The sequence below is a fragment of the Cornus florida genome, unplaced genomic scaffold (genome assembly GCF_030987335.1).
Source record: "Cornus florida cultivar Cherokee Brave unplaced genomic scaffold, ASM3098733v1 CherokeeBrave_3.0.0_Hap2_Chr01, whole genome shotgun sequence".
Lineage (NCBI taxonomy): Eukaryota > Viridiplantae > Streptophyta > Magnoliopsida > Cornales > Cornaceae > Cornus > Cornus florida.
Genome location: NW_026775571.1, coordinates 105,709,289 through 105,774,722, shown reverse-complemented (window position 1 = coordinate 105,774,722; position 65,434 = coordinate 105,709,289). Strand labels below are relative to the sequence as shown.

General features: G+C 35.1%; 3 protein-coding genes across 4 annotated transcripts; 2 read left to right on the top strand and 1 right to left on the bottom strand.

Moving 5' to 3' along the window:
• Positions 1-4,791: 4,791 nt before the first annotated feature.
• LOC132311920 (protein ALTERED PHOSPHATE STARVATION RESPONSE 1) lies at positions 4,792-16,485 on the top strand. The gene is made up of 5 exons (XM_059810077.1): positions 4,792-6,818; positions 10,269-10,453; positions 12,567-12,790; positions 13,502-13,832; positions 15,711-16,485. Exons 1-5 carry the CDS (start codon positions 6,026-6,028, stop codon positions 16,167-16,169), a joined length of 1,992 nt encoding a protein of 663 aa, XP_059666060.1. The 5' UTR covers positions 4,792-6,025; the 3' UTR covers positions 16,170-16,485.
• Positions 16,486-19,801: 3,316 nt separating this feature from the next.
• Positions 19,802-25,964, top strand: LOC132311906 (uncharacterized). Of its 2 annotated transcripts, none has more exons than XM_059810065.1 (3): positions 19,802-19,947; positions 20,473-21,567; positions 21,853-22,234. In XM_059810065.1, the coding sequence occupies exon 2, from the start codon at positions 20,535-20,537 to the stop codon at positions 21,540-21,542; it is 1,008 nt and encodes a 335-aa protein (XP_059666048.1). In that variant the 5' UTR covers positions 19,802-19,947; positions 20,473-20,534; the 3' UTR covers positions 21,543-21,567; positions 21,853-22,234. The 2 variants fall into 2 exon arrangements, with proteins under 2 accessions (XP_059666048.1, XP_059666042.1); XM_059810059.1 differs by lacking the exon at positions 21,853-22,234 and adding an exon at positions 25,571-25,964 and having other exon boundaries at positions 19,804-19,947.
• A 1,008-nt stretch (positions 25,965-26,972) lies between these two features.
• Positions 26,973-57,652, bottom strand: LOC132311896 (DNA damage-binding protein 1). The gene is made up of 19 exons (XM_059810047.1): positions 57,294-57,652; positions 56,460-56,508; positions 55,206-55,265; positions 54,968-55,059; positions 48,835-48,886; positions 48,623-48,685; positions 48,420-48,469; positions 44,275-44,350; positions 43,676-43,885; positions 43,451-43,557; positions 43,228-43,336; positions 39,213-39,413; positions 38,895-39,110; positions 33,714-33,824; positions 32,700-32,975; positions 32,056-32,330; positions 30,219-30,570; positions 28,999-29,283; positions 26,973-28,008 (listed from the first exon to the last, which is right to left on the bottom strand). Exons 1-19 carry the CDS (start codon positions 57,395-57,397, stop codon positions 27,427-27,429), a joined length of 3,270 nt encoding a protein of 1,089 aa, XP_059666030.1. The 5' UTR covers positions 57,398-57,652; the 3' UTR covers positions 26,973-27,426.
• Between the last annotated feature and the right edge of the window lie 7,782 nt (positions 57,653-65,434).

Below are 65,434 nucleotides of genomic sequence, written 5' to 3'. Positions count from 1 at the left end.
TGAGACAAATAAAATGGAAAGATAGACACTTATTTAGCATTATAGGCCAAGCCCCATGTGCCCAAAAAAATACAAAACAAAACAACAAAAAAGGTAAATTGCACTCACACCCCATGAGATTTAGGTCAATGCCACTCAACAGACTGTCAACGCACTAATTTATATTAACACCCCCTGAGGTTTCAAAAGTCACATATTTACCCTTGAACCTATTAATTGACAAAAATAACCCTAATCAATATTTTGTAATCCCCTTTCACCCACCACCTCCACACCGACACACCCACAAACCGCCACAACCACAGCACACTGCCACAACCAAACATGCCACACCCATCGCTATAACCACTGTACGCGCGCCACAAATAAACATGCCACAACCACCGGATGCCGCCACACTGCTATAACCACACAACACTGCACATCAAACACGCCACACCCACACAATACCACACCCACCACCACACACGCACACCGCCGCAAGGTCAAAGAAAACAATCGGTCACATCCATACATTGCTCGAGCAAGTTATTGGACCATTGAGCCCGATCTAACCCTACCCATGGTGAAATTATCGGCAGCGAAAAGAATATCGACAATGCGGTGGTGGCTTTTGCCTTTGATCTCGTCGCTTATGAAATTAACTCATCTATATGTGAATAATTAAATTAGTGGACTTACATATAGCAAACATGGTGATCAATGGGTTCAATTGGGTGGCTGGCGGCAACAAACTAGCCGAATCTTGGCCTCGCGAGGTGGCGGAGCAGCAACTTAAAAGCGACAAAGCTTGGGTTTACATATGGGGTTAAAATTTGGGTTTGATTTGGGGTTTCTCGTAATAGGCGGTAGTAGCGGTAGCGGACTGGATCTTGGCCATCCAACACGATCAACACCAGAGAAAATGATGAGAGAGAAAGAGAGCCGCCCGAACCATCATCTCCGTCGCCAACCACCATCGCCACTGCACCATCGTTGCCAATAAACAACATTACCACCACCATTGGTCGCCCCTTTTTCTCCCCACTCACCACCGCAACATCCATTAATACATTTATCCACCACATAAAATAGAGAGGGTATCGCTAGTATGGAAGGATAGAGACAGAGAGGGTATGGTGGGTGGTGTATATAATTGATAGAGAGGGTATAGGAGGATAAATGTATTGTATAGGTCTAGAGAGAATGTAAAATGAAGGTTATTTTGGTCATTCAAAATTTAGTTTACAGGGTTATATTAGTAATTTATACTTTTTATATATTTTTTGACCAAGTCAAAGGTTAAAATAGTCATTTTCTCGAGTAGAGAGGGTGTGTATGAAAACTTTTGAAACCTCAGGAGTTAACTATGTAAACTAGTACACGTCTACTAAGTGGCGTTGACTCAAACCTCAAGGGGTGTGAGTGCAAATTACCCCAACAAAAAATAAACTACAAGCTTAGACTATATCCCCAATAAAAAAAGGCCCAAAATCCATGTTGTCCAACAGCTTGGTCCAATGTGGATACCAAAAATTCTCAACCCATAACCCATGCGTGAGAATTCCATTAACAAATACATGATCATTGGTTGTGTTAGGAGTTATTTGAGCTAGATTCTAATGAATAACTAAAATAATTTGTAATTATAGTTCCCACTTTACAAACATACAATACAAATGGAATAATAAACTTTTTATGAAAAATTCAGCCATTTTACCTATTTCGAATCGACACGGGCTTATCACACAAGCAAGTGAGCAAGTGTTTAGAGAGCCCGAATCGGACTCCAAAGCATTTTTTGTAAATTAGGACAAAAAAATTTATCATATGTAACTTATAATGAAATATAAAATTTGTTGAAATGTGTTGACTGTTAAAAAATCACATGGTATTGGAAATACAACATCAAATTCATAATGTCATAAATATACTCACTCTATAAGTCTTGCACAACTGCAATTCCAATTATATCTAAGTTTGAGTTTTTTTTTTTTTTTAATTTTTTTTTTTTTAATAATTTATATATGTATAGCCAACACCAAAATCTCCATTATATTCTTTTACAATTAATGGTGACTTCTTAAATTAGTAACCAGTCATGACCCAATGAACCATTTTTAGGTACTCTTGCTTCAGAGCCATGGATTTTAGTGTCAGTTTATTGTAGTCTGGTAGTTTATGATGCTAGCCGGTCATATTTTTTCGCCATTATATATATTTTTCTGCCATTATATATATTTTTCTGTCATTTTTTACTACGTGTAAATTTCACCATTGTTAATGATAAATTTTGCTTTTATAACGGTGAAATTCACCTGTAAACAAATAGTAGAGAAATTCAAACATGTGAAGTTTTGTCATTATAGTAGCAAATTTCAGCATTGATAATAAATTCCCCCACAACAACGAACCGTGAACAAATGTAACATGAAATAATTTTGATCCGTGGAAAGAAGAACATGATGTCTGATCAAATAATTTACACCAACCCAAAAAGGTCTTCGTTGATAATTAAGGTTAGTTAATTAAATCTCAAGATCACGACAGAGTTGGCACAATTAGTGCACAGTTTATAAAGTGAACTATATACGACAGAGTTGGCACAATTAGTGCACAGTTTACAAAGTGAACTATATATATATATATATATATATATATATATATATGTGGGAGTGCATCGTGAGTTCAGCAATCACTCCACTACATTAATGGAGGAGAGATTGCATTATGAGCTTCTATGGTAAAGATGGATTCAGATTTTGATAACATCTTTTGCTTTCTCTTATCATCTTCAACTTTAAAAAGGTATACAAGTCAAATCCAGCCAGCCAAAAAGCTTAGTCAATAATGATGCAACGTAGTACAGACGTGAATTTCACATGAAAATGAAAGGCAGAGGAGTTTAGTTTTGCTTACTTTAATTGCTTACTTATGCACCTAAATTCGTCTACTTCCATAGTCAAAATATCTCACTTCGTTTGGCCTCCTAGGATTCAATGTATTTGGTTTGATGCTTTCTGTCCTAACCCAATGTAAATTACTAAAAACCTACCCTAAGTGCTTAAAAAAATATTAAGTAAAAGCTATTAAATCAATTTTGGCATTCAAAGTGCTTGGGAAAAGATAAGGGTATTTTTGTAATTTTAAAATAAAAATTGTAGTTTTTAATTTAATATTAAATAGTAAGGTAAAATTTGACATTATATAGCGTATTTAACGAGTAACTTGATAAATTTTATTAGTTCGCATATATTTTTTTTATTCTATTGAGAGTTTTATGCACGATTTTGAAAGTAAAGAGATGTTTTATGATTTTAATCCTATATTTTTCTTAAATTTTAATGGCACAATATATTAAGAGTTGTGGAGTATATAATTATAAAAGTTGAGCTCACCATTCTTATGTTTCATAAATATTAAAAATAATTTGAATTTTGGAAATTGGTAGCCATCCAAATCCTGAACTCAATGTAAGAACACCAATACTACATCAAAGGATATATATATATTTTATGTGCATCAAATTTTTTTTTTTTTTTTTAAAAGGTGAGAAAATACCATCAGACTACAAAATATTTGGTAAAAATTGTTTTATGAAACATGTTTAAGTTATTTTTTTACAATAGTTTTTGAAAAATGATTAAATCTTTGGATAAGAGGCATAACATAATTATATAAACTTCCATTAACATTAGTAATTTGCAATATATATTTCATTTATTTTAGCTGTGAACAATTTTATTTTTATTTTTTTGGCAACGGTGAACAAAATCAAAAGGGCAAAATCTGCTTATATTACCTTTTCACTTTAACTCTTATTTTTAATAAAAAAGGAATAGAGTGAGTTGAACTTTGGACTCTCAAGTGACTTTGGGAAGTATCTTGACCAAATAGCTATTAGGTAGCGTTGTATCATATTTACTCATTTATACCTATTTCACTACCCATCCTGATCTGACGTAGGATAAACACCACTTGTAACATTTTTTATCAACCGAACTCGCAATGTCCTAGCCTCTAGTTGGGCACTTGGCATAATAACGGATCAAAAACTGAATTCTTGTGACTTTGACACCAACTATAAGGGGTGGATGCTTGCCCATTTACTCAAAAACTTAAACAATTGGATAGTACTGCATACCCAACCATTTATACCCATTTCACTACCCATCTAAATCTGATGTGGGACAAGTACCCCTTGTAACAACTACTCAGTTCATCCCAACTTTTCTTTCTTAATTAAGAGAGTACAATATCCGTCAATAATAAATTATTTATTTTTTTTAGCAAAAAAACAACTACTTAAATATATTTAAGTATATTAATTTTTAAATTTATTTTAATATACTTAGAATTGTGTTTTGCAACCTATATGTTGAATTTGGGTTAAAATGTAAAATCAAGGTGTTGAAAAAAATTTACCTTCTATTTTGTGTGACTTAAATTTGAAATTGAAAATATTTGACTACAAATTTAAAATTAAAATTCTTTTAATTTTAAATTTAAAAATATAACACACTTATTCGATGCTTTAAAAAAAGAAAAAAGAAAAAAGAAAAATCCAACACTTGCAATTTACTGGTACATAGTTAATGGGTGGGGCAACTTATTTGGACTCTTGTAATTTATTTACCAATTTACTGGGGTGATTGTGATTGGTAACGAACGACACTTCTGCGGTTTCTAACATGTGTTCCCATGCCCACTAACGTGCGCATATTACAGATCATAGTCCGCTGCTTTTACTACCGAGTACTGTGCGCGACCACTGATGACTCATGAACCGAACAAACCTGATTTATTTATTACTAAAAAATGTTGGTTCCTGCTATAATGCGCCTTCCCTTTCAGTGAGCTTTGGATTCTTCTCATGCTCTTGGGTTTCGAGCTCACGCCCTCCCTCCTCTCCTCTCTCTCTGCTCACTTTCTCTCTCTACATTTTCTCTGTCTGTATCTGTTGGTGTTCTCCTTTTGTATGGCACGAGGTCGAGAACAGAGAGCGGACTTGAGTGATACTGTTCTTCGAACCTTTTCTTCAAGATTCCCCATTCTGTGCTTCGTATGTTTTGATCTTCCCAAACCCCAGTGAGTTCTTTCTTTTTGGTGCAGAACAAATATACATTATTAGCTCAGGAGCATTTGCAGTTAATTTCTTTAATCTGTCTGTGACAGTTTTTATGTCAGCACCATTTGTTTTTTTGGTGACTTCAAAGGGAACAGTTTGAGTTTTTAGCAGACCCATTTGGGTTTTTTTATTAATTATTTTTTAAAGGTTTTTTTGGTCGTATAATATGGAGATTTTGAAAGTGGGTACTATTGCTTAGTGTTGTTCTTGTCTTTGGTTGAGTTTTTGGCTCACCAAATATGACAAAGCATGTAGTGTAAGAACAGTAGATTTGGAGTGTGGAGTGGCTAAGGGTTTTGTTTTGTTGATTTTTGATGTGAAGGCTAATTTGGGTTAGTGAAATTTGAAAAATCGGAAAAAGAAGCGCACCCATGCAATTTTTTTGGAACAGCTTAATGGATTTGTGAATTAGGTATTTGATTTTTTTTTTTCGGTTATAGAGACCCGTTTGGCTGAATGAAGTTGGGAAAAGGCCGGGGTTGAAATCCCATTCACATGGTAATATTTGTTACAAATTTGTTGGGTTTATGAGTTTTCTGCAGACTTGAAACTGAAACTTGTTGGTTTTGTTGGAATTAGCTGGAGTAGGAGAGGAAGTGACTGTAATAACCGGTGGATTTAGGGTGTGGAGTATCTTCTGGTTGTGTTCTTTGGGTATGAAGATCATTTGAGCTGAACAAAAATCCAAAAAAATTGTTTGCATTTGAATTTCACGAGGATTAGCTATTTTTACCAGTTCGATCTATATGATACAGCAATACATGAAATTTAACCTGCATTGCGGTTTATTTCCTTCGATCTATATGATACAGCAATACATGAACTTGAACCTGCATTTGGGTTTATTTCCTCTATTGGAAATACAAAGTTAACTAACGCAGGTGAAACTCTTTGTTTACCGATCTCCATACTGAAGAAATGGGTTGTATTTTATCGAAAATAGATGTAGAAGAGAGGATGCAGAATTGCAAGGAGAGGAAGAGGTTAATGAAACAATTGGTTGGATTGAGAGGAGAATTTGCTAATGCGCAGATGGCTTATTTGAGATCACTGAAAAATACTGGAGTAACCCTTCGCCAGTTAACAGAATCAGAGTCACTGGAACTAGAAACTACCCCTTTTGGCCTTGCATTGCCTCCCTCACCGCCTCCACCTTTGCCTCCTTCCCCTCCACCACCACCCGTTTTTAGCCCTGATTTGAGGAAGTTCTATGATGACCAAAAGGTGGCAGTTGCCCAAGAGGAAATAGTAGAGATTGATGAGGATAATGAGTGCACACCACCACCACCTCCAATTCCAAGCTCAACATGGGATTTTTGGGATCCTTTTTGTCCTCCTTCGCCCTATTTTGAGAAGAAAAGTGAAACGGTGGAGCCGGATGAGGAGGAAAATTGGGTGGAGGCTAGTTCTGAGTTCGTGGATGATAATCAAGAAGCGGAAGTTGTCATCAATAATGTTGTAAATGTGATTCCAGAGAAGCGAAAGACTGTTGAGTTGGTTGATGATAATTCATCAATGGTGAGCTGGCACACTAAAGACACTACTGATATGGCCATGGTAGTCTGGAGGAGCAAAAAGACCTTTGCTGGAATTGTTAAGGAGTTAGATGATTACTTCCTGAAAGCATCAGCTGGTGGAAGGGACATAGCTGTTTTTATGGACATCAACCTGGGTGACACATTCCATTTTCAGAATTCCAAAGAGAATAAGAGTAAATGCTACTTTCCCTATTAAGAATTATTATTATTATTATTATTATTATTATTTTTTTCTTGCACTTGTTAATCTAGTTCTTTATATGCTCAGTTAATCTTCATACTTGAGCTTTAGTGGTGGAAACTTGTAATTAAGGAGTTTCGCATCAGTACCAATAATTTTCTGTTATTTTATTCCCAGTTCCTTTCTTGTACCCTTTTGTATGATCGTGCTTTCCTTTATCTGGGAGCATGCTCATATAGTTCATCCATGTAATTGTCATTGTTGTACAACTATTGTGTCATAAGGCCGCGATGGTCGCTGTTCATTCCTGTATTTGTCCTTGTACCATATAGGAAGTTTTGCCCAGAATTTTCCCCCCTGGTTATGCCTGCCTCTAATCCATTTAGAGTTGATATTAATCTCTACGGATAAAAGCAATCACTTGGCTAGATCGAGATTAATCTATGCAGATGTAAGCAATCACCCCCAAACCATGTGCTTCGTATAAACCGAAGAAGACCAGCACCTGAGACGTTTGATACCCAATCCCTCGTCTTGGTAACTCTATGACCCATGCTGGATAAGTCATAGCTTCTGAGCTACAATTAAAACAGTCATTTTCCTTTGTTAATTGTAGGTTTGCAAAAGAATCGATCTATTCATAAACACTCGAGCCTGGCTTGTGTTTGTTTACTAAGAAATGAGCCAACATTGAACAGCATTATCAGGTTTGTTTATCAAATAAGCCGTGTCCACACGAACTTTAGTTTGTCTTGTTAGCCTTGTAAACATGCCCATTAATAGGCTTGTTATAGCCCGTGAATAGGCTTGCTGGAGCTCGTGAGCGAGGCTCCTTTAACATGGCACGCAGGGCTTCCAATCTCTGTCTTGTCTTAGTTAGCCTCGTACTTGTGAATTGGCTTGTCAGGGCTTGTGAATGGGGTTCCTTTAATATGGGTTGCAGGGCGTGCAACTTACTTTTTCTATTAATCTTGATCTCAAACTCATGATTAAGCTCAAGCTTGGCTAAAGAAGTCAAATGAGATGAGCTTGAGCTTCCTCACACTTGACTGAGCCAAGTTCAAATATCAAAATTTTCAGCTTGTTTGACCTCCAATAATCGCCAAGCCGAGCTTGAGTAGCTGAATACTTGGCTCCACTTGGTTTAATTTCAGCATACACAACTGTTTTTGGGAAATAGCATACCAAGGATTATTTTGTATTCTAATGTTTTTATTTGTTTTTCCCTTACTGTAGCATTGCTCTCTGTCTGTCTTCCTCTTTCCCTCTCTCTATTCTTACCGAAGTGTCTCTGAAATAATATGGAAGTTTAGTTTGTTATTGTGAAGGAATGTTCCGATATGTATAGCAAATTTTGATAAATGTGGGATTTACCTTGAGATGTTGGGGCCGTCAGAGCTTCAAATTTGTGTCCACGGGATTTCATTACCAGTTTGATTTAAAGCAAATGTTTCACAATAAGTTAACTTTAAACTTTACAGGAGTGTTCGGTTGGTCTTGGTGGTTTCAGTATGCTTTGAAGCTTTGGTGATCTCATCTTTGTGAGCTTCAAGCCTTCATCTATAACACTACAATAATAATCCATCCCAACAAAATCATGATTCTTATCTACCCCTTACATTATTTTCCAAGTTTCTCATGGCAAGTATTCTTTTAGTTGCTGCCACAGTTTTTACTTTTCTTGATAATAATATTTTTTATTTTTCGTAAAAGATGGAATAAGAAAGAATGCATTTGCGAGGGGTTAGAGATGGCACTGAGTTCATAAAAGTCTAAGTTGGCTCAGCTTTGACAAAGCAGTAATTTGTTTTAAGTTGAAGGAACCAAAGGACATGAGGAGGCTAGCTAGAATGTGGATTGATGAGGTGGAAACATAATTGCCAAGAATTTAATGGAGGGTATGGCCATATATGGAGATGAATGGCGAATAAGCATTCATGTAGTAAGTGACCCTAGGCTGCTGGGATTATTTGTTGAGTTGGGCTCTATTTGTAAAAAATAATCAATTCAACCATTTTGGGTAGGAGAATTAGTTGCTTCGTTAATTGAATAAGGTTATATAACAGCTACGTTATTCATATATAAACCTAATTTATTTTTAAGATTGCTAATTAATAAGTTTGTTAACTACGGGGACATAAAACACATTATGTAATGTAACGACCCACTCCACTACATGGTATGATATTGTCTGCTTTGGGCTCGAACCCGCACGATTTTGCTCTTGAATTTTATCCCCAAAGGCCTCATATTAATTGGAGTGTACAAATCCTACATATATAGCACTTCCCCTTTTGACCCCGTCCAGTGTGGTAGCTTGCCAGTGCCTCTTGCACCCGCCCACGGCACACCCGCCCACAAGGTCGCCACAATCACCCCCCCAGGGCCCCAACGTCCCCTTTGGCAACACTTTGTTTAGGTTCTAATACTATTTGTAATGACCCACTCCACCACATGGTATGATATTGTCCGCTTTGGGCCCAAACCCGCACGATTTTACTCTTGAGTTTTATCCCAAAAGGCCTCATACCAATTGAAGTGTACAAATCCTACATATATAGTACTTCCCTTTTTCACACCCAGACGATGTGAGATTGTGTCACTGTAGCTTGCCCAGTGTGGTAGCCTGCTAGTGCCTCTTGCACCCGCCCACGGCACATCCGCCCACAAGGTGGCCACATGTAAGGAATCTTATTCTACGTTCGCATGATCGAATGCATTCTACCATGGTCAGGTAAAGCCACCTGAGGTGATTGGTGTTTGAATTGCTGCCCTGGTTTTTCTCCAATCGTGGACCCCAATTTGGCAAAGAATACAGCTAGCGTGTGTTGATGATCACTTGGACTGTAGCATGCCTTTATTTTCGGTTTGCACTCTTATTTAATACATAAATACAACTCAACTCAAATTCAGTTCAATCCAACTACAAAATTGAAATTTCCATATGACCAAGGGTTTCATTGCTCCTTTGCCTTCTCAATGGCTGATTGTCGATTGAGAGAGACTTGCCTGGAGTTTGGATGCACCCATCCTTTTTTATCGTCCGTGCCCAGAATTTGCCATCTGATTCTTACTCAAGCTGAAGAAAGGCTGATCGACCAAAGGGGAAATGTGATTCGCAAGATGGTTGTGACAATTTTATGCGATTGCTTTTGATATTGAGATCTAAGAATCACACATTGCTGTTTAGGTTGACCTTCTGTGATATATGGTTCATGAGCAGCTCGTTAAGTCTTTTCTGGTATAGTGTAGATGATCTATGCTATAAACACTCTCTCACACACTCTCTCTCTCTCTCTCTCACACACACACTATATATATATATATATATATATATATATATATATATATGTATGTATATATTTATTTAGATGTGTATCGATGCAGGATCACATATTGTTTTGTTTCGTATTGGAGCTTATAGAAATTGTATCATTTACAGGGAAGAGGTACAATTCTTCGAAGGTCTTTAGTGCATTGGCATGGAGTTGGTCTTCTAAATCGTATCAGTTAACAAGAGATGCCTTAGAGTTATATGGTCACATTGAACCCTGCACACCTGGAGCTCATTGCATCACACTTGCAAAACTATACGCTGAGGAGCAGAAGCTCTACAAGCAGTTGAAGGTAATTATGGTATCTGAATGGTATAAGTAAGCTACTTAGTGCAGGGACAGAGTTAGGATTTTGTTGAGTGGGATCAGTCAACAACTTAAACAACATCACCTTCAATTCTATAGAAAAATTAAATAAATATATCTCGATTCATAGTCACAGAAAACTAAATATGCAAGAAAGTTGATTTGTCAATAGAAATTTTAATAAGAATTGTCCCGTGGAATCATGTGGCAATGACATTTTTGAGAAAGATGACCACCTCAAAGACGAAAAGTTCTGTTGCCTTTTCCTATCCATCCTGGTGTTTCCACTGTATTTTCCTTTGAGGCTATATCGGTGAAACTGCTCATTTTGTTTTTGATTGTAAGGGGTTGAAGCCCCTTTAGTCAAAAGCACCAATTCAATTCCGGAAATTCTAGTCTTTCAACTAACTTCATGTCTATTTTCACCATTTTGGCCTCAATGGCGAAAAAGCTCTAAAGAGTATTTCCATGAGAAGTTTGGCTGGAGGAATTTAAATATCATTTAAAGGATTCGAAAGACTTTATTTGCCTCTCAATGGCAGTACATTCAGCATTAGGGAGTCTAGGCAATTTAACAAGCGTTGTTGGGATGTGGCTTTGGAGGTATGCTTTAAAGGCTAATTGTTCCAAAGGAGAGTACTGGAGGAGATTTTTGGTAGTGAGAGCACTGAGAAGGGTTTTAGAAATCGAGAAAGGTGAGAAGTTCTTATGGGGTGGGTTTGTGGAAGGGTATAAAGGAATGTCGAGAAGTTGTAACAATGTGGGAAATCTTGGTAGCCCAACTAAAGTACTTAGTCAAAAGGGTGCCATAACTGAAGAATGTTTTATCAGTGTTACTCTCTTGATAAGAATTTTTGTAGGTGATACCATTCCTAGATACTTTGTCTTTTTCTTTCTTGAGGACATCTCCTGCTTGTTTGTATGTTTGTCTCTCTCTCTCTCCCTCCCTCCCTTTTATACTTCTTTTAGTTCTTTGCTATTTGTGTTGATCCTTTTATCAAAATAGATATAATGAATATAATATTGTTTGTCGCTGCAATGTGAAACTTAACATAATTCATATATTTTTTTTTTTCCTTCACCTTTGAACTTATTGTCAGATAATAGGGTATATTACACTCACCTCCCTTGAGGTTTGGGCAAATATCACGGGGATAGATCGATCAAGCTTTATTACTCTGACCTCCCCTAAATCTGGTCTCCGGCCACCAGAAATGACTTTTAATATGAAAATTCAATCATGCCTTTTAAATTATAATAATATATTATATGCATATATAGATATTCAAATTAAAAGTTTATTATACACATGATGATAGTTGTGTGAGGCTGCCAGTTGTAAAATCACATGCACCCAACTATCATCAGAGTTGCACTTGATTTTACAACTGGCAGCCTGAGACAACTATCATCAAGGGCATAATACACTTTTAATTCAAATATATATTTGCATATAATATATTATTAGAATTTAAAGGGCATAATTGACTTTTCATATTAAAAGCCACTTTCCGGTGTCCGGAGACTGGATTTAGGGGATGTCAGAATAATAAAGCTTGATCGGTCTATCACCGTGATATTTGCCCAAACCTCCAGGGACATGAATGTAATTTACCCTAAATTTTAAGATCTTATAGCTCCACTTTGATCTTTCAGACATTTTATGATTTTATGTAGTTTTAGGACCTATCTTTGCCTGTATCACTGCTTCTCATGCAAACAACAGAAACACAGGTTTGATTATCGGTCTAGCCAAGCCTTTTGATAATGTCCAGAGTCCTTGCAAATTGAGGTTCCTTGATGTGTGTTGCTTCCATATTGATGGGACCCCCACTTTGTAGTGACTTTGAGCTCAAATGTGAATAGGATCAAATGTTCTGAAGATCTCGATATCCTTAATTTTGGCATAACTTTTAGGCCTTGTGCCCCAAATATATGTTCCTTCCTGAGATGGTTAAGAAATAATTGGGCCTAGTGGCAATGTTCCAGCATCATCTAAGTGTGGGAGATAAATTACTAACGTGGTGATCTTTTTTCTTTTTGTTTCCCCTTCTCCTTTTCTGAATTTGTCCTCACTTTTATTGTATCCTGTATTGAAGGAGGAAGAGGTTACCAAATTCGAGCATGAAAGGAAATCTTTACTACTACAAAAAGAAGAAGATGAAAATCATGATTGGACCAAGACTGAGAAAACTCGATTAAGTGTTGAGACTTTGCAATCAGATATTATTCATCTGCAGCAATCAATTAGTAGGACCTGTTCATCAATTTTGAAGCTCATAGATGATGAGCTGCATCCTCAGCTGGTTGCATTAATTTCTGGGTAAAGTTTTGGACATTGAAATATTATTTTGAATAAATCATAGTTTAGTGCATATGGAGTAGATATAGTGGATTATTCTTGATAACTCCCCCCAAATTATTGTTTAGGCACAACAAAATTGATACTCTTTTTCAGTAAATAGTTTCTCTAGATCTCCAAAACAAAGGAAATGACATCCCCTGACTTGTGGGTTGTTTTTACTGTTTTTCACATCATGCATTGATTAGCACAATCATTGTGAATTTTTTTATCCATCTGTTTCGGTAAGTGTGATAGTGGTGGTAGTGCATCTAACAACATTACTGCATTTGTTAATTCTATTTTCCCGATTTTCATTGTCCTTTGCAATATTTGGGCATGAAGGACTGTTGGGCTAACTGTAAAGTTGGTCAGCTACTTTCAACCAAGTTGCAATTGTAGATTGTTGTTTGGTGAGCATATAGGAAAGCGAGAGTATTAATAGATGCACTCAAGATTTTGTGATCTGGAATGCCCAGATTCTTTTTTCCTTTACTGAAAGATGAAACTTTTTTGAGTGGATTCCTTCTTGTTTTGTTTTTTTTCTTTCTTTCTCTTTATTTATTTATTTGGTGGGTGGGGGTGAAGATGTAAATGCCAAATCTTGCTCCTGGATGGGAAAAAAAGGAAAAATATAATGTTTTAGTTTACTTCTCAATACTTTTCTTACTTATATGATGAATACTTCTCCAGGCTTATGCATGTGTGGAGGACAATGTACCAGTGTCATCAAGTTCAGAATCATATTTCTCAGCAACTGAATCATATAAGTGATCAACAAAGCATGGACCCAACTACTGACTACCATCGCCATGCTGCCGCTCAGCTGAAAACTGAGGTCAATTTCTGGTACATCATCTTCTGCAAACTCATTAAATCTCAACAGGAGTATGTAAGAACCGTTTATAGGTGGATCCAACTCACTGCCTGCCTTATGGATGACTGTCAACTAAGTGTTAGTTCATCTGCATTGTGTACCCTTTGTGAAGAATGGCAGCTTGCCCTTGACAGGTTACCTGATAAGGTACTTTCGCTATCAAATTTTGATGCTCTTTCTCATCAAAATTCATTAATCACATAAAATCATAATGGCCGATTTTAATATGACCAATGTATGCCATACCCATACATGTAGTTCACTCTTGATTCTTTTCTGATCATAAAATTTGAAATAAACATTTGGAGCTGGCTCATGCATGCATGGATTGACACATGGGGTGGTCATAGAGGGTTTACAAATAAAAGAAACAAAAAAAATCTTCACTGGAAAAAGTTATGATAGTTGTTTTTGGACTCCTCACCTCATAATAGTCATTGGAAATATTCTGGAAATGGAGGAAGTTTTCAAATTGAAAGATCCAGGAATCTCAACTCACTGTCATTTATTGTAATCATCAGTCCCATCTTATAGTGGTCCTGCACTTGTCATATTTCTAGCTGTAGGATTCGAGATGAATGTGACTTAGAGCGTTGATTGTGGTATGTAGAAATAAAAATGGGAATGGTTATGCAATATGTGTTTACCTTGTAACACGATATGATGGGTAGACATATATTTCTTAGCTTAATTAGAATTTAAATATGATTATAAAGTAGCTCAAATGCAAGAATGGTTTTCTTTCATTTTGAAAAAAAGATTACTGTTGCCCCTTTATGCCTAACTTCGTATCTGTATCTAGATACATTTTTATAGTATTTCCTTGTTACTGAATTTATTAATTGATGAAAATTGTGAGTTCGAGATCAGAAATCAGACGACCTATGCTAGGGTGGTTACAGAATAGAGCTCAACAGTGTATTACATATGATAAAACAATCGACAAAAGTCCAAAAACATCAAAATATTTCGTTCATAGTCGACCTCCTTCGTTGTTCTCCTGCTCATAAAGCTTTTTTATAGCCTCTAACGAGTGGATTTCATTCATAGGAGCGACGCTGAAAAAGGATAGGAGTGATCTATGCATAGTCATTCCAGGTCCTAGCATCTTCCTCATCTCTTATCCTGACGTCCTCTACCAAAAGAATCAACGTTATTGTATAGTTTGCATGTTGAGTAGAGAGGTGCTATTATATCAGAATTCATGTGTGCCTGTGTGGCATCTGAATGAACTAGGGAAGGGTTTATGTGTCGGGTTAACAAGCTGGCTAGGGGAAGGTTAGGTTGATGTAGTGCATTTAGACATTCGACTTAAATCAAATGAGTCCGTAGTCTGTTACACAGGATTTGAAATTAGTTTGTTGTTTTTGACTACCATTTAATAATTCTCTTTATTTTTCTTTCATGCTTGTTTGAGTTCAAGGATAATTCAGATTTTAAACTGCTCTAGTTTCTACTACAGCTGTTAGCTTGAGTGGTGTCTCCTGCGGCTCCTGCCCTCTCAAGTGGGAGGTGCTGTATTCAAGTCCCATGGGTTTGTGTATATGTGAGTATGTCAGAATTGCAAAGAGAAGACCTAAATTCAATTTTGTATTAGTGATTATGGTGATGCCTGCATGTTAATTAACCAACTTCTGCATTATGTAAAGCACATTGGATTGGCTCAATGTCCATGCGAATTCCACACCCTTTTAAAGTTTATGGGCCTCTAGGAAGTGAAAATTGGAGAATTACGTCAGTTGGTTCGAGTACATATGTATGAGGCTATAGAGAGCCTAAATATCATCATACGAGATTACTCTTCTAGAAGAACTCTAAGCTGTAAAAGCATATATATGGATGATCTTAATGGCATCTGTCGAATATTTTACAACTCCATCCTCTCTAAACCAATCTCACAGGAATGAAGTCAAATGATAGAACTATTGATTTGGACTATAGTCATTCTAATTGTGATATATCTTGATTCAGTTCGATTTACTTGCTACATGGGAAAAACAATGTGACGGTCTGGTGTAATTACAGGTAGCTTCCGAAGCCATTAAGAACCTTTTGGCAGTTATCCACTCCATAATGTTGCAGCAGCAAGAGGAACTCAATCTGCAGAAAAAATCTGAAAAGCTTGAGAAAAAATTGCAAAGGGAGTTAAAGTCAGTAGCTGAAATGGAGATAAAGTTCGAGGGAAGCATTTCCATTGAAGATGCACAAGCTGTTTTGGGCCCAAAGCATCCTTTATCTGTTAAGCGTGCTAAAATTGGGGTCTTGAGAAAGCAGGTAGATGATGAGAAGGCCAAGTATATCAACTCGGTGCAGGTTACCCGGGCTATGACACTAAATAACCTAAAAACAAGCCTCCCCAATGTCTTCCAGTCATTGATGGGGTTTTCAAGCACTTGTAGCCAGAGCTTTGAGGCTATTCTTCTCCGTGCCAGACCAGCTGATCGAGCTGACCGTTGTGATGCATCGTTAAGCCCAACGTGTTGAACATGTTAGTTCATGGGAAGAAGCAGGGAAGTAGTTAAATCTTGTTTCAGGGCTTAGGTTGGCATATTGGTCTATGGTGCCAAGTTCTATAGAATTTAACACACAATGTTGGTGCAATTTTATGTTTAATCTTAATGCTTTGTGGCTGACTACAAAGAAATTACGGTGTTTATCAATATGAAAGGTGGAAGTAGGATTCTGATAGTAGTTTTGTACTCTCTCTCACACACACACTGACACACACACAACCTCTGTGTACTTCGCATCTTCAAGTCAGTTTAACAATTTGTTTATTTCTCGAGTTTTTCTCATTTAATTTTTGTGAGCAAGTTCTTAATGGTTCTGCTCCACTAATTAACCAAAGTTAGTTAATGACTCATTTCATTTTTAGAATTATAGAACTTAAATATCTATAGTCCAAAGAGATAAGTCATGCTGTTTCTACCTACCTCTTGGGGTTCGTTTGGTTAGATAGAACTAGCAAGAAAGGAAAAAAAGAATCCAAAAATATTTAAACTTTTTGTGCGTTTGTTTAGGAAGAAACGGAAAGTTTTCAGGAAACTGGGATTTCCGAAAGTAGATAATTTTCTCTAAAACGATTCTTGTATAAAACACGCCAAAATTTTTGTTTCTCGAGAAAGTTGTGAAGTTACATTTTAAATTCCTATTATACCCCTAATTATTAGTTGGGTTTCCTTTATCTTTTTCTCCTTTTTTGAGAGACATTTTTTTTTTTTTTTTTTTCAAAAGTAAATGAACTCATGAAATTGGGGAGATCTTATTTTAGCATTTTTTTTTTTTTTTTTTTTCAAATAGGTATATACATATGACATATTATGGTGGGTATTTTTTTGAGTGCATTATATTAATTTACAATATGTATATATACATATCAACTAGATTTTAGAATTTGGATACTAAAGTTATTATAAGTTTTAAGAAATATATACGTTTATTAAAAAGAAAAATATAAAATATTGTATAGTTATATCCTCGTAAACTTAGTTGTTATATGTAAAATTCTATTAGTATTAATTATTCTAATATAAACAAACATACAGTGGAACAATCCTAATCTTATTCGATTTCATCAAAGTCCTTACCATTACTATATAAATTGTAATGTCTAAATCATATATATATATATAAACTTGGTTGTTATATGTAAAATTTTATTGGTATTGATTATTCTAATATAAATAAACATATAGTGGAACAATTCTAATCTTATTCGATTTCATCAAAGTCCTTACAATTACTTTATAAATTGTAATGTCTAAATCATATATATATATATATATATATATTTGACTAAAGTAATTCAGGTGACTTAGTGTCTCATACAAGTTCAGAATATTATTATCAACAACAAAATTTGATGCATGAATTAATTTTACTCAAATTTATTTATATTTTTAGTATTTAAAATTATAAGGGCAATTTTGTCAAGTACGATCATTTTCTTTTCTCTTTCATTCTATCCAAACTAACAACATAATATTTTCTCACAACTTTCTTGAAAAATTTTCATGTTATATATATATATTTGACTAAAGTAATTCAGGTGACTTAGTGTCTCATACAAGTTCAGAATATTATTATCAACAACAAAATTTGATGCATGAATTAATTTTACTCAAATTTATTTATATTTTTAGTATTTAAAATTATAGGGGCAATTTTGTCAAGTACAATCATTTTCTTTTCTCTTTCATTCTATCCAAACTAACAACATAATATTTTTAACCAAATGCACCATGGAAACTAAATTTTCTTTTCCTTCACTTCACTTTCTTTTACTTTCACTTTCCACCATCTATTTTCGTCTAACCAAACGAACCCTTGGAATTTTGCTTATTAAAGTGAAAAGGAAAAAAAAACACGTAGCATTACTCTGCAATAAAAAGTACTTTTATTGACCAAAACAAAGGTATATTCATTTCATGTAATATATTCATGATTTGATATTCAATTAGTTCTAAGATCGAAGTTTGATGCTCTCAATGGTTTATACAAGTCACTAGTCTCAAAAGTCTTTCGCCAATTGAGCTACCATAGGGATAAAAGAGGAGATTATTCTTCAAAAATATATTATATGCTTTCAAAATAAAAGGCTCCATATTAAGTGTCTATATATATATATTTATTATTATTATTTTTTTTACGATAATAATTTCACTCATCCCTAGTTAAATATACTCTTAAAGGCAAATGGCTTTGACAAAGGAAATCATTAGATATTAAGAGTTTTAAAACATCATTCTTGTTTTAATCTCAAATGAAGGGTATTTTTTTTTTTTTTTTTTCTAACTAATTCCTGAAGATATGTATTTGCATTTTAATTACTTAGGTCCTTACTAGTGAGGATTTGCAACATACTCACCACTTAATTATTGGTTACATAACTTTGAGTGTTAATTAGCATAATTATTTTCTTTCCTATTTTTAATCACTTTCAAAAGTGAAATTCCCACATTTAAATTGGATATTCGAGATTAATTCGGTATATTGGGTTTTAAATTTTTTGATATAGTTATTATTATTATTATTATTATTTATTTCAGTACTTTAATCTTTTCTGAATGATGAGAAAACAAATCACTTTCAATTTATTTGTTTTAAAACAAAATTATTTTCTCAATAATTCTTAATTAAGGATTTTTTTTTTTTTTTTTTTTTTTTTTTTTTTTTTTCAAATCATGAACAGTTGTGGAATGAGTTGGAGATTTATTTGAAAAAATTGGTTTGTAACTTTGTATGCCACTCTGTGTTCAACTGGGCCGGCCAATGAACCTCCAACCGGCCGTCGACCGTCCGCTCTTAAAGTTTACAAGATCTTTTAAATCGGGCAGTTGGACAGAAATATATATATAGGAGCGACTCACTATAATTTGAGGCCTTTTATTTAAATGAAACCGTTTGAGAGTAGGGCAACACAAACCTAAGTGAATAATATTTTTTTTTTCACTATTGTATTATTTTTAAATTATTTAAAAATTAATTTTCACAATTAGTGTATTAGTTTGTTGTTCAGCTTAACTGTTAGTTAAATATATATTCAATTGAAACGTGGAAGAAGGAGAGGAGAAAAAAAATTATATTAGGATAGATTTGTGAATTTTGATAGAAAGTGAAATGAAAATTTTAGAATTAATCAAATTCTTTAGCTACTAATATAATAAAATAAAGAAGTCTATAATATATTGTTAACCCGATATATATTGTAAATAATAATAATAATAGCAATAATAAAATATAGTAATAATTTTAGGGCCTTGTAGTATTGAAATAGTTATAATTAGTTGGAATTAATAATATAAAGAAAGAAAAATGTTAGTAACTTAGAAAGATAAAATAATAATTTGAAATAAAATTTTTAAGAAGTTTAATAAAACAAGAAAATAATAATTTTAGGGGTCTTCTTATTAGCTCAACTATCTAATAATGTAAGGAAATAAAAATGTTTAAAAATTGAAATAATAATTTTAGAATTTAACTGATGAAGGAAATAAATTTTTTAATTTTTTTAATACAATTAAGAAAATGATACTTTTAGGGCTTGCTTGGCTGGGAGTTAGGCGACCCGCCTATGTTGCTTAAGGGTCGAGCCCGGCCCTGTATATAGACTTGTTTAGGGCTCTGTTTCCCGGCTCTAATATAAGCGGTCGACGATTCTCTGTTGCACACGACCATACCAACGAACTTTTAGGGCACCAAAAGCCCCCCACACGGCGGCGATCGGCGGACGGCGACAACCGAGGGGTCGAGGAGTCACCAGGTCAGTTTCTCTCCATCTCTCTGCTTCTTTTCATTTGAGATCTCACTTAAAGTAGTTGTCTTCAAGTGTAATTCTGTATGGATTATACTGAATTTTAATAGGTTAATTGGTTATGCTCATTCATAACCTGAGCTGCAATTAATCTAAATTGGACTGTTGGACACTGTTGCGATGTTATTATTTGTATTATTTTTATATATTTATGTATTTATCTTTCTTCATGTTAGGTTTTATCTTTTTGATATCATTCTTGTTGCTTGTCAAAGCTCCTTAGTTAACTAGGAATTTTGAACATCCTTATAAGATAACGATATTTTTTTTGATAAGTAATTATAATATCACTCTCTTTAGGATCTTTTCACTTGTATGAATTTAATAGTTGATATATCAATTTTTGCTAATTAATTTCTTTTATTCCCCCTTGGTATGTTTGATTAAAATTTGAATCAGTAGGGTTTTGTAGAAATTTGTAAGTTAAATGTTTGGAGCAGAGGTTGTTACTTTGTCTAATTGTGATATCTGCAGCTTTTTGAAGAAAGGAACTGCCACTTTGCTACAGAAAGAACAAATTTTATTCTTCAAATAAAATGCAGGAAGAGGTTAACCGATGCCAGATTCAGGAGTGGTACCCGAAATTCAAATCCGTCTCCATACAAACTTTGATTCATGAACTTCCAGAATCCTTTGTCCAGTACCTTCTTGATGATTCTGGCCCCTTCCTTCTTCCTCTTTCTATCTCAAACGAAGATGCCCTGCCCAACAGAATCCATAAACCTGAAGAGGAAGAAGATTATGTAGTATCCGAAGGATCTGGAGATGAATCAGAACAATCTTCACCACCCCCTTCTTTCCCAGAGCTTGAGATGAAGATTAAGGAATCAATTGGATCCCTTGGTGGTGCTGTCTTCCCTAAGCTGAATTGGAGTGCACCGAAAGACTCTGCCTGGATTAGCTCAACTGGGACACTCCGATGCACCTCATTTAGCCAGATTGCATTGTTGCTAAAATCATCTGACTCTCTAGTCCACGATCTCTGTCATGCATATGATGCATGCACTGATAATACCATATCGAGACCCTCAAATTTCTTCCTTGCTCTTCGGAAGTGGTACCCATCCCTCCGGCCAGAGATGGAATTCCGTTGCTTTGTACGACGTCAGCTTTTAATTGGAATCTCCCAACGTGAGGTCACTGGATTTTATCCTGCCCTTCTTGAGAAGAAAAACGATCTGGAAATAGTAATCGCACAATTTTTTATGGAAAATGTGAGGCTGAGATTTAAATCGGAAAACTACACCTTTGATGTATATGTTACAAAGGATGGACGGGTCAAGCTTTTGGATTTCAACCCTTGGGGTTTATTTACATTGCCACTGCTATTTACTTGGGAAGAATTGGAGCAGAATTTCAAGGAAGAGGAGAATGATTTGGAGTTCAGAATTGTGGAGAGCCAATGTCCAATACGGCCTGGATTGAAGACTGCAGTCCCTTACGATTATTTGGATACAAGTCTAGGGAGTGGTTGGGATCAAATCTTTAGGAATGCTGAGGAGGAGTTGCGACGACAATCTAAATCTCCTGAAGCAGGTGCTTAAGGATTTCTTCATCCTGAGTCTTGAGGTTAGTATGACAGTTCATTATTTTCTATATTTCCTTCCAAATTGTTAAGTAAAATGTTTAATTTAGCTTTTCGTTGTGTGCATGTGCAAGAAATACTATTGCTGTGACTTATAAACAATAAAACATAAAAGAGAGGAAGGAAGAACGAAAGAAAGAAGAAATTTTTGGCTTTACTTTATAACCTTTTCTACATTTTCTTAGCACTGCTTGCTTCAATGGATGCTACTCAAGGAATATATTTTGTTCAATCAACTTGAATTCTCCCTGTATTTTTTGCTTCTCCAGGTTATCTTTTTACTTCTGCAAGAGTTGACACCCTGCTATGGGTTTTCTAGGCTTCATGGTATATGGATAACAATTTATTTCGTCAAAACCTCGCACCTCCTAACTTTCCTTGGTAATATTTGATGTAGAAATGAACTGTAAGCATGTAAAAGCGAGAGATTCACAGTATATGTATATATTACTGTGATGCCACATATGTTTTAAAGAGATTTTCACAATAACTGTGCAATAAGTAAGGGGTTCCAATTTCTTATAAGATATATGACTATGAATATTTATTGCCCAAATTGGATAAATTTTTTTAACTTTGTTGAAACGGGAAGTATTTAACGGAAGAGGAAAGTTATCTTAATAACAAGATATTCTTGACGAGTTTCAGTTCCTTGAGTACTCTGTTTTTATCTTCAATGGACTTGGTGCATGAGCTTTATTCTTAATTCTTATATTGAAAATTTGAACTTAGCTTAGCGCCTTATGGTTGGAACAGAACTCTCTCTCTTTAACCCCAAGTTCAGATTGAGTCCTAAATGCATATCTCAGATGCCTTATAAAATTTTGTTATGAAATTCCAAAGATATAGTGTTTACATATAGGAGCATAAACAAACCAAGCCAATAGAATTGTAGGGCTGTTTGAGCTTTATTTAATTATATTTCAAATTGAGATTATTTGTTCTCTCTCTCAATTCAGATTCCGTTAGGTAAGCATCGAAAAGTTTTAGAACAAGTAGATTGATCGGTTTTGCAACCTTCATGAATAATGAAATCAGAATGACTTAACTTCAATGAGACAAAATTTCCAACTCTTTCTTTCCTCTCGAAAGAAGATACCCCATGAATGTTGGACAACACCAGGAAACTTAAAATAATGCTGCACATGAATGGTTTGGTGGTGGTTTAAGGTCTTGAAAGGGGTTTAAATGGTGGAAGAACAATGTTAGGCTTTAGGTTTACTAGATTCTGTTGTTGATTTGATTTAGGACTTCTTAGGTTTTAAAAAGTGATTGGGTGATGGAATTTTGGAGCTGGCTGCTTTGGATGGCAAGTGTAAAGTATATAGGGTTCAGATGCTAAACTAAAGGACAAAATGTAAGCAGAGGATCAATTGGTTTGGGGTTAGACGGTTAGTATGCTAGTATTTTTTAAGATGAAATAGGGACTATCTTGGGGCTATGAACTCTAAGAAGTGATCAATGGTTTTGGTTTTATTAATACCCTGCTTGGTAGCATTGATGACTACTAATACAATAAAAAAAAACCATCTCAACTAAAAATGATTCTTCAGATCTGCACCTCTCATGAGTCATAAATCAGTGGGTGAAACCCACTTTTACGCAAATTGGATAAAACTGCTTTTGTAATCATATCCACTGAGACCACTTACCATAAGAAGTGATCAATGGTATTGGTTTTATTATTACCCTGCTTGGTAGCATTGATGGACTACTGGTACCATAAATAAAAAGGGTAAGCTACAATGACCTCCCCTGAGGTTTCGCCTAATTGCAAATAAACCTGACGTTTGCCATTTATTTGCAAAGACCCCCATTGTTAGATTTTTGATGAATTGACTCATATACCTCCATTATTATATTGTTAAATATGTTCAAAATACCTGGACATGTTAAATGATAATTTTGCCTTCTATAGTTAGAACTACACAATGCAACGCACGGTAATGGCGACAACTGGGACGCTGTTGAGCAAAATTGTTGGCGCCGGGGCGGGAAATGGCCCTTGCGTTGGCAGCGAAACGGGAAATGAAGGTCATGGGGAGGGTTTCGGAGGTGGTGGTGGGGTTGGGTTTGGGGGTGGGGGTGGGGGTGGGGGTTGGGGTGGGGGTGGGGTTGGGGTTGGAGTTGGAGTTGGAGAGTAAATTAGAGATGTGGAGGGGACGGTGGTAGGTTTCTGGAGGTTATCGGAGAATGAAAGGGTAAATCTAAAAATGGATTTTGAGGGTTTGGAGGGGAAGGGAAGGGAAGAGAGGGCTTGGAGATGGAGGAAATAGCAGCAGTACTAGGACTTGGGCTGAATAAAACCAACTCATTTGGTGGCCGCAAGCAGTGGTGATGGAGCTCGCTCGCTCACCTCGCCATCAACTCCGGCGGCGATCCAACCGCCATTGAACTTGCCCTAGATCCAGCGATCATTACGGTGACTTTGCATATACATATATATGCAACTAAAAAATTTTCAGATCTGAAAATTTCCCAAATCATTATGGAGAGAAGGGAATGAGGAATTGAAGCAAGACTTGAGTTGTTGGGCTTCTTTGGGGATTGATTGGCAGAGGCTTGTCGTGGGGTGCTGAGGAGAGAGTAGGTCGGAGGCGGAGGCTTTGGGTTTTCTTTTTTTAGCTCACGGCTGTCTTAAGTGTGTGTGTGTGTGTGTGTGTGTGTGTGTATATATGTATGTATGAATGTATCCTTGATTTCACAGCTAAACAACAAACTAATTTTTCTTGAAGTATAATGAAATACTGTGATATATTCAACTTGTGTAGAAATAGCCAATAATGATATTTTCAACTGATTTCATAGCCTTATTCACAATTTATATAGCCTTGCAAATGTAGAAATACATCGAATAGAGACATCTAAAAAAGTAGAGTTCCATTGTGTTTCTTTTCAACGTGGTGATCTTTTGGTTTCTTTGAAATGACCAAGTTCAAGATTTTAAACAAATTTTTGATAAACACTGACTATATCTATGCGTGTTAATATATATATATATACATATATACTAAATATAAAGGAGGTGGTGGTGTGGTTGAAGGGTGGTGGTTGAACTACAATCTACTGGGCTAGAGCTCAATTTTACTACTTAATTATTTGATGTCTATATATATTTTTTTTTTTGAAAAAAAGCAAACTTTGAATTAATTTGTGTTCTTTTCTGGGTTTGGAAATTGCAATGGTGGTGGGTGGGTAGAGGGAGAAAAACAGAGGGAGAGAGAAAAGAGTATCTTTGTCTCTTTGAACAATATATATATATATATATATATATATATATATATTTGACACTATAAGGGTAAGATGGTCTTTTTTTACCTAGCTAAAGGGCGTTTCAGTCACTTCAACTATTTTTTCTGACAAAAAGTATTGATTTTTGTACAGAGGGGAGGTCTTTGCAAAATTGGGCAAACCTCAGAGGACACGCTGCAAAAAAATGTCAAACCTCAAGTTTATATGCAATTAGGCCAGGCCTCAGTGAAACCACCGTAATCTTAACTGATGTGTGCATGTTCTTGAGTGCGATTTCCAAAAGATCGGTCTAATTTTATATGCGCATAAGGTAGTCTTTGAGTCTAAATATTTGCTAGTGTGGCATGTAAATAGGGTGAAGTAAGAGCACTAGAGCAGTGATGATAGGAGGTGCGATGCACCGGAATCCTTTGGTCTTGTCTAGTCTTATCAAATGCAACCTGTGTTTGCTTATTTTGTGTTGAAATAACAATAAAGGCATTGTTAAAGGGTGGGCTGGTAATAGGGGTATTGATTATCATAACCTGCCAATCAAAAAATTAACCATACATCTTTTTATTTTATTTTATTTTATTTTTTTTTATCAGTGGTGTTCAATGATAGAGGGAGGGAGGGTTCCATGTGTTATATTCCGGACCACCCTAATCAGAGAGATTACTTTCCTTATTCAACTATTCGAATCTACTCATTCAACTTGCTTTGGCTGATGACATTATTACCCTTTTTGTTATGCAGCTTGCCTCTGATCTTTTTTAACATGTTAAGGCGGTGTATCTTTGTTGTCTCAAGCATCAAAGTGCTTTCAGCTGGAATAAGAAAATGGGTTTCTATTCCACAGAAAGGGTGCAAAGAGGACAAGAGGTTCAACTGAGCAATTGAGGCAATTCTCAAACAATCCGAAACGCAGTTTTATATGCATCAATTACACAATACTAAGCTGCAGTAGCTATACTAGTAGTTTTTGCACTGGAATTACACAAGTAATAAACGTGGTCTAAACTCAAATGGGGCAGACATTGGCCGCCGTCTCTTAGTTTTGATCTGATGTGGAGTTCTTTTTATAGATTCTGGTTCTTGTTGGATGTGTACTGCATCTTCTCATTAAAGAATTCTCTGATCCTTTCTCTCTCGTTCTCCTAATTTTTATTTTATTTTTTATTTTATTTTTTATTGACTTGGTAATAACATCAAATCGGCAATCGCACATTGCCTGTGCTGATTGCACCACAAGATTTAGTCTGTGAGGAACACTTGTAAGAAATGAATTCTTATGCCGTAATCTGATTTATGGTAAGGGCAATTCATTTTGCAATTAATGTGTTCTTGGTGAAACTCTTTGCAACAAAGGAGGGACAAGCAAGCCCTCTTCCCCGTAGGGAAGATCGGGTGTTCCAGCCACTGTATGGAGGCATGTGTGTCTGTTATTGCAAAAAGGAGGTACAGTAGAAGAGTCTTATTTATTGGACATCAATACAATAGACGGTTAGGAAAAAGTTATATAATGTTCTGTGTGTCTCTGCAGTTGGGGCTTGAAGAATTCTTACGGATGGTGGGTCATTTTTAAGTTTTTATTTTATTTTATTATTATTTTTTGTTTTTGTTAGACATAGAGATTCACTGCCAAACAAGGGAAGGATTAAGGTGGGGCTGCACGAAATAGGATTTCACAGAGCTATTGTCACCCTTGATTTAATAAGGGTACCGTACTTCCAAGGGTCCCAGTTGTTGGATGTGATAATGAAACTAATCTAATAGATAATCCAACGGCTGAAAGGCCTCACGGATACTGTGCTAGGGTTTCCCCTCTCTTCCATTCCTTGCAGGCATAAAATGAAAGTTTCTTTTGCCTTTTCTCTTTCATCCTTCCCACCAAAGGAAGCATGATTGTTGTGGTAGTTTCTATGACTGGTGACATTTTTATTTGTGTCTATTTAGAGGTAAAAAAAGACAAGTGTTTAATAACATCAGACACCAGCTCAACCAATTATGCCACTCTACAAAATGCCAGATTTTAGTGGCATTTAGGACACCGTACAAAATGCAACCCTGAAATGGAATAATGGAAACCCCTTGACCTTTTTTTTTTTTTACTCCCCGAATCAACCCCCTGCATTAATCCACTGATATATTCACCAAGTTATTTTTGAAATGAAACTTTAAGCTAAAATTACTACAGTAGTGATTATACAAGCAATCGAAATGAAACTTTAATCTTGTGAACATGCATCTTAAAAAATACAATACACATGAAGCAGTGCTTGCTTCCATAACACCGAACCAAAAGCCAAAAGAATTGTGGAAAATGACCACATAAGAAAATAAAAAAATGATACAAATAAGAAAGTGAAGGGAAGTAAAATTTTAACCAGGTCGTATTATCAGTGCAACCTTGTCAACTCTTCTACTCTCTTCATAAGCTACTCCACTGAAACTTCCATCGCCTCGGAAATTTCTTCCATTCGACTTCGACCAAGATCAAGGAATGACTCAATTAGATCCCGAACCAAGAAATTTTTAGCATCTACCGTTTTCTTCTCATTATAAAAGGATCTCCACTGCTCATGACTCATTCTTGAGCGTCTACCGTATTATCAGTGCAACCTTGTCAACTCTTCTACCCTCTTCATGAGCTCCTCCACTGAAACTTCCATCGCCTTGGAAATCTCCTCCATTCGACTTCGACCAAGATCAAGGAATGACTCAATTAGATCTCCATCCAAGAAACTTTTAGCATCTACCGTTTTCTTCTCATTATAAAATGATCTCCACTGCTCATGACTCAATCCTCCTACACCCTTTATCACCTTCCTCAAGTTTGTCTGAAGCTTCTCCAAGAAGACGTACTGCTCATAAGGGAGGGAGGCAATGACACCAATGACACCATTAACAGTGCCGAAAATGACGGTTGGGATCTGGCCAACATCAGAATCTGGCAAACGCATTACAAGAGAGCCATGTCTGAACCGATTGACAAATTCACCAAGGTGGTATTCACCGACCACTTCAAGGCGGCCACGCTCCTCATCAGTGGCGCCTTCACTATTCTTCCGGACAGTGAATAGGTTGAAATTATTCTCCGCACCAAGGTAAATGTCATCATCAAGAATCTCAACAGCTGACATCCAATTTGCATTGTAGTCGCGAGCTCGTTCCTCGATGGCACCCTCCTCATGCTGAAGATAAATAATCAAATGAAGGGTGTTAGCAGGAAAATAAAGAAAAATTTACATATGATCACTGTTTCCAAACCCAAATCGTCGAATGACCTATAAGATAACTCACACTTTGATAGTCAACTGCATGTCAAATGGTTCAATCTAATTATGCCATTAATATATAAAGTTTTATAACTAAATAACTATACCGAGAAGCAGCTAATATATTTATGAATAGATAATTCCTATACTACATACTGAATAAATTAGTTTACTGAGAACATCTTGGGATTTGTACAACTTGTTCAGATCAATCGTCCACAGAGAGGCACCTTATCTAACAATCCATCCTCACTAATCTTTGATCTGATCTAAATGCAAAGACCTTTAATGTTGCGTTTGGGAATGCCGAATTGGTGCCTTAGATTTGGGATTGAAGGAAATTTAGTTCAAAGTTCAAGCGCCAATTCGGTGCCCCAATCCCAAATCTAAGGCGCCAATTCGGTGATCCCAAACGCAACATAAAAGGCTCTTTGAAATCACATGAAAGAGGCATTGGAAGGTGCATTATACAAGTCTCTTTTAAGTGAGTTGGACCTATCTGTTACAAGAACATGCGCAAGTTACCACCAGTTTTAAATGAACCATGTGGAACTGAATTGTTTCTCACTTACCAGGTTTGAACACAATCGTGTGAAACTGAATGTTTTTCTCACATAAAGGTTAAAGAAGTAAAATCAAACCATAAGAGGGTCAATTGGTAGCACAGCTGGTTCAATCATCCAGGCTGACTTTCAAAACATTGCATATAATTTGTCCTCCAATTCATGAAAAATTAATTACGACCATAACGACAAACAAGTACCCACAAGAAAAAGTTGGTCCAAAGCACCAAAAGTAAAGAGAGAGAGAGAGAGAGAGAGAGAGAGATCTACAGTATAAAAAAAAAAAACAAGAACTGCTCCTGTAGGTATGTGGTATATAATTCACGAGGATTGATTACTTTACCTTATAGATCAACAAAGAGATTGATTTCATCAAATCACCAACAACAATGAAATCTCCACGAGTTTGAACATACAGGGCAAGTATGTGTCCATGGTGTCCACATTCAGATTGCAACTCACGGGTTCCATCATCCCGGAGCATCCATTTGTACAATTGAATCTTTTGATTGATAGCAGCAAGCAGCTTTCCATTAAAGGCATTGAGAGAGTAAACAGCCCCCTTGGTTTCCTTCTCAGCAATTAGCTGTAACTTCCCATCTTCAACTATGAATACCAAAATTCTTCCCTGTCATTAGAGAAAGAAGGAAAAAGAATACTCGTCTGAGAAGTCAAGAATTTGCAATTTTCAGATCTACATAAGAAAATTAAAAATATATTAGTTAGGAAAACAGAAGCAAATACAAGGTGACTTAACCTCCCAGTCTAAAAAACCGAACCGCCACACACATACGGCTGTTGACAGGTCATCATTCAGTTTGTGTGTTTTAACCATTCACGGATCACCCAAGATCTATAAATCTCATAAGCACCCCCCATCTTAGTAAACCTTAAGTGTTTCTGTTTCCTTTTCTTTTTCAGGTAAACATGAGTTTTTTTAAACTAAAAAACTAGGAGGAATGATAAAGGCTAACCACAAAATAAAGATATAAACAGTTACCATCTATCATTGTTATAAATGTTACTCTACATAAAATTAAACTGAGTCCAACATGAAGGAATCCAGTGGAGTAGTTCTCGTTGGCATTGTTGGGCACCTGCCCAATTATTAATTAGTTTCAATAACATGTACCTTACCCACCAATCAGAAATGAACCTAAACAAAGAAGTGTGCAGCCATTGCTGTTTTCAGACCAGGAAGAAAACTCTATATGGTAAAGCTACTAATCTCAAGCAATTTGATATTTAGTAAGGATGCAAAGCATGGGAAGCAGAAAAAATCCAAGGGTTTTTCTCACATGACAAGGGTCCCAGGAAGAACATATTGAGGAAAGTATGAAAGCAAGTTATACATGAGCAATTTAGTTCAAAGTGTGAATAAGAAAATTAATTATTAGCTATTACACTTGTTTCATCAATATTGCTTTCTGAATATGAGATCTTTAAATGCAGCTAGCCTAAAAGGAAGACATGTTCCCCGAATTCACTATTTCTACTATTCATCAGATAAAAAAGCTATTTTTGGTTGAAGAATAAAAATATATATGTAAATTACATTTTTACCTTGGTTGGCTCATTCTCCTCCGGCATAACATATGCAGTTCCAACACAGTAGTACACATTACTATCATCAGAGAAGGAGCAGCTAAGAATGGAGCAAGCATACTCGTATTGGTCAAGTGGGTAAGTTGAGATTATCTCAAAGGTTTGGTCGTCTAACAAGCGGATAAAGTGCATTTCAGTTTCTTCTGTATTTGACTGGTTATACTTTAAACTGCATATGGCAAAGGTCCGGGATTGCTCCTGATGACAGATACGACGTGCATGCTCCCCGAGTGGGATAGAGCGAATGTGAAGCTTCTGGATATCATCAATCGTGCCAATTGTTAGTTCACCTTCTTTTGCAATTGCAAGGCTGTTGTTGAAAAAAAAAAAGGCCACTTATTAGACTCTTAATCACAAAAAGAATCTTTTTTTTTAAAAAAAGGTTTTATCGCTCAGCCCCTGTTATTGTCCAAAGCAAAGACTGGATTAGGTTGAGACAGGTGCACCAACAGACAATCTCGAAAAAGTTTCATGTTCAAACAGAAACTACTGAGATTTAGCTTCACTTTGCACTCAAATTCCAAAATTAGCAGATTGAAAGAGGATTCCTTCATGTATTTCTTTTTCACCAGAGAGTATTTTGTCATATCAACTTTGCATATGTCATGTTTAGTGCCTTATCTTTACACAGCCAATCCCAAGACCAGAAAAACAAGGGTTGCTTTAGGTAGCTTGTCAGCCCGCATAAAACTTTTCTTAGAACCAATATGACCCAAGTACTTGGGAAAAGGATTTGTTGAGTTGAGCGAGTAAAAATTTTCTTATGCTCTATTTTCGAAGCCATTTAAAGCGACTATAATGTAAAGGGCCTGTCCCATTTTGGATGGAAGGAGACAATTCCATTAACCCTGCAACTGAAGCCTAGATATAATATAATTTACAATGCAAACTAGCATGCAGCCCAAAATAAGCTAGCAAATTGTACTCTAAAAAGCAGGCAAATGGAAGAAAGAGAAATAAAGAAGGATAAAAAAAAAAAAAAAAAAAACTTTGCAGTATATGGTGCAAGCTAGAAATGTGCCAGACAACATTACGTAATGGAACTGCTTATATCGAGTATGAATACGTCGGTAAGTACACACGAACGATTTAGATCATTACAAAGGATTTCAAACCAATATTTGTTATTTGGAAAGCGATATGTCCCCCCTCCCCTTCTTCTCCAACAACCACACAAAAAAAATATGATAAACCACCAACAAACAACAAATCCCTAGCCTCTCGAATTTGGAAATAGCAAGAAGAGCAAGGAGATTAGAGATAACACTGCTATCACAGCCATGCAAAATTTCCTGGAAAAACTGGAGCCATGTAAATAAAATCCAAATCCTAGAACAAACAGTGACCAAAAAGTAAATGACAAGGTACAATGTGATATATCACATTAACTAGCAAGTCATAACCTCCTTACACATCCTTCTCCTATACAAATAAAATTGAGAGAATGGAAAGAGGCAGCATGATGCAGGATGGACTTTGATGTAAGCCATATACTAGACCAAGATTGTAGAAAGCCGGTCTACAATTATTAGTAGTACTATTTTTATGATATGGGCAATAACATGGACTTGGATGCAAAACTATATGTTAAGATCACAAGAACAAGTCTAGAATTATATTTAGGAGACAATACGGGCTAAATAATGTTATAAATTTACTAAGAGAACATCAACAATATCTATGTTCACATTGAAGAGTGCACCTATTCAAGGATATAAAAATTATTTAAATCAGACGCATTTCAATTGGCAATTATGGGAAAAACTTAGAAATTTTGAGTAAAGGGTAAAGTTACCTGTCTGGGAAAGCAGCAGAGTTGAAAGGGCACATATAACTGACTTCTTTCAAATTTACATTGCTGTAGAGTAGTTTCTTGTTACTGCTGTAAATGACAGTTGGCCTATCTGAAGCAGCAAATACATGTGTGGTACTTTTCGATGAGAAAGTACGGAGTGTTATGGGCTGGGTCCCAAGAGACACCTTTTTTCTATCCGTTAACTCACCAGTGTTCATGTTCAATAAAAAGTTAAAGAGATGACCATCTCCAAGGGCACACAACAAATATGATATCTGAAAGGGAACAAACAACAGGAAGTTCATAAAAAAAAAGGCATTAGGAACTAGTGAACCACCATGGAAATACTTTACCAGCAATATGCTGATAGAAGAGGCACAGATGCATGTTCAGGAACCATCATTAACTGGATCCTTCAAAGCCAAAAGGCTACAACCACTAATTTGTCACGGTTCCAAATGATGCAATAATATGAAATTTTCATTCTAATGGATAACCCGGTCCTGCAAGTGTGCCATTTTTCATATTTCACAGCTGGTAGAGTATTTTGAATCCAATAGGAAATTTTACATTAACATTGGTTAAAACCTAAGCAGAAGCAAGATAAATACAAGACAGAGGAAAAGCTTAAGCAAAAAGCATACCCCTTCAAAAGCGCACAGAAGAACAGAACGAGGTATTATTTCTCCTCCTAAATGCTCCTTCATAATCGGATTCAGGTCGGGAAGCGAAAATATTCTCACACTTATATCTGTCCACATTCCAACTGCAGCAAGCCGACTATAGTTGGGATTTTCACCAATGGGATTTATGTCGAGGCATGAGACTTCATACTCCAGTTGTGCATGTTTTACTTCTATCAATGATCCATCACCAATTTCGAGGTAAACTAAATGGCCACCCCCGGTAGCTAATAAAACCTGTTAGAGAAAGTCAATATGATATTCAAGTACTTAATTCTTATAATAAAACACCATACTGGATGTGAGGAAACAGTGTTAATTAACAAATCCAAAGAAACTACAACATTGCAGAAAACATGATCATAGATCCACCCTCTCTATCTCCATAGTGTTGAAAATGTTCACTATAATCAAACAAGTTTAACAACATTCCTACTGTTTAACTTTCAACCACCAATAAAGAGTGCAGTTGATCAGAAAACCGTCATACTTGATATCAGAGTTACCTTGATGACAAATATCTAAATAGAAGCTAAATAATTATGAGATAGTTAAAAACAAAAACATCACTAAATAAAAACACTTGATGATCTAAACCGCAACAGAAGCTTATAAATACCAGAATTTCATTAATCATTATGTTTTTTTTGCAAAGGATACACCAAAATATAAAGCTTTCCTATCTGTATTAATGCTTCATCTTAGGTTTAGACAATTCAGGAATCTCTCATCCCCAGCACCCATAGTTAGAAACCAGCAAGAGGTGCAAATCTTGTTTAACAATTATTGCCTTTTCTAATTCAATAATTGTTCCGATCAAGAGGCCTATAAATCGGGGTCAAAAAGTTTCAAGCATCTTTGGCCCTATGCCACAATTGCATTGACACTGCAAATTTCTTTAATGAAAAATTCTAATAAACCAGAGCAAGCAGAGTTTGAAATAACACTCATAAAAAGAAAGAGATCGAAATGAACCTGAGTGGCATTAGCAGTGGCGACATTAATCGAGAACCCTGATGGGGCTTTCCATTCATTACGCAGATCTCTAGAAGTTGAACTGACCAGTCTTACAGAGCTTGAAGTAACCTGTCATGACGGTTCATTAGGAACGGAACACTAAATTACATAATCCTTTACAAGCACAAAATTGTTAATTGCCCAAATTTCTACACAACAAATTATTAAACAATAACATAAAAATAAAATAAATAAATAAATAAAGCCAACAGAAAAATATATCTAGGTACAGGAATTTGTGCCCTCTCTCTCTCTCTCTCTCTCTCTCTCTCTCTCACTCTCACTCTCTCTCACTCACACACAAACACACACTAATGTTATGTCAACTTTTAAAGTAAGGCAATTAATGTTACCTTAACGACACTGGTGTTTTCAACATAGTTGCCAAAACACCAAGGTGAATCCACATGCCGAGGCAATTGCTTGAACAATCTAAGGTGCCACAGGGGTCTTACCTCACATCGGATATGGATGGGGAGAGTCTTGGCTTATAAGAGCGGGTAGGCAGCACCACCCAATAGCTTAAGCTTTTGGGTCGGATGGCAAGCGCCCGACCCATTACACGTGGTATGAGAGACGACCCAATTCCATTCTTGGTGTTACACCAAGTGCCCACCAGAAGGTGTTCAGGTTCGATCGTTACTGGGTCCTCTTATTGTTACGGTGGACGTATGCTGGGTGATCCAACCGCAACAAAGGCGTCGGTAGGTTCAGATAGGGGAGAATGTCACAAAAGACTTGCCCCACATCGAATTCGAATGGGTAGAGTCTTGGTTTTACAAGAGTTGGTAAGCACTAGGTAGTACCACCCAACAATTTAAGCTTTTGAGTCAAATGCATGCGTCAGACCCGTTACACAAGAGTATCATCTGAATCAAATATGCTAGTTAAATTTTTAGACAAAACTTGTGTAAGCAATTATGCCAGAGGAATAGAAACTAAACTTTTAATAACAACCTAATCAACAAAAAGATCACCATCAAAATTTTCCAATTATATATATCTATATATCTATAAAAGTGTATTCAATTTATAATATTTATATACATTTTAAAACACTTAATCTAATTAAAAAATATTATTACGTGACTTTTTAATTTACAATTTACATTGTTATACACCTTTTGATTCCTAAATGTTGCACCATTTAAGATTTAAACATATTCCTTAAAAATACACTTTTTTACCACTGGCACTGGTTTGCAAAGAAAAAAAGAAAAACAAAAACAAAACTCCAGACTCTTATGTTTTATATACTTTGAGTTTCTTTCAAATTCAAACACTTTTTATATTAAACATCTTTTCTTTCAGGAAGAGTTGTTGTCTTGTTAAAATATATCACCTCTCAATTTATATTGTTTTATATTTATTATTATTATTATTAAGAAGTACGTGCTTTGCTTCCTCAAAACTATTGAAAGTATGTGTTGATCATATAAAAAAAGTAACAAATATTTCAACGCTGTAAATTACTGTCTTGCGCTCTCTGTATTTTCATCTTTCTATGCAAAATTATTAGATGTTCTTACTCAGGGTCACCTTTGAACTGCTTTTGTTGAAAACACATCTTTGATTAGTGTGCATCAAATTGGTTTTCAAAAAGTTAACAGTAAAAACTTGACAAGATATATCCTTTCGTGAATAGGTATGTAATAGCCTATAAATAGTAGAGTAATCTAATAATTTTCTAAACTAACTTCCTTCCGTCCATGCAACCAATATACTATCTCAAAATATATATTTATCTTGAATTTATGAGCAACATGATAATGGAAGACTTGGTAAATGAACTTCAATGAACGTGACAATCTTGAAGCATTTCATAGTCCAGACTCTCCAACAGGCCAGAAGTTGTTTCTTACTCTTTAATATATTTTTATTGATATTTTATTGAACAGTTATTATTTTATAATGCTTTATTTATACTATTTATATTTTGACAAAATGTTTTGGTCTAACTTCATTCTGATCATATTTAATTGAAAATTTTTCATTCCCCGCTTATATAATGTGTTTATTGTTCTGTGTTGCTTTGCTTTTCTGTCTAATGCGTTTGCCTAATTCTCTCTGAAGTATTTATGATTCCGTTATATACCTTGTTTATATTTGGAAGTCTCTTCCATGAAGATTTTTGGAAGTATGTTTCATGAAGATTTAGGAATAAGAATACTGAGAAATTAAGAAACTCCTTAAGAGTTACATTTAGAAATTAATATATACTTTATTTGTAATATGCGTATTATATATACATATATATGTGTACATATATATCATCAAAAGCCAATTTCTATTTACTTGTATTGATTCTTTTTATATAAAAAAAAAGTAATATATATATATATAATTCATGAATATCATCTTCCATTAACGAAAAATTATTTCATCCCAATACATCCTATTCTTCAAATAAAAACTCACATGAAAGTCACATTTTTTTAAGGAAAGTATCATAAACTAAAACTCTTTTTCATTCTGAATTCTTTTTCTTTTTCACTCGTTTTCTTTACTGCTAGGACTGATTGATTAAATTTAAAAATCTATCCTGCATGAAGCAGTGTAAAAGCTATTTTCTAGATTCTTTCCTAAGTTGAGAGAAGCTTTACAATCCTTAACTAAACACTTTCTTTAAATAATAAATTATCAATATTAATTAATAAATTTTAATTAATAAACGTATGAGCAGAATAGAAGATCTTTTGATGGGAAGGAGTCCTCCATTGGGGTGCTGAAGTTTTCTATTATTTGTACTCTTTTTTGTTGGGGTTGGGGGAGAGATTTCTCTTCTCTTGAGGACATTGTGAACCTCTTGAGTTCTTTGAGTTCATAGATTCTGTTTTTTGTACAGCTTGGGACGCGTTCCCCTTTTGAACGCTTTCTAATACACTTTACTTATCAAAAAAAAATTAACAAACGTATGTCTAAATTAAAAATTAAAAGTTGTGTTTATTAAACCGCATTGGAATAAAAAGCTCATAACATTCTTGTATATAAAGTTTTTCAATTTTATTGAAATTGATATTATAAACAGTTTTTAAAGAAACTGAAAGGTATAAATTTCATTTATAAATAAATTTTAACATTGACTATACAATCTCTTTCATCTATTTTTTTTTAAGCTTCTCATGTTCTTTCCTTTCACAAAAATCTACTACCCTCTTATATATTCTCTTGACAAATTTTAGTTCTCTCTTAATTTATGAATAAATCGTAATACTTATTTTATATCAACTCTTTCATCTATTTTATTTATTTATTTATTTATTTTGATAAGTAAATTTTATAACAGCGCTCAAAAGGGGAGTGTATACCAAAAGAAAAATACAAGGCCACAAAGGACCTCTAAGCCTTCAAAGAGGCCAAAAAATCGACAATTTCCTCTAAAGATCTTTGATCTCTCCCTAAAACCCAACAAAAAAGAGTGGAGAGAATAGAGAATAGAGAATTCATCTATTTTTAGCCTCTTATACACTTTTCTTTCACAAAAATCTATTTACGTACTCTCGATGAATTTTAATAGTTTGGAAAATAAATTCCAACGGTGTGTCTGAACAACTTTATAGGTCTCTATATAATATGTTATCATGTATATTGTATTCTTTTCAATCATATATAACAAAATAATAATAATAATGATAATAATAATAATAGATATAAGACATGCAGAAATAATTATTTAATTTTTATTGCAAGTTTTGAAATCTATTGATATGAAAATGTATAGTATTTATAAACGTTATTGTTATATTCTAATACATTATATGATTTGATATGATAAATCTCTTGTATAAATGATTCAATAGCCTTTTTCATTGCTTTGCGAAATAAAATTATATTCTTCAATTGTTCGGCTACAAATATCACAATAATATTACGAATTTCCATAAGGTTTTGCATAAAGGGACTTTGAAGATGATGAAAAGTGTCGAGAGGATTGATTTAGTGAGTTTTAATCTTTATTTATCCTTGAATTTAATAGTCAAATAGTACTCAGATGATGAATGATAACTTAAAGTATTGATCTTAATTTACTCTCAAATTATAAAAATACATAAACCAAATTAATTTAGTATTTTTATCTGCAAGTTACCGTCAATTATTTTTAATTTCATTTTAGATTTTTCTCTCCCCATTTTATTTCCAAATTATTTTTATATTTCACTTGAGCTATTTTACTATCTCAAATATGATTACGTTATAATCACGTGCATTGAGCGTGGTTCTATCTAGTGTGTGTGTGTACATATATATACATATATATGTATGTATATATTTAACTTGATACAATAAAATTCAAAATAACACAAAAATTAACAAATATTCTTTATTTCTATAACTTTTTTCTGATAAGTTCATTCACATTTATTTATTTATTTTTATTATTTCCACGTTTTCTCAGTCCTTTTTATCCTAAATCCACATTTGTATCATATTATTGCATAAGATGTTTTTAAAACATTTTGTTAGAGTAACATTAAAAAAAAAATCGACAACTAGACATTGACCAGTAGGCGGACTTCTACGCAAATTTCACCAGCCTAGACAGTTCCCCCAGGCAGTCATATGGCTGAGTTTAAAAAAATACATAAGCATGAACCAAATAAATGTACTATAATAATAGTCAGCAATCGCAATATACAGTTTGAAGCTGTAAATTCAGATCTTTTAAGATACAAGGATAGAACTAAATCATTAACAGAGAAAAACGAAGGTGGTAAAGATTGAAGAAGTTCTAACAAGAAGAAAGACAAACACATGAAAGATAAAAAATAGTATAGGAGAAACAGGGGATTGATGAAATTTGAAAAGTAAAGATATATTGGTTCACCAAAATCAACTCCAAACCATACATAATATAAGCTTCTGAACACCTTCTTTACATGCATAAATAAGGCCAAAAACATGATGCCAAAGCACAGATTTGATCTTCTTCATTTCATGCGGCTCTGTTTTGATATCAATTTCGTATCTAAGAGAGAGGGCTTTCATAAAAAAATAAAAAATTGCTCGATATCCAGGCAAACAGAGAAAAAAAGAAAAGAAAAAAGAGGCAAACAAGGTGGGCCAACCCGATCAACTCTATATATGTATGTAAATTTTAAAAAACAATGATTTATGCAGTGCCATAAGAAGAAAACCTACCTGTACAAGTTGATCGTACACAGCATCATGGCAGAACAAAGTTTGGACTTCAGAACAAAAACCCTCTATCTCAGTTTCTTCCAACTCATCCTCAAGATTCATTGCCAAAATCCGTGTCTCACTGATAAAGCTTACTACCAAGAAGGTGTCATACAGATCAGCAGCAGCTGATTTCAGTGACCACATTCCCTTGATGCCTTGAAGCTCAACTGATGCCTACAAAGAGGCATTTATTTTGAGTTTAACACAAACAGAGAAAACGTGGGAAAGGAAGGCAAATTGTTTAAGAAAAACCAATTTGATTTAAATAAGCCAGACCTGTTCGTTGATTCCAATTCCATTCCGAACTATGCGAAGAGAACCATCCTTGTAGGCTCCGGAGCAAGTTACAACCTGACCTTGACCTTGCCTTTCTAGGTCAACCACACAGAAGTCGATAATTGGCCCCAAGTTGACATACCTCTCTAGCACTTCTACATAAGAACCTTTTGTATCAGGATGGAGATTTAGCTTTATGAGCTGTAAAGGCGCCACAAAGTGAAGTTAGTTACATATCACAGGTGACCCCAGGGCAGAACTAAATGGAGAATCCTCCACCCCAAAATAAATAAATAAATATTGCAAAATCCTATAATATATATTCCGCTAAATAGTGAGTTTCAAAATATTAGAAAGAATTAACACGCATCCCCCAAAAAAATTATAAAGAGACTCAATTTGAGTTCTTTTATGTCCTATTTATGGAACTCCACAATTTGAAGGAAATGTCAAATTTTCCAAAATATATCATTATCCCTATTCTTCATATCATTTATGAACTCAGTGATCCATGAAATACTTTTAATTATAAACAATCTTCCTAGATCTAGAGAAGAATATTACTTAGTTTTGAACCCTTCCTGGCAGATTCCTAAGAAGGACTTGAGATGGACCTAATTTTGGTACTTCATAAAGTCGCTACTCTGAGGCATGGTCTCGTGCCAGTAACACCAATGCTAAAGCATTTTATCATTGAAAACTTCTTTGATCTACTTTTCAAAAATTCTATTGGGTCAGCCCCTGGATGAATTGATTATTAACTTTAAAAATTAATCCGAAAGCATGTAACATCAGAATCTCATCATCATTGCCTTTATTTGTACATGACTTGACCATAAAATTAAACAGAAAGCAAGTAACATCATAATCTAATGATGCCAATTAGTCTTAGGAGGGCTGTTTAATGAACATGTACACACATGACAACAAGTATTTAGCTACATTGTATATGTTACTTTGTTAGTACTCGTAAGTATAAACTTAAGCATGAATATGTCACATGTGGAAAGCTAAAGTTAGTGCAGCTTCAATCCATGTGGTAGTCTAACAGGTTACATCAATGTGATAGTCCAAAAAATAGTGCACACAAAGTTATCTATTTTTTAACAAGTAAAATACATTGCATACAATCTTTGTGCACATTACATCATTGTGATATCCAAAATATAGTGTAGACAAAATTATCTTCTTTTGTCAAGTAAAATATACTGCATAAGACCTTTTTTTTTTTGGGGGGGGTAGGTAAGTCACTCATACACATTCAATTTTTTATAAAATACTATTGCTTCCTTGCTTTATGCACACACTTAAGTCATTTTATTAAGTGACTTATTATACTCTTCATGTTTCAAATGAAACTCTCACTCTATATATAAGTATTCTCCAAGTATTCTCCTCTCAAGTGCATAGCTAGGATCTATTACTATAATGGTTAAGATCTACTCTCTAAAACTCTCCACCTAATTTATTTTTTATTTTTTATTTTTTTTGGGAAAGGCTAGTAACAACCACACATACACCCAAGCGCCTCCACTGAGGCTTGGACTCTAGACCTCCCCTTTGGTGAGTAAGAGTGGGTATCGCTGGGCCACTTGGTAACTCTCCACCTAAATATCTTAGATATTTACCATCTCTACAAAACTTTTTATTCTTCAAGAATCTTCTTCAATCTACCAACTTTTACAAACTCTCCAATGTTCTAGAATACTCAATTCCTCCTCAAAATACTCCACAAAAAAAATTTCTAGAATACTCCATTCCTCTTCAAATCGTCCTTTTATTTGGGAGACGGATGAGACACCACTTGAGCTAAGCCCATGGTGGTGCACTATGTATAACTCAACCCCAAAAAAACACACTGCATATAATTAACACACGGAACTTTTAGATATAATGGTTATAACTTGTATCAAATGATCAATTAAATGCCTCAAAATCCACAACTCAAATCCAGACACCTGATCCAGATGTAAATGTAAATTCACTGTATTTAAAAAATATACTTACCTTATTTAAGTAGACGTATGCATGCACGGAACCATACCATTGACGGTATAACAATAATGAAATTAGGAAACAAAAAAGGTGGAAACCTTTCTAATTCTAAATCTACACATGTTAAGGTAAATAATAAAGGATGATCAGTGTCCCAAAAAATATGAGACATAGGCGCTGTGCTAGCCATTGTCCAATAATGCAATTGTTAGGGTAACTATCCCGTATACCATAGATTTTTGCTTGGAAACTTTTTACACTAGGAATGACAATTATATAACGAAACTTAGCAAATTTGTTACATTAATAAGATTTTTGCTCAGAAGAATACAGAATTGTTAAAATAAAATGATTAAAGACAGAATTAACAGTCTCTATTACAATTACACCAACATGTGAAATAAGTAGCTACTATCTACAACAATATTTGTTAGAGGGCTGGCATACCAAAGCTCTGAAAGTAAATATTTGTTCAGTTTCTGGACTACCATTTACTAGTCCAAAGTCGAAACACTAAAATCTTCCACCCTCCAAAAATGATTTCGAAATTTTTAAATCCATTGTGCTCAACAAAATGTTATTGAACCCATCTACAAAGTTGCTGCCCAACGGCATGTGCAACGAACACCAATAACTGCACTAATAATGAGTGATGCTTTCAAGTTAAAGGTGTTCAAGTAATACTCACAAGGCGACTTGAGGAGATAGTTAATGTTTGTAAGGAAAGATGTGTTTCTCTATGACCTTGAAAAGATATGGACCCTAGATAACAGTAAAATAATGGATGAAAAAACATTTAAATATTGTACTTCACAAACTATTCAATAAGTTTTTAATATAAATAATTAGATTACCACTTGCTTAGATTTTTATATGTGGAAGTATTAATTGGGATTCCAGAACTACAAATCTTTGAGATATGACTCGTGAGATTCGCTCCAGTAATTTCTTTTTATGGTTATTGTTACGACAAACCCACAGGCGTAATTTCTTTTTATGGTTATTGTTACGACAAACCCACAGGCGTAAGCCTACGTCCACAGTGAATATCTAGCGAAAAATTTCACTATGCAAAAATCAGTAGGTTACTAGTTTCAACCCCCAAACCCTAGCTGTCTATCTCACTCTCTTTCTTGCAGTTTTCAGTGTTCTCTCATGACACACCCCAAAACCCCAAATGCCCTTATATACTGGGCAACAGGAGAATTCTAGAACCAGGTCCATGAGCTGCAAAAGAAAAACAAATCAAAGGCCCACACTACACCCATTTTTGGGGTCAAAACCGGGTCGCAAAGTGACCTGTGCCGAAACAAATTTCCGGCCAAAACATCACAGTTATAAATAAAATATGACACTTAGACCCTGCATTCACTCACGCCATAGATACTAAAAATGGCCTTAAGCTAAAGGCAGGCCAATAGTAAAGGCAAAATGCTGCAAGAAACGACATGGTCCTTTTCTTCAAGTTTCATGTCTAATCATACACTTCGTCAATTTTACTTCCATAAAAAACGATTATTTGCAGAAATATATCACTTTCTTACAGACACATTAACCTTGGCTGTGGGGATGCAAACTTCCCCTAAAAAAACAAGAGAAGAAAAGAAAAATAGAATTTGCATGGCCATAATTTGCATAAGAAAAGCATTTTACAAATTGATTCTGGCCAATTTAACCAGTGCCAATTTAACCATTCTTTTCTATTTCTTCCTCTTCTTCTTTCAAACTGCTGCATTCCTCTAGGCAAATTAGGTAGGTTTTAGCCATCAGTTTTGCAAATTCTTTCAACAGAAGATTCTGAAGGATCATTATAAGTTCTATGTTATCATACATTTTCGATTTTAAATAAAAAATTGTGTATTTGTTTGTTATATCTTCTATCAGTGCTCGACTATATAGGATTTCAGTTCTGGGCCTTCTGGCATATATAATAATAGGCATCAAGGTAATAGTGCATAATTTTTTTTGTGCGAGTGTTTACTGCATAAGCATCAACATAAGATGCTAATCCTTTACACACCTGTGAATCTCCATAACTTGAGCCAACATAGACAAAGGCATTATCAAGATATGATATTGTAGAAGCAATCGAAGTTTCCCCCAAGAGCTCAATTTTAAGTCCAGTAACCCTAAAAAATACATATAAAACACAAATTCTTCAGAAGAATTCAGTAATACACATTTCCTATAGAACTTAGTTGGATATTCAATTACATAAATTGAATACAAGAATTATAACTCACTTTTCTTTCTCATGGGTTATAACAAGTAAGTGAAGGAGCCCGGCATGATCTCCGAGTAAGTACCTAGAACCATCAGCATCAACCCTTCCATAGGCTCTTGTGATTGACTAAAAGTGCAATGAAACAAATAGAAGAAATTATAATTTACCCACAAAACACGTAACTCTTAAGAAAAAATAAATGATTGAAAACCAAATAAAATCAGCAGCAGCTTAAGTGGTCTACAGGTCTAATCGGAATTGCTTTGAATGCAGATGCACTGCAATACACAATTGTTTCTTCTCCAATGATAAGAACCCCACAAAGAGGTGGGGGAACTGGTATTAGCAAATCAGCCCCATTATCAAGATTATTCTGTGACCATGGACCCTCAACAAAATCTTTATCCTTCAAAGCAACCTCATACGTTTTGACATGACGGGCATCCTTGTTATCCTATAAATCAAGAAAATGAAAATGCGATCAGGCTAAGATATTTGACTAAAAGCACCTGTTACAACACAGAAAACACACACACACACACACACAAACCATAACCATTATAACAACATGTAATTCATTAATAAACCATTAGAAGAGTAGGAACAGCAAGCACATTGCACAAGAAGGCAAGTGTATTCCATCATTTGGCAGATCAACATAAAACTTTGAAGGGTCTAAATTTGAGGACAACTGAATCTCAACATTTAAAGGCAACATTAACAATCACCTTAAAACGGGGGAAAGAAAACAAGGAAACAACACAATAAGCATTCAATATTATTAGAGGATGCACAGAATTGGAACTGATGAACAAAATAAAGATGTAACGGAAATTCTTGAACCTGGTAAAGAACAACAATTGTAGGTTTTGGGCAACCATAGAGAAATTTGATATCCAAAACTTGGAGTTCCTCAAGCCTGAAAAAAGGTTGCAGTTAATATATTTAGTTAGAGTGGAACTTAAAAGGCCAAACCAACATAAGGGCATACTAAGGCAAGAAAAACAACTTATTTGGGCATAACAAAGTACAAACATGATTTGGAAATCAAAATATCTGCCAAGCAAAAGCACATAGAAAACCAAATGGATGACTATCAGTATATCAAATTCCTCAATCAAGTTTGTGGACTATCATAGTCGTAGAGCTGTTCTCGTTCAACTGATTATTTTAATTTTGAGTAGTTCTCTAATTAAGAATATAATTGTCTTATACTCCCCACGTTCCAGAATAATTGTCCATATTTCAATTTTTGTACATCAAAAGGAATATTTGTTTCGGGACATCCCAAAATCGAAAGAGGAACACTTATTTTGGGACGCAAAGAGTAGTAAAGTTTGTTGCCCTAATTTGTGAGAAAAATAAAATTGTATTAAGAAATGACAAACAAGTTAAGTAACATGAAAGAAAGAGAGACGAAAAAACTACATTTTAACAGAAAAGAAGTGTCCAAGTTCAAAAGACAACCTGATAGGAGACATAAATTAGATATCTAAAACTAGATACCTGTGGAATACTAAATCCCTTTACTAGAAAGAGCTGCCTCTGCTCCTCAGACACTCCAAAAAATGAAATATAATATTCAACAAAATTTCAAGCTATAACCAGAATTGGCTCAATTGTCCAGAAATAAAGCTGGTTTAGGAAACATTTGGGTCCCATTCTACTCAATACTAAAACCACCCAAATAATACAAGCAAACAGAAAGATGGGTTGATACGCCTTCCGCCTCCAACAGATACAACAAGTTGGTTACTGATACTCATTTTTCAGGAATATAACCTTCTTTTTTCTTTTTGATAATTCATATCAAGGAATATTATCAACAGTAAAGGTATTGTCCATATGCCATTTTCCATCAGGAAACGGTTCTATACAGAACACAGTTCCAAATACATGATTCTAGAGAAGAAAACGCCTTGCAAATACCGACCAAGGCCTACTTCTATTGTTCTCTCCCTCGTGTGAAATTATATTGAAGAGTGAGGAAGTTTGCAGTTAACACCAACTTCCATTCACAAAGTTGTTGTGAAACTATGTTTTTGACAAAAGTTGCCAAATCCTAGCAAGAAACTAAAGTCCCTTAGTGTTGATCCTCTCTATCCACACATGCTAACTCATATAATAAAATTACTGAAAATGCATTCTCTGTATCCCCTCCACCAACCACGAAAGTTGTAACTGCAAACGTGCATCCTGTGCAAAAGCTTTGCATCTTAAGAGAACATCATTCAGCAAACAAATCACTCTTTAACATGAGTATGAAATTATCATCCTCCACTTGCCATGTTCCCCTAGAAAGACCCATAGCCACCACCTTTTCTGTTGCCAGCTAGCCGCCAATCCCAATGGCATAAAGTGCAGAAGCACCAAATCCACTGCCTACCTCAAATTTTACCATAATCCACTAGACGGTATTCAGCCAATCCCTGTTTCCTCCCCCACAGAATGTCCCCCTCTTTCAAAGTCTAATATTTTCACCACAAACTTGAGAAAGGGGAAGTGCCACTATCATCACCGTTTTTGGGAGGTAGAATGATATTAGTTGTTTTGATAATTCACCAAAGTCAAAGCACCAAGGATTGCCAACCAACCAGTCAATATAGTCTTGATGGGAGTATGAAATTATCAAAAGAATTCCACAAAGCCAGCCATGTTTAACATCTCTCATAGCCAGATTGCAAACTATAGAATATATGACTGATGCCCAAAAGAAGGCATATGAAAGTTGTTATGTTCGGCAGCTTAAATTCCTCATTAAATTCTATAGATGTAGGACTTCCCATTACCAAAGATCTCAACATTTTCAATGAATAAGTACTGCACTCAAACAAAGATTGCTCTACCTTTCATCAAAGCTTGTAAGGATCACTCTGCCTTTGTGATAGACCTACCTTATCTTAAGACTAAGAAAACTTGAGTTTTGCTGGATCTCAACCTCATACCAACAGTCAACAAGGCAAAACAGTGCAATACCGTCAGAGGTCAGACATGTAATTTCCAATGTAATCTCTCTCTCTCTCTCTCTCTCTCTCTCTCACCAGATGCCACCACTAAGCATAACCGCCGCCACTGCCACCTCTCTCACTAGCTTCTGTCTAATCCAACAGATATACATAATACATACATATATATGTATTTAGTGAATTTTGGAAGTAGTTGAAGACAAGGATGGAGCCAGCATGAGCCTGGGGGGCAGCTGGCCCATCAATTTTTTTTATATATACATTTTATACATCTAGTTTATAAAATTACACAAAATGCCTCCCCTAAAATAATTTTTTGAAAAAATATCTCTAATTCTTTCTTTCTGTTCCTTCTTACTCTTCTTCAAAATCTTTTTGATTCTCTTCACAGAAATTTACATTTCCTTTCTTCAATCAAACCCTAATTTTATTCCCTTCAAAGTTCACATTTTTTTTCTTCCCTTTTTTTTTAATTAAAAGCTTTGTTCTTAAAATTTATTTTATCATGTGTTAATAAATTAATATGTGCCCCCCTCAAACAAATTCCTGGCTCCGCCCCTGGTTGAAGAGGATTTGGGTGTGTGTATATCTTCTCCAACATGCCCAAATACAAAAATAATCTTTTGTTTTATAGGTCCTTTTCTTTTATAGGTCTCTTGACTCCCTAGTCCAACCTTTTATTTATTGGCAATGGATATGAATCTTGGTGACGGATATGAAAGGAAGATACAAAGGAATGGTTTGAAGATTAATATACAAGTATACATTAGTGATATTTGGTACAGATGAAAGGTGGACATAATGGGTTTATAAACACCGTAAAAGATTTGAATTTTGCAAAATTGTAAAAATTTGCATTTAAAAATTGACAACCTTTTTAAATTGAAAAAATGGAAATTTAATATAAAAAAAAAAAAAAAATCATAATTTTGCAAAATTTGGAAAATCATATCAATATTTGTAAGTTGAAAATTCACAAATTTAATCCAAACATAATTAAAGTCAAAATTTTAAATGAAGGGTTCAAATCTATTGATATGGAAATTGATTTTGTAAAATTCAGAAAATTAAGTGTAACTTTGAAATTGGTAGGTTTGCACATTCAGATTTACATGAAAAATAATTTTAAACTAAGGGTATTGTTATTCCTTTGATAAAATAATTAAATGAATTTTATCTATGCTACAAATGACCATTTTATGTAAGTGTAATTGCATTGTTACAAAGCAAAAGTGTACTAAATACTTATGTCCATGTAAAAACACCTCATGGACGTAAATTTGTCAATTCACGTGTCAAACAGATCTTTTCACAAGATCAAAGAGTACACATAAGTAATTTCCCGCGGTTTCAAAGGTAAGACATAACATCTAGATAACGGCAGGGGGTGGTAGGTATCATGCGCCAAATGTCAAGCTTAGCATCTACCTATACTTAAGGTTAACCTCACTCAGGGACCGGGTGTCACTTTCTTAAGTTTATGTAAGATGCAGAATGATGTGCATTACATTTCAAAAGTTGCTGGCAGTAACTTAAGCAACTAAAATCTCAAGACAAAATAGTGAGGGACAGGCGTCAGACAGTGGACCCCATTTAAAAAAAAAAAAATTGGTGGGAGGATGGGGGAAGAGGGGGGTGTGCCTGTAACTAATTACTGAACTTGTTCATGAAACTCCAATTGCAATTAAACCTATTTAAAATAACATCAAGAAAGCCCTTCGCAAATGCCATCCAACATTTAAGCCATGGTCAATGAATAAATCTGGCTAACTGCAGGACTAAAGAAATTACTTGCACTCAAAAAAGAAATTTAAGTAGCAGAACATAACACTCAATGCAACATATGAAAGAATCATACATTTTCCAGGACATAGAAAATTCATGTATGCCACTTCTTCATTCATTCAAAAACATACCACTTCTTCATTCATTCAAAAACATAAAGTCATAGGAATTCCCGTTGGGCCAATATCATTCACCCTAATCTGTTATTGAATAAGTAATTTAGATAGAGACTGATACCTAATATTGAATGCTTCCTTGAGCTGACCTTTATTATCAAACGGAATAACCTGATGCAAAAATGAAAGACTTCGTGGTTACTCTAAATAACTTAAAAGATATTGAAAATGTAATAGTCATGAGATTCCAGTAACTAAACTCAGAAAGCAACAAAAAAGGGCAGATTGGTAAAGGTAGATTCGAGTTGTATCAAGATCATATACCTTAAATAATCCATCATATAAATGGAGTCCAATTAATCTGCAATCAGGATCAATTATGCCAATCTAAAAAGGAAGGGAAAATAGACATCGTGAGATGAAAAAGGAGACTGAACTTTGCTGATTTTTTACTAAACTAAATTTAAGACTAGTTCAATGTATGACAATATAAACATATTTCAAAAAGAATACTTGAGAAGACAAGAAATAAATACCTGGCCATTGTCTGTGGGACGACCAATACGATCTGAGACATCCCCCATTGCTCTACATGAGAGAATCTTAAGTTCAAACAATGCAAGAATGTAATAATATTCGTCTAAGAAATCATAAATAAATTATAATCATGTTATTCAAACCAATGGATTGATAAACATGTTCAAAAATATCATGATGTTAGAAATCTGCACCTATTGCGGTATTCCCACATGCCCTCTTGATGTCACCCAGAACATTAAAATTCCATTTTAAGCAGAACTACCATCACAAAAAATACTAAGCAAAATGCTGACCTGCTCTCTCTCGGTTCTCATATATAATAGTGTTCAAATTTTCATTTTTTTTTTTTGTTCTTTTTTTCTTTTTTTTTTTGATAAGTAAAAATAATATTTAAAAAGGCGTTCAAAAGGATAACGCGTCCCAATTACAAAAGTGGAACCGGAGCTAAGGTCCCAAAGAATCCAGAAAAGTAATTAAATCATATGAAGAAGAACAAAAGCTCCTCTTCACATAATTGAAGAGAGAACGAAGAATGTAAAGTTTGACCGTTTTCGTAGGCGACTCTTTTCCTTCAAACATTCTGTTGTTTCTCTCCTTCCAAATGCACCACCATACGCAATGTGGTACAATTCTCCAGAACTCGCGAGCGTCTCTTCTCACTCGACAACCTCTCCAAATATGAATCAATTCCTTAGTAGATCATGGCATAACCCAACACATGCCAAACAATCCAACAATAAGATTCCAACAGTCAATCGCCACAGGGCAATGCAAAAGGAGGTGGTTAACGGACTCCTCGCCATCCTTGCATAGACAACAGCGATTAACTATACAATTGCCCCTTTTTCTCAAATTATCAATTGTCAGAATCTTTCCCCACACAGCAGTCCAAACAAAGAAAGCCACCCTAGTTGGAGCCATAGACCGCCAAATAGTTTTCTACGGGAAGTCTCGATTAACAAAATTTAACAAACATAAGAACAAAGATCTAACTTCGAAACGACCATGAGAAGAGGGAACCCAACTTAAAACATCATTACCTCTGCCAACGCCCTCCTGTCGATACAGAAGATCCAAAAAAACACATACCTCGTCCATCTCCCAATCCTGAAAAGAGCGCCGAAAATGCACATCCCATATAATCCCGCTGCTATCAAGCCGATAGCAGTCGACTATGTAGGCGTGTTTATTAACGGCAATACTATATAATCTTGGAAAAGTACGAGAAAGTGACTGATCCCCACACCAGAGATCTTCCCAAAACCGAATGCAACGTCCGTCATGGAGTTTGAATCTGATATGGCCGAAAAAACATCCCATCCTTTCCGAATAGCCTTCCACATCCCTACTCCTCCCGCTAGGGTAACCAGATGCGTAGATCAACCTCCAGCCTCTTCGCCAAACCGACAAGAGACTAGCCTGCGCCATGGTCGATGTCTTTCCCTCCCAAATCTCCATAACCACTTACCCAAGAGAGCTTGATTGAAAGGAACTAAACGTCTTATACCAAGTCCACCCAATTTCACAGGCTTACAAACATCCTCCCATTTGACAAGGTGGTACTTGAACTCATCGCCCTTACCACCCCAAAGGAAATCCCTTTGAATTTTTTCAATCCTGTCTGCAATGGAACAAGGGATTTGGAACATAGAGAGAAAATAAGTGGGAAGGCTCGACAAGGTGCTCTTTATAAGAGTAACTTTACCCCCTTTTGACAAGTATTGCTTCTTCCAACCTGCTAATCTCTTCGCGTAGCTGTCAATTACAGAATCCCAACTCCCCACTAAACTAGAAGAGACCCCTAGGGGCAAACCCAAATAAGGAATAGGGAATGAGCTCACTCTGCATCCAAGGACTGCGGCTAAAGAGGAAATATCCGGAACATTCCCTATTGGGACAAGCACACTCTTTGTCACATTGACCTTTAGCCCGGAAACTGCCTGAAAACAAGTCAGAACACACCTCAAGTGTCGAAGTTGAGACACATCAGCATCAAAGAAAACCAGGGTGTCATCTGCAAAGAGTAAATGGGAAATCTCCATCTGATGGTCTAAATCTCTACCCACTCTAAAACCCTTAACAAAACCAAGGTCCTCTGCCCTATGCATCAGTCTACTTAACCCCTCCATAACAACAAGAAAAAGGAAAGATGACAAAGGATCACCTTGTCTTATACCTCTAAAGCAACCAAAGAAACCAGCGGGAGAGCCATTCACAAGAATTGAAAACTTGACAGACGAAAGACAGGTCTCAATCCATTTCCTCCATTTACTTCCAAACCCCATTCTTTGTAACAAATAGAGTAGGAAATTCCAATTCACATGATCATATGCTTTCTCAATGTCAAGTTTGTATAGAACTCCAGGAATACCACTCCGCAATCTGGAATCCACACATTCGCTAGCAATAAGAACTGAATCAAGAATTTGTCGTCCGCCAACGAAAGCGTTCTGGGAATCCAAAATAATTCCATCCATAACTTCCTTCATCCTTAAAGCGAGCACCTTAGCAATGAGTTTGTAAATGCAGCCCACCAAACTAACAGGATGAAAATCCTTTATATCTGAAGCACCTCCCTCATTTCTTACAACCGCCCAACTTTCCATCAGAAATCGCATAGTGAAGCTATCAGGTCCCGGAGCTTTGTCCCCATTACAGCTTGAGAGAGCTTTAAGAACTTCTTCTTCAGTGAAAGGATTCTCAATCCTATCTCTATCAAGCTCAGAAATAGCCTCAAAATGGAGACCATCAAGTTTGGGCCTCCAATTTAAAGGCTCTGTGTAAAGCTTCTGATAAAAGGAAGCAATACCGTTACGCGCCTCTTCCTCTCTCCACAGTTGCTCACCATCCACCCGAATTCTTCCAATATGATTACTCCTCCTATAAGCGTTAGCTAAGCGATGGAAGAATTTTGTGTTCCGATCACCTTCGTTTAACCAAAGAGCCCGGGATTTTTGTCGCCACGAGATCTCCTCCATACTAGCAATCTTAGCAAATACCGCCTGACAAGAGACTCTCCTGGAACGAAGAGATTCCATATCCCTTCCGGCCTCCTCAAGATGATCAATCTCTGAAAATTCAGCAAGTACTCTATTCTTCCTCCATTCCAAATTCCCGAAGACATCCTTGTTCCACTGCTTAAGAGCTAATTTGAGAGCCCTTAACTTCTTTGCAATTGTGAAACTGGGCGAGCCTGAAGAAGTGACTCCTTCCCACCAAGAACTGACTTTTCCTTGGAAATCATCCGCACGCAACCACATATTCTCGAATCTAAACGGGGATCTTTGAGAGCATAAACCCCCGCAATCCAAAACCTAAGGCACATGGTCGGAAGTGACCCTTTCTAACACCGCTTGAACAACATCCGGGAACTTCTCTTCCCAATCCCCAGAAATTAAAAATCTGTCCAGCCTTGATAGAGTTACTGGATCCCTACCATTGGACCAAGTATAAGCTGCTCCTTCCATTGGTAAATCAACAAGAAGATGCTCATCAATAAAATCAGAAAATTGATCCATTTCCATAGATCTTCTTCCCCCTGTAGACCTCTCTGACGGGGATCTAACAGCATTGAAATCCCCTCCCAGGCACCAAGGGAAAGACCATAGTCCTTAGACATGGCGAAGCTCCTCCCAAAAGATAGGTCGAACATCATCAACAACCGGTCCATAGACTCCGGTAAAAACCCACTTGAAGTTGTCCTCTTCCATCTTAAACATGCAAGATAAAGAGAATCTTCCCATTCATACATCCGTTCGAGTTAACCATCTACTATCCCACATAACTAATATCCCACCCGAAGATCCTATAGCATTCAAAGCCTCCCATTCCACAAACCTTCCTCCCCACAAACTCTTAACCTCCCTATCAGTAATGGATGCCAACTTGGTTTCTTGCAAGCAAACCAGCTGGGCACCCCACTTCCTTAAAGCTACCTTCACCACCCTTCCCTTGTTCGGATCATTAAGACCACGAACATTCCATGAAATGATTCGTAGCTTCATTGAAATCCAGATAAAATAATCTCCCCTCCACCCTTCTTGAGACTCCTGCTCCTGGTTTTTCCCCTTTCCTTCACCACTCCTCTTTTGCCTTCGTAGTTGACTTCAGAAATGAGATTCTTTATCTCCTGTACTCCTTTCCAAGATGATAAAGGCTTCGTGTTAATAACTCCATTAGTCACTGCAACTTCTCTCCCTTCCACAATTGTATGATGGATAGATAATGTCTGGACATCATTACGCTGTGAAGAGACTCCCAGAAGCTTACTAGTGACTCCAATATTGTCAACTACCCAATCTTTCCCCATATCAACACCCTGTTTGTCGGGTCGCACCATAGCTAGTGGTGTCTCCTGTAAGATTTCAGAATTCTTCTCCACTCAAGGTGTAAGCTCATTGGAGCATACATGTTGAATAGAACCCAGATCATCAAGCACTTCCTCTTCCAGCTCCTTATCATTTTCGTAAAAAGAAACAGAATCTGAAACACAGTCAGTCCTATCATTCTCTGTGTGAGACAAGCAATTAAGACCTTTCAGACCGACACTTAGTCGAAGCTCTTTAAATAAAGCTACAGCCTCTTCATTGGACAGCTGGAAGTGGAGGTCTCTGCCCACGCATACTGTAATCCCTTCAGATAGTTTCTGAACAGCACAATCAGCAATTTTCACCATTTAATCTTCTAACATTTTAAATTGCCATGCAGATCAGTCTCCTCCCCAAAAAACTCCTTTCCCAACTTATTGTAGTATTAAATATAAAAAAATTAAAAAAAAATGTAGTATATAATACTGTTCAAATTTTACCCTCATTTAACCATTGCACATTCTAACATTTTAAATAGCTATACAGACCAGCCTCCTCCCAAAAACTCCTCTCCCAACTTATTGTAGTATTAAAAATTAACAAAAGAAAAAATAAAAATAAAAATAGCCCTTATTGTAGTATAAAAAGCATTTCAACTATATCAACTCCTTCAACCACTTTCAGTGGTAAGCAACTAATACCTTCCATCTTCACTCCATTGCCAAAAACAATTATATTCCAACTCTTCAGTAATCAAATGAGACCCTAAGTAAACCATCTAATACACCTAAGAACCCACTCAGACACCTTCAAACTAGTTCATTAGGCAACATAAATGGGAACCAAGGTACAACTACAAATAGTAAAGCCTACTTGACAAAGTAGCCCCAACCCACGAAAAAGATGATCAACACAACAGTATCAAGACCTCCACTTGAACCTATCCGAGCTGCTTCAACAAAAGAAAATTTCTCCTCTAATAACAATATTTGCTTTTGCTTCAGTATATGCAGTTCATAAACCTTATTGTTTAAGAAAATTAATGTCTTCTCAATTCCGGCACCCCCAATGAATATATACATGCTTAAAAGGGGATGTTCTGAGCTAGCTGGTCTACAAAATCCTGATCAACTACATTATCCAAAAAGTTGCCTATAGGCTAGCCATTTCCATGTGCGAGACAGAGGAACGCTCTCAAACCCCCTTTTGCTTTTGGACGAGTGGATGGTTCTCCTCCCTTCATCGTGAAGATGTGAGCATATACAGATTGCCATATCATTACCAACACAATATCGTGTTAAATTTCATCCAATAAAGTTTGAATTTATATCATCTTGCCACAAACATATTGGATGAGTAAATGTTATAGCTATACTGTGACACCACACCTACTTGCGTTCCTAATTTAACATTCAAACACAGAAGTCAACACAAACGGACAAACTCACACTAAAGCCTTTACATATCTTCCACAATTCTGATTTACTACCACAAAATTTTAAATGGCAACTTGTTTGCCGGATACATTCTGATAAACGAACTGAATTTTAGTTTTTAACTTACCAAGGGAAAAAAATATATACAGTTTTCCTTATGAGAATGCATGTAACTTTAGCGCTACTGCAGTAAAAGCTGTCGAGATTTAAGGGTACACAACATAACATAGAGCCCAACAAAAACCAAGATGCATACTTAATGAGTGATATTTTGGACAGAAAGCCTAGGAAGTAAACAATGACGAAATACTATAAGAATTATGAATGAAGTATCCAAAACCCAACCCCAAACAAAATAAATTTGGCTTTTTGTTCCATTTTTATACCTTGTAATAACCTCAGCTGCTTCAGCATCCCATTGAAGAACACAAAATTTATATCTTTCTGTTGCAATGAACAAAAAATCTTGTGCTTCACCCTGTCCATAAAGTCAAAAAATGAAATATGAAGACAGTAATATTTTTCTTTTCTTTTTTTTTTTTTTTTTTTTGATAAGTGAAGACAGTCATATTATAAATTTTTAGAACTTTTATAAAATTTTAAAATTTCAAGTCCTATACTCACATGAGGGCGAAAAAGTTCAAGTGTTGCAATTCTTCCATATAGTGGCACATCCAACATAGGCTGCGGGGGGATAAATTTAGACAAACTCATAGTTATTACATGGGAATAAAAAAGAAGATTACCTTTGTAAGAATAATTGAACTCCAACTTTCAGACAAGCACTGAATACATAAAAAACATAAGAAGCTAAGCCTGCAATTATCCTCTTATGTACATTAAGAAGTAATTTTCAAAAATAAATTGTCTGAGCAAAAGTGCTTCTAATGCTAATTACCGGATCCAGTATAAAGTCATACAAGGATACACAATGCGATTGCATCTTAACCATGACTTAAGATACACAATGCAATCCATACAATACACATGATAGGTGCACAACTATTTGTTTTCCGATATTTTTCAAGAGAAATTATAAACTTTAAATGTTTATTTGTTAGAATTTATTATAATCTCCTTTCAAAAGTACATTGAGAATAAAAATAAAAAGAAATGTTCAACAATAATATAAAATTTCCTACCACTGGACCATTGGCCCAGGTGGAAAGAGCTCCTCCTCAGAGGGGGACGAGCAGTTCAAGCCCCGCATGGGCAGTTTGGTGTGTGTGAGTGTGCGCATGAGTTGCTTACCTCCAAAAAAACAGAAACAAACAAACTATGTTTTATAACCTGTTTAGAGAGGACCTATTTAGGATTGGAAGGCAGAGTCAGTTAAGGAATTAATTTGAGTTGTTATAAGATTCTTCCATAAGTGAGGCAAGGTAAGAAGGATGCTCTGAGGTGGAAATTTTCAAAACATGGCAGATTCAAGGAGAGATCATTTGATAAGGTACGAGCAGAGGGGGGGATCTTATTTTCCTTGGAAGGCCACATTTGTGTCTCCCAGGGTAGCTTTTATTGCTTGGACAGCAACATTAGAGGCAATTTAACCATAGCTAATCTGGAGAAAATTTATTCCTAGCTGGTAAATTGCTTTATAGAAAACTTGACAAAAAACTAATACATCATCAACCAAATCAATTACCTGATTAATTTGCAACAGCAAATAGCTACGAAGCCACAATACATAAAAAATAATAATAATAATCACTTGAAGGCTGTCCATCAATTAAAGAGGTATAACTAATACACCCACACAAAAAAAAAAAAAAAAAAAAAAAAAATGAACACAGCTTGTGTGATACCTTAACAGTAACTAAATGGAAAAAAGAAATGTAGTAATTCACTAATAGAACTTAGTGAAAAATATTATGGTACCTGCAAACCCTGAGGAGTAAGCAAATGAATCTCGATACGAGTGCATTTCCTGAAAATGCAGAAAGATGGAAAAATACTAAGATGGAGATAAAAAATATATATGTAGGGAGAAAATGGGATACACAAAATATATGTGACAAAATTTACAACGTGAATGGTGTGTTAGTTATGTGTCAAATGCAGAATATTATATGTGTGTTTAGGCTTGGGAGAAACATTCCTCTATACACCCAATATGTCTGTTTAGCTCTTTCTTAGGAAAAAGTTTTGCTGGAAAGTCATACATCGAAATGAAGGAAATGATCAAGAAAAAATTTATTCAGCAAAAAAAAAATTCAGCAAAAAAATTTCCAGAAACTATTTCCATTGAAACAGAACAAGGCTCGATTAATAACAGAATTCGTGGGAGAGGAGCAATTCTATAGCTTTCTTTCACATTGATGCCACAAACAATCAAATCTTCATTACATGGATAATTACTTAATCTAGAAATGCAGAATTCCCAGCTCTAAACACAAATTACAAATCGATAAACTCTCTTAGTCAAAAACACAACAAGATACATCACATATTTTGGTGATGATAAAGCAAGAAGAGCAATTTTTTATAGGAAGAAGCAAAGTCAGGAACTCTAATGTCACAACTAGTAGGGATTGAAAACCCTAATCTTTTCTCTTCCAAAGCTTATGTAATAATCCAAAGAACGCAAAAGAAAACGAGCAGTGATTGCAAACCCTAATTGATAGAAATCAATATGTCTACACAAACATATATACATAAATATGCACTAAGAGAGTGAATAAACTGGTGGGGAGTGTTTAGAGAGAAACATACGCAATGATGAGATTGAGTTCCTGAGGTCCGGTGAAATTGCCGACGCACGAATGCGTCACGTTGGTCGGTTTGTGAGCCGTTACTACATAGTTCCATATACTCATCCTCTCTCTCTCTCTGAGATTTCTCCCTCAATGAATCCCTAACCTTTCTCTCTCTATATATTTATATATCTTTCTCTCTCTCTATATATATATCTTTATCTCTTTCTATCTCCCTGCGTGTATGTGTGTGCCCTTCTCTGTGCTATATGCACTCTACCGCTTAACTTGCTCGCAGTTTCTCACAGCTGCTGCTAAAAGAGGCTACCAAGCTCGTATAACATTGGAGCAAAGAACCAGAGCGAGAGACATCGATGCTATAGAATGCTTCGGGAGAATAAACGATGCCGTATTATTTCCATTTTTTCTTTTTCTTTTTTCTTTTTTCTTTTTTTTTTTTGGTAAATATTTCGTATTAGTTCAACTAAAATGGAGAATTGACAAAAATAAATAAATAAATAAATCTAAAATGGAGAATCCACTTTGGGTTTTTAAAATTTTTGTTTTTTTTTTTTTTTTTGGAATTTGTATGTCTTGCATGTGTTCTCTTAATTTTTTAATTTATCAGTAGGTAATTTCTTAATTAGTGTGCATTTGTATTCGTTAAAAATGTTTTTGAAAAATATGTGATTAATTATTAAAAAAATATATATATATAATAAGAATGTGATTGGACACTCTCCTACAAAATTAGTCTAAAAATAAAATAAATAAATAATGTAAAAGTCTACCGTAGATATGTGATTTATTATTCATTGAGAATTATTTATAACAAATAAGAATATAGAAGGACAAGCGTATTAGTTAATTATTAAAAATTGTATATAAACTAATCAATATGTATGATATATGATATATCAATAAGAATGTGTGAATGGACACTTTTTCATAGAAATAAGTCTACCATAGATATGTGACTTATTATTCATTAAGAATTATTTATAACAAATATGAATATAGAAGGATACACGGATTAATTAATTATTCAAAATTGTATATGAACTAATCAATATGTATAATATATCATTAAATAATGTATATAAAAAACTAAAAAACTATTAACATTTATATAGTACTTAGGTAGACCATTATACACATCTAAAAGTATAATAGAATTAAGAGTCAAATGCAGAAAACACTTTTAAGTATGTTTATAGTGTATATTATACCTTTTTCGTGCAAAAAATACTCTTAAACTATAACATTTGTGCAAATAGGTCTTCCTTACATATTTAGGATAAAATTAGACTAAAATGCCCTTAGTGACACACTTTATAAAATATATAAAAAATAATAATATGATGTGAAATGACTAAAAAGGGTAGCAAAACCCATCTTCTTCAACTCCAGTACACTAAGGAGAAATTTTTTTTTCCACAAACGGAATATCCACCGACGCATCAAGATCCACCGGCGAAGCTTCACCATCATCCACGTACAGAGCACTGTAAGAACAAGAATCGTCAGTGAATGGGTTAGAGGACCATGGGGACTTCTTTTCGGAGAAGTCATCACAGGCGACTTACCATTGGCATCCTTTTTGAAATCATCCGTTTTGGCGACTTAACCTTTCCTCGTCTTCCTCTTTTTTGATTTGAGCTCGATTAGTAAACTGGTATTATATATATACATATAACTTGCTTAGAAATTAATTGCGGAAGAAATTATTGCACTATATTGAAGAATTAATTTGGAAAAAAATATAAGAGACTATACAACAGTTTAAACTCTATCTCTCTATACAATATATATATATATATATATATATTGGTTTAATCATCCTCTTCGCTGCTCTTTGCCCCCGCCACTGCCCTTTGCCACGCCTTGTTCCAACCATGATTGGTTGGAGATACAGAAAATCATCGCCACTGAATCGCGATTGGTTCTTGTAACAGTCGACTTCCCAGTTGATTTATGCTGGCCAGTTTTGAATGTGTGCAGAGGTTTTTCTATTGGTTTGTGTTGGCTGAAAACCTCTATTATTATTATTATTTTTGGTGTTCTACAACAGCCATTACAGTGGCCTCATCACCAGTGGGGGACCTTGTAATGCTACCTTGCCCCGTTCTTTATTAAGCTTCGTTGAAGATCGGCGATAACTTGGTAGGTTCTAGCCACGCCGTCTGGTAACCCTAAGTCCAGCTACAATGCCCATCACATAAGCTCTGTGAAGAGAGGTGTAGGAGAAAAAAGGAGTTTGGTTACAGGTACTTTCTTATCCTAAACCAGTTTCAGATTGAACCAGTTCAAGGTTTAGTATGGGCGTTTTTGGAAGAGTAAAAGGGTAAAATGTGTATTACAATACTAATTTATGTTATATTTCTACTTAAGGGTTGTTTTCGCACAATGTGAAAAGAAATGGGTATATTTTGCACATTTTTTTAAATAAGAAATAAAAGTGCTACAAAAAATATATTTTATGAGTGTTTTTTGCACTTTCCCCTAAAATAATAGTTTCATCCCTTCCATTTCTCTCAACTCAATTAAATGAAAGATTCTCTATGAAGTTCTCTTTCACCTCTTTCCATATTATTCTCTGAAAAATGCTTTAATTGCTGACTTCGGATGTGGAGTCTACAACACTCATAGTCATGACTCAGTGGGACTTAAAAATAAATAAAAAAAAGTGTTGAAAATGACTAAACTAGTTTTGAGATGAGTAAATAAAAGTGTATTAAGTTAACTAGTTTTGAGACTAGTAAATAAAAGTGTATCAAGTTAGCTTTAGATTAAAATAAAGGTGGGAGTCAGCTAAGTGCTTGAAGTGTGATAGTGGAATGCAATCTTCTTCAATCATCAAAACTGTTTTCCGATGAATGAGAATGATTATGGTGTTCGATAAGAAGGTTTTTTTTTTTTTTTAGAAGAATGTATTTCAGCCAATAAACCATCATCAACAGCCCTACAACCAATACCACAACGGCAAAATGAACCACCATTATCTACACTACCAAAACCACCACTAACACCACCATCTGTATCACCACCAACACCATCCCCACTCTCTACAACCGCGCCACTAAAACCCTATAGCCGACTATCGATTGGTAGTATTCCGGCGAATGAATTTCATAGTCTTTGGTGACAACTCAAAATCGAAGCTTTCACGCTCTTGCACGGCATATGAACTAGTTTTGGCATTGTGGTTAAATTTATAAAAAAAAAGATTAATATATTTTAGGGGTTAAATAATACCCCCTCTTATTTTAAAAAAAGCTGTCAACTAACCCCTTCAACTATAAAAATTATCATGTTTTCCCTTTGATGTTTTGAAAAATCTATTATGTCACCCCTCCCCGTTAGTTTCCTTTCTAAAACTAACGAGATCAAATCATATGACAATCACATGCATATTATTCTACTTGAATCTAACCATACTGCCTTTTAATCACCTAATGACTAAATTACCCATGCCCTAGTCTTAAGAAATTCTTATAGCACAAAAAAAGAAAATATTTATCTTCTACAACAACATGAGCTTCAACAATCAAACTCCATGTTTTCTGGCGTGTTTCAGCAGTGACCAACGTGAGCTCTAAATAAACAACGTCAACCAAACTTTAGAGATCGGTCCGACGGTGATACACAACCCATTTCGACGAAGCTCGTTCCAGTAAGCTCCACGAACGTGCATGACCTTTCATCGGTGACAGAACCAAGAAGTTCACACCTAACGGCATCAACCAAACTTCAGAAATCAATTTGGCGATGATACAAGACCCATTTCGATGAAGCCCGTCCAGTAAGTTCTATGGACGTGCATGAGGTTTCATCGATGATTGAACCGAAAAGTTCACACCCAATGGTGACGCTTCAAATGACCTCGACTTAATAGTTTCCATTGATACCGACGAGTTTTTTTTCTGTCAGGTGCACTCATTTTGACCAAGCTTCATATACCCAACTAGCAAAGAGTCTCGACATCTAATATGGCGAGAAGGTCCGATCAAACAAAGATCCAACAAATTGTTTCAGTTCGAAGACACCGGCCTCAAACCCTCCTTGGCAAAACCCAGTTTAGTCGGGCGACCTCGACCCACCCCGGTGAAATCCAGTCTAAGGCTCTTCCTGCATAAAACCACAACGGTGACGGTGACCAAACCAAGGAGTACCACGACCTGGTGAATGATCAAACTAGATCCATTATCGGCAAGCTTTACCAGTGAGCACAATAATATACAATCTCCCATGACTCTAGAATTTGGTGTTATGTACAAAAGACATCCTTCGAATAGTCTATTATTTTAACAAAGTAAGATATGACTTTGGAATTTGGTGTCATGCACAGGAGGGAATCCCCTCCAAGGCCAAAAATGGTCATTAAACCATTCTATGTACGAACGAGTGCACCATGGTCATCACTGTGCTCATTATTTCCTACTCGCGCAGGTAAATAGAAGAACACAAAATTAGATATAAGGAAGTTTTCCACCAGTGGCCTATTCCACCCACTAATAGGCACCTTTTGATCATAACTTGTATTAGTTCATTCAGAAACAAACCACTAATAATCATGATCCAACAATGTCCACTATTAGGAACAAGTTGATTAGTTTCACAATAAGGGCATAATTGTCATTTAAAATCAACAAATTCAATTTAATAAAATAATATACTATCAAGGGCATTATTATCATTTTGCAATAACTTCCGTCACGAAAAGGGAGCAACATGATAGTTTTTGTTAATTCCGATAATTTTTTGTTAATTGAGTGAGTTATATGCAGTTTTTAAAAATAAGAGGAGAGTTTTATGATTTAACCCCTATATTTTACTTATTTGATCTCACTGCACTTTCTTAATATAGCATATGAAACATCATGAGTCAACATGAAATTTATAAGCATGTGGCAAGGCAAGTTTAATTATTTTATAGTATTAAAATCATAAAACCCCCATCTTGTTTCTAAAAAACAGTCATCTAATCCTTCAATTAAAGAAATTTATAAGCATGTGGCAAGGCAAGTTTAATTATTTTATAGGGTTAAAATCATAAAATCCCTCTCTTGTTTCTTAAAAATAGTCATCTGACCCCTTAATTAAAGAAACTATCATATTATCCCCTAATCTTTTTAAAAAACTATCACATCACCCCATTCCATTAATAGCCCGTCTAAAATTAGAAAAGTACGTGACTAATTATATGCATATTATTCCACTTCAATATGACCATACTGCCCTTCTAATCACATAATGACTAAACTACCCTTGTAAAACACCTCTCTCTAACCTAACCCCTCTGCTGCAGCACCTTTCTCTTTCTTTTCTCTTCTACTTATCTTCATTTTTACCACCACTATCACCGACACCTACCTTAACCCCTCACCTACCCTCGCAAACCCCAAATTGAAAATTGATGTTTCTATGTTGCAAACCCCACATCGCATACTCCAAATTCCATGGGTCCGGTTATGAAGACCTCTCCATTAGTAAGGATCTGGCTAGAGATGTTGAGGACTTTGCCAAACTATGTTGGTTGATGTAGCAAATCGAATGATTGTGGTAATTGGTGATACGAAAAAGTTCTCCGGATGTGCAAACGTGTCGGGCACGTGGTGGAGTGTTCATGAATGTGGAGCACGCAATTGGAGGAAGAGGACGAGTGCCGGCGCGTGTAGGCACACTATTTACAGGGTACCGGCGTGTGACTGGTGCGACAGTGCTTTTTGGCGCGTGTAGTGGCCGTTTGGAATGTTTTTGGGCGTCCAGGGGATGGTCGGAGGCTGTTGTTTCAGGTGATATGATCTGAAAACCCGACATAGCCTATGGTTTGACGGTGGCAGTGCGTAAGCGCTATGTTTGGAGAGCTGTTGGCAGTAGAATTAACTACTGAAGAAAAATTGAAAAGAAAATAAAGACAGAGAACTAAGGATTGAAAACCAATGGAGGTTGATACCTTGATTCGACTTATGTTGTCATCCGCGACAGAGGCTCTTATACCATTTTGAAAGAGAATTTGTATATATATATATGAAACTATATGAATGTAAATATGAATTGCTATGTAATTGATATATACACAATTACTGTATTGAACTTGTATATATATGAAAACTATATTGAACTCATGTTGCCCTCCCTCTCTTTCTTTTTCTCTCTCCACCCACAGTTACAGAGTCTTCCTTTCTTCCTATGAACTATATACTCGAACATGATTCATAAACATTGTTCAAGATTATTGATAGGTTAAAATTGTTTTAACTTGATTCTCAATACATAATTGGCTAGTTGATGGTCATTGTTTATAATCTATGTTTGCTAGTTATAACTTGTTTTTAACATAGATCGATCCCCCCCCCCCCCCCCCCCCCCAACACACACACACACACAAAATAATTATGAATTTAGAAATAAGTATATCTTGTGTCATTTTAAAACTCATAAAATTTTAATTTTGACATTTTAGCCTACTTTTGAATGCTTAAATAATTTTTAAATAAATTAATTGGTAATTTTTACTCCAATATATCATTGTTTTATTTATCTTTATATATGAAATCAAGAGAGAGAATAAAAAATCACACTAATGTCTCCTCATATTTAATAAAAATACATGAACTTTTCTTGTTAGTCATATTTGTGAAAAATAGTAAAAACTAAAAAATTGTGATACCAAGGTGACAAGAATGACAATAACAATAATATAATCTGCAGGTTAATATTTTTAGATGTGACTTTTGATATTACAAATTCTATAGCTATTTTTTGTATAAATTATTAAAGCACTTCTCTATTTTGTTCTTACTAATTGTGTTTTATTAAATTATATTTATTTAAAATGTTATATTTTTTCTTTTAATATTTCATCAAGGTAAAAATACACGTCTTTCTCAAAGTGGAATCAAAGTAATCAAATTTTTATTCTTCAAAAATTGAAACAATAGTTGAATAAAATTTAATTCTCAACAATTTTTTTTTTTACAACTTCTTATCACTTCTTCACTATATATATATATATATATATATATATATATATATATTAATGATCAGCTTTCCAAATACTTAGATTCATTTTTTTTTTTTGATTTCTTGGATTTAATTAACCAACACTCCCCCCCTCCCCAAAAATAATTTTTTTATTTATTTTTTGGTTCCAATAACTATGAAGCTAGAAATAAGTATATATTGTGTCATTTTAAAACTCATAAAATTTTAATTTTGACATTTTTAGCCTACTTTTGAAAGCTTAAATAATTTTTAAATAAATTAATTGATAATTTTTACTTCAATATATCATTGTTTTATTTATCTTTATATATCAATTCAAGAGAGAGAATAAAAATCACACTAATATCTCCTCATATTTAATAAAAATACATGAACTTTTTTTGTTAGTCATTTTCGTGAAAAGTAGCAAAAACTAAAATATTGTGATACCAAGCTGACAAAAATGACAATAACAATAATATAATCTACAGGTTAATATTTCTAGTTTTCACTTTTTAGATTACAAATTCTATAGCTTTATTTTGTATAAATTATTAAAGTACTTCTCTATTTTGTTCTTAATAATTGTTTTTTTATTAAACTTTATTTATTTAAAATGTTATATTTTTTCTTTTAATATTTCATCAAGGTAATCAAAGTGATCAAAATTTTATTCTTCAAAAATTGAAACAATTGTTGAATAAAATTTAATTCTGAAACAATTTTTTTTTTTTACAAATTCTCGTCACTTCTTCACTATATATATATATATTCATGATCAGCTTTCCAAATACTTAGATTCAATTTTTTTTTTTTGTTGGATTGTATTTTTCTCAATATGTATACTAATAAAAAAATTATAATTAAAAAAAAATCATATTACAATTTTTTTTAAATTTTAATTACATAGTACTAGTTTTGCCTCCAATTTTGTCTCGTGTGAACCGAGTTTCGGTCCCCCTAGACCAAAATTTCTGGATCTGCCCCTGGCCTCGTGTGAGTGATTCTTCAGGTTAGTCAGACTTGAAGTGTTTCTTTGGATTGGGAGATTAGACTGCTATTTTTAATTTATTGTTCGGCCCGCCCTATGTCACGTGGAGCAAGAGCACGAAAATCGTAAAATTTAGTCACACAAAATGAGAATGTAAGCAAGAAGAGAAACGAAAACGTGCG

What these genes read in the sequence shown, in the direction of transcription:
- LOC132311920 (XM_059810077.1), top strand. Translation starts at nt 6,026, where the DNA reads ATGGGTTGTATTTTATCGAAAATAGATGTAGAAGAGAGGATGCAGAAT. An exon ending in CTGGTTGCATTAATTTCTGG is followed by an intron (nt 12,791 to 13,501) that starts GTAAAGTTTTGG and finishes ATACTTCTCCAG; the next exon opens with GCTTATGCATGTGTGGAGGA. An exon ending in TTGACAGGTTACCTGATAAG is followed by an intron (nt 13,833 to 15,710) that starts GTACTTTCGCTA and finishes GTGTAATTACAG; the next exon opens with GTAGCTTCCGAAGCCATTAA.
- LOC132311906 (XM_059810059.1), top strand. Translation starts at nt 20,535, where the DNA reads ATGCAGGAAGAGGTTAACCGATGCCAGATTCAGGAGTGGTACCCGAAA.
- LOC132311896 (XM_059810047.1), bottom strand. Translation starts at nt 57,397, where the DNA reads ATGAGTATATGGAACTATGTAGTAACGGCTCACAAACCGACCAACGTG. An exon ending in TATATGATGGATTATTTAAG is followed by an intron (nt 48,470 to 48,622) that starts GTATATGATCTT and finishes TTTTTGCATCAG; the next exon opens with GTTATTCCGTTTGATAATAA. An exon ending in TCTCTTTGTTGATCTATAAG is followed by an intron (nt 28,009 to 28,998) that starts GTAAAGTAATCA and finishes ATTTATCTTCAG; the next exon opens with CATGAGGAGGGTGCCATCGA.